At 37.3% G+C, this 55,841-nt stretch overlaps 5 protein-coding genes and 1 pseudogene across 8 annotated transcripts; all 6 read left to right on the plus strand.

The window, feature by feature from the left end:
* The first annotated feature begins 11,579 nt into the window (after positions 1 to 11,579).
* On the plus strand, positions 11,580 to 13,505 carry LOC128017528 (uncharacterized). The gene is made up of 6 exons (XM_052602936.1): positions 11,580 to 11,610; positions 11,766 to 12,116; positions 12,254 to 12,613; positions 12,911 to 13,000; positions 13,099 to 13,139; positions 13,365 to 13,505. The coding sequence occupies exons 1-6, from the start codon at positions 11,580 to 11,582 to the stop codon at positions 13,503 to 13,505; spliced, it is 1,014 nt and encodes a 337-aa protein (XP_052458896.1).
* Positions 13,506 to 21,005: 7,500 nt separating this feature from the next.
* Positions 21,006 to 23,452, plus strand: LOC128017303 (uncharacterized). 3 transcript variants are annotated; one of them, XM_052602623.1, is made up of 6 exons: positions 21,006 to 21,074; positions 21,237 to 21,587; positions 21,678 to 21,788; positions 21,945 to 22,094; positions 22,187 to 22,221; positions 22,698 to 23,452. In XM_052602623.1, the coding sequence occupies exons 1-6, from the start codon at positions 21,032 to 21,034 to the stop codon at positions 22,803 to 22,805; spliced, it is 798 nt and encodes a 265-aa protein (XP_052458583.1). In that variant the 5' UTR covers positions 21,006 to 21,031; the 3' UTR covers positions 22,806 to 23,452. The 3 variants fall into 3 exon arrangements, with proteins under 3 accessions (XP_052458583.1, XP_052458584.1, XP_052458582.1); XM_052602624.1 differs by having other exon boundaries at positions 21,759 to 21,788; XM_052602622.1 differs by having other exon boundaries at positions 21,237 to 21,788.
* A 71-nt stretch (positions 23,453 to 23,523) lies between these two features.
* LOC128017304 (uncharacterized) lies at positions 23,524 to 45,343 on the plus strand. Of its 2 annotated transcripts, none has more exons than XM_052602625.1 (7): positions 23,524 to 23,763; positions 23,967 to 24,323; positions 24,464 to 24,511; positions 26,345 to 26,392; positions 26,485 to 26,637; positions 26,748 to 26,779; positions 45,002 to 45,343. In XM_052602625.1, the coding sequence occupies exons 1-7, from the start codon at positions 23,721 to 23,723 to the stop codon at positions 45,146 to 45,148; spliced, it is 828 nt and encodes a 275-aa protein (XP_052458585.1). In that variant the 5' UTR covers positions 23,524 to 23,720; the 3' UTR covers positions 45,149 to 45,343. The 2 variants fall into 2 exon arrangements, with proteins under 2 accessions (XP_052458585.1, XP_052458586.1); XM_052602626.1 differs by lacking the exon at positions 45,002 to 45,343 and adding an exon at positions 34,189 to 35,383.
* On the plus strand, positions 40,596 to 42,382 carry LOC128017306 (uncharacterized). The gene is made up of 6 exons (XM_052602627.1): positions 40,596 to 40,778; positions 40,939 to 41,289; positions 41,373 to 41,483; positions 41,636 to 41,785; positions 41,937 to 41,971; positions 42,105 to 42,382. The coding sequence occupies exons 1-6, from the start codon at positions 40,736 to 40,738 to the stop codon at positions 42,210 to 42,212; spliced, it is 798 nt and encodes a 265-aa protein (XP_052458587.1). The 5' UTR covers positions 40,596 to 40,735; the 3' UTR covers positions 42,213 to 42,382.
* Positions 45,344 to 48,583: 3,240 nt separating the features above from the next.
* On the plus strand, positions 48,584 to 50,067 carry LOC128017529 (uncharacterized; annotated as a pseudogene).
* Positions 50,068 to 53,428: 3,361 nt separating this feature from the next.
* On the plus strand, positions 53,429 to 55,546 carry LOC128017307 (uncharacterized). Its single transcript, XM_052602628.1, has 5 exons — positions 53,429 to 53,482; positions 53,669 to 54,025; positions 54,166 to 54,213; positions 54,325 to 54,549; positions 55,461 to 55,546. The coding sequence occupies exons 1-5, from the start codon at positions 53,440 to 53,442 to the stop codon at positions 55,544 to 55,546; spliced, it is 759 nt and encodes a 252-aa protein (XP_052458588.1). The 5' UTR covers positions 53,429 to 53,439.
* The last annotated feature ends 295 nt before the right edge of the window (positions 55,547 to 55,841 follow it).

Genomic DNA, 55,841 nt, shown 5'->3' on the forward strand with positions numbered 1-55,841 from the left:
TCTGTCCGCTCGATAGCACGTCAGCTGGTCGAGCTGAATAGCGCCGTCTGGAACGCTGTTGCTGAGCCATGTTTCCGTGAACACAAAAACACAACAGTCTCTTACAGTCCTCTGAGTTGAGCGTAGTAATCGAATGTAGTTGAGTTTATTGTCCAACGAGCGTAAGTTAGCCAGTACGATGGTGGGGATAGATGGCTTGTGTGGGTTAGCCGTTAGCCTAGCCCGGATAGCTCTGCGCTTACCCCTCTTTTGCTTCCTATCACGCCGCTTGTGCAGTAGTGGGGGTCGGTGATGGTGAAGGCCTCCGTAGCAGATCGAGATCCCGCAGCTGTTCCGCATGCGCAGAGTTTGTGGACGCGCGCCATCTCATTTGTATCAGGGGTAACAAAGGAAACGCTGTATCACTGCTGTCACTTGCTGTCAGAGAGTGAATCTGCATCTCATTCAATCCATTTGCTGTTTTTGTCTGGTTCCAAAAAAAATTTACTTAGCATAATTTAAGTTAAAGTCAGACCATTCTGTTTTGAACTGAATTCCGAAATTACACAATCTAGTTTAGATTAAAAACTACTCATGCAGCATGTACTGTACGCAGCATCTTTGTTTGGATCATGATTGAAATCCAGTGGTTGCCTCTAACTGAATGGAAAAAGCACATGCAAAGCCATAGTTTGTTTATATGAAGAGATTTCTTTTATTTATGTTATTTAATTATTTGTTAATTTGTTTTTGTTTTTTTTATATAATTTGTTTTAAATCTCATTTTGTTAAAAGAATTTTGAGAAAATTGCATCGTGACATCAGTATTGTGAATCGTATCGCAGCGTGAGTTGAGTGAATCGTTACATCCCTAAGGAACAATATTTGAATCTCCATTGTCTCAACTGTCAGTTTTTGCTTCCTTTGTGTTCACTCAGCATTAATGTCATGTTCATAGGGTGAGGCCTTTAGTATTTGAGTAACAAATGTTTACAGAACATTCACACTTGCTCATCCAGGCAAATTCGAGGATCCATTCAAACAAATATACTGATAAACCAATAAACTCCAGAATTCCTACTCTTATAAATAAAGGTTCAAAAAGTGGGTTTTTGCAGTGATGAAAAAGAAAAACTATTTTTGGTCCCCAAAATAACCTTTCAGTGAACAATTCTTAAAAGAACCATTATATTCTTAGTGTGAAGAACATTTTATTAATTTAAAGAAACTTTTTTTTTTTTTCACAATAAAGAACCTTTTGCATAGTGGAAAGGTTCTATAGATGTTAAAAGTTATTCACTGAAATATTAGTGCCAATAAAGAGCCTTTATTTTCAAGAGTGTTCATTGACTGTAGACAGGTCATTGTGGTGCCTTCTGCCATATATCTGTGCATCTTTCCAAGTCTTTTATTTTTTATAGGTCCAAATAAAATATTTTCTATATAGACTTGTGGAAAAAAAAATTCCCTACATACCTGACTTAAGTTAAATTGTGTCTCCCAACAACAACATTATGCTCGGGTGAATTTTCTGAACGCAAACAGCAATAGCTCTGACCACACTGGAGAACCAGAAATAAGGGAATTCAGTTACGAATTACAGCTATCCAACGCCTAAGAGAGTTTTACTCTGAGTTGGACAATGTCTCGCCCCCTATAAACACTATCACTCAGGTTTAAGATCTCTAGTGTTTCACTACACCTGCTGTAGGTAAGTAGGTAGGTAAGAAAGGTTCATAATGGCATTGGTATAAGCAGGACACCCCGCCACTTAGTGAATGGATAGAAATTGTTAGGGTTATGTGTGGTTCTCAAACAGATCTCAGTGTGTAGGGTGAAGGTTTTATCTCTTGTTCACTCAATGTGTGCCACTGGGGTCAGGACTAAAAACAAATAATATTGATCATAATTCAAATTTTCACTATTGCGCTCATGATAGAGTTATACAGTATATAGTTCAGCTACACTCAATCTGACTCTCTCGGTTACAGCCCACTTTTACAGTGCAAAGCATAAATTAGCACACCCCCTCTAAAACTTAAGCAATTACTCTTTACTTAGAAGACATGGTAGGGTTCTTTGGAGATGTAATGTTCCAATAAGCCTGCTTGATCAATTACCAAAGAAGAATGGCAAAGTTATTCAGCAAAATAATTTTATAAAAGTGCAATTTTGTTGCAAAAATGAGTACACCCTCCTGAAAGTTACTAAATAAAATTAAAAACCGGTAAGCATATTGGACCAAAACTTTTAAAGACTAGTAATTTCCTGACAATTAAAAGTGTTATATAGCCCACTGAATCATAAAGACATAATTCTGGCAGCATTGGATCCACTTGGGAGAGAACTGTCAGGTGACTTATTTCTTAGCATAAAAGAGGACTGTGGTAGAGAGGACAAAGAAGAATACCAAATTATGTTTTAAGTGTGAAAATATAGCTGTAGTAACACTGACATTCAAAAACAATGGACTTGTTATAAGTCACCTGAATAATCAGGTCTTCACTTTAAGTTTTAATTTAGTGATGAGTGAATTTTTGCTAGAAAAAGAGCAGGAAATAACATGCAGGTGTCTCAGAGCCAACAAAAGCTATAAAAAGATGGAAGGATATAAAACTGGAGCGAAGACAGTGAAGGACGAGAGAGGACCAGGCCTACGGTCGAGACCGGCGGTGGGGCGCAGGTGTCGCTGATTTCCCAATCATTCCACCAGCCTCACTCCTTGTTCCCACGTCCCTCGGCCCCGCCCCACTCGCCACACCCATATTAAAAAAAAAAAAAATAGAGACTTCTGGGAGTCCATACTCTGGTCTCAGGAGACCAAGTCAACCATTTCAAGATCCAAAAGCATCCAAAATGTTCTGGTGTTGCTAGAGGACGAGTACAGTGAGAGGTGCTTGGTACCTAAAGTGGCGTTCAGTGGTAGTAAAGGTTTTAAATATAATGATTGAGTGCTGAAGGTATAAGTTGTGCTTTATCAATGCTGCCATGACTTCATACACTACTGTGTGATGTAATTCAAAAACTTGGAAGAGAAGATGCTACCCTCCCCTCATTCCCTGCATTACTGGGCATTTTTTCAGTATGACTCTGATCTTGAGCAGCTGTGTGGGATTCTGTAGAGAAGAGTTTAGCAAAACTCCCCATTAAAGACCAGAGCATTTAAAGGGTTAGTTCACCCAAATATTAAAATTCTGTCACAAGTGACTCACAGTTCCAAACCCATAAGACCTCTGTTCATCTTCGGAACAGAGTTTAAGGTATTTTAGATTTAGTCTGAGAGCTTTCTGTCCCTCCATTGAAAGTGAATGTACGGTATACTGTCCATGTCCAGAGAGGTAATAAAAACATTTTGGTCCAAAAATAACAAAAACTACGACTTTATTCAGCATTGTCTTCTCTTCCGTGTACTGCACTGTAGTGATGTCCAGTTCGCGAACAAATCGACCAAATCGAACTGAATCATTTGAAACTGTTCGCGTCTCCAATAAGCAGTAATCCACAAACTACTTAAGCTGTTAACTTTTTTTAATATGGCTGACACTCCCTCTGAGTTAAAACAAACCAATATCTCAAGAGTAATTCATTTACCCAAACAGTACACTGACTGAACTACTGTGAAGAGAAAACTGAAGATGAACATCGAGCCGAGCCAGATAACGAATGAAAGATTGACTCGTTCTCGAGTCAAGAACCGGTTGCATCGGTTGCAACTGCTAAATATCTTGTTTATTATATACTATATAGTTAGGACCAATTATTAGACCACATTTATGCCACTGCATTTCATTCTTACTAAAATAATTATTAAACTAACCATCAATGTTCAACAATGCCAATTAATCACATGCCTAGAAAATATGAATTATTATTGATTATATTTCTATTTATACACTATATACACATATTATATACACTATTTGGTTGTTGGACACAACAGAGAAACATTTCCATAAGCTGTTCCCAATTATGCTCAGCCAGACTATCAGGGTGTCAGTCATGTATTTGATTAAGAAATGTTTACAGAAATTCAACACAGAATATACACACCCAAAACAAAAATACATTGGTAAAAAGAAAACAAGTGATACATAAGATAAAAGTACAAACTCAAAATTTCAATAGCCAATCATTCATGAGCTTACATTTTTTTAAATTATCGTATACAAAATTACAAGTCAGTCATTATGTTGCTACAGAAAATTCCCAAAACATTTACAAAAGTAAATGATAAAATATCTTAAAATGATCATACTGTTTCAACAAAAGCATCTGCTAAATGCATACATTTCATTTAATTCAGACAGACATAGTGTTCTAGGATAAGGAATTGTATTAGCAAGATTAAGTGATGGTGATGCATTTTTTCCCCAGTGAATCTGATATGAACTAATAAAAAGAGAACAAATGTGGTGGGTAGAAAGCCTACAACAAAATATATGCTGCTGGCAATGAGAAAACAGTACTGATATTAAAAAAGCAATCATCATGACAGACATAGTACAAGCAAATATGGCAAAAGTGTACACTACAGTATGGTAAAAGCTGATCAAAACCATCATTTTAAGTGGAAAAACATTTGTGGTTTGAAGAAGATTTATGGCTTCCTAATGCAGACAAAATTGAGTTCATCCTCACAATCTTTGGGTTGCCAAATATGCCTCCTCCTATCCAGAGCTCCACAGCGCATGTTTCTAACAGGGCACTGGGGTTCCCCCTCCACAGACCAGGCTTTATATTGAAGATAATTACCACTGGCCCAGAACCAATGACCAGCCATAAAACACAGACCAGTCCACACATAAGCTGTCTGGGATGTTATAGTGTTATTTATCACCTCTTCCATTTTCTTCTGAGATCTTAGACTCACCAGGTCAATGTAGTTGTGTCTGCAGTAGTTCAGGGCTTCATCCCACGTCTTATTCTGAAGCACCAGAATGGGCTCAAAGACGTCCATACAGTAGAATGGCAGAGGCCAAGAGCAAAGAGCGTTGTGCAGTTTAGCATTAGATATTTTTACCATGCCACACTCTTCAGTGACAATGTTTGGTTCCCAAGTGTCCCAATAGTCTATTTTTTGATCGTCACCTCCAGACCAACTCCATTTTTCTAAGCTGTTAGAAATCATGTGCAGGCCAATCCAAAAAAATGCATCATTGACTTCCGGATTAATTGAGAGCAGTTGTGCCTCTTCTTTATTGACGGTGGACAGGTCATCATAATACTCTCTGCAGTATTTCTGTGCATTGTTCCAGGTCATTTTTTCTTTCACAAATATGTGTTTTCTATAGAGACCGAAGCTCTGTCCAAAGAGACTCAAAAAAAGAAACACACTGAATGTAGCTTTCATTTCTATACAGATGATCTACACCATGCAGTCTTTGTGTGTCCTCAGAGATTAAAGATTACTTTTTATAAACATGAGGCAATAAAACCAATATCAAAGCACTAACCAACCAGATGCTCAGACCCTTCAAGTATTTGTGTAGCAAATGTCTAAAACAAATGTGATGCAAAGAAAACCAGCTACTGCAAGGAGCAATGACGGCCAAAGCCATCAGCACAATCACCCTTGTAGCATCAGGAAAACAGTGCACAGTGGTCACATGCATTTACAGTAACCATCTGGCAGTCTGGTTTTAAAGGAAACAGTAATGAATGGGTTACACCTTAACATCAAGAGTGTGAAACACACACAGTCAGAGATCAATATTTAAAACTTTGGTAACACTTTACAATGCACTTTCATTTGTTAACATTAACTATTTTAATTAACATTAGCAACTAATTATATAGCATTAATTAATGTAAGTTAATATTAAGTTCAAAATAATGAATAGATTATTTGTAAACTTTTCATGACCTTTTGTAAAATCATTTTAATTATCTATAAGCATTTCTGAAATAATTATAATAAACTATATTATTAGTATATATTATCTTATTCTATAATAATATCTGTATTTGCTTGTATTTCTAACCTAAGAAAACTGAGCAGAAAGAGGTTTATTGCATATGTATTTAACTTAAGGTCTTTTTATATTGCAATTGACATAATTATTAATCTAATTATATGAAATGATGTTTTCAGTGCCCTTTAAATTAACTGGTTCTATGACGTATTGTCCTTAAAACGGACAGCAGCAGTGTTGAAACTGAAAGATAGCCTAAACTGAGATCTCTTAAACTGTAATGCAGGTAAAATCACACAGATATAAATACATAGACCTTTAAATCATCAAGAGTTTAAAACAGGCTCGCTCGCTCTCTCTCTCTCTCTCTCTCTCTCTCTCACACACACACACACACACACTCTCACTCTCTCACTCACTCACACACACACACACACACACAGAGGTAGAGTGAGATCAGCTGCTCAGCTGGATACTTTTTACCAGGTAGTTTAGCCAAAATATTTGAAAAACATTGAGAAAAAAATTATAAATCTAAACTGTGACCAATGCAATACTTACAGTTTTTTTCAACTGCTTACACACAAAATTATTACTTGTCACACAATTTCTAAAACCTGACACTCAAACACCAGACCCACAAACTAAATCTGCAAAACCATACACAAATTTTTGGCCTTTACTCAGTTTTCAATTTCATTAAACACTTTTTGCAAAACACAACACACAATTCTCTATTTAACACACACTTACTTTTATAAACGCAACCAATCAAAATGGCACACTAATTCATCAGTGCCTCACACTAACTCCTCACATGTGCAAACACTTGTTGCTTTACTTAACAACAACCAATCATAACTGTAGTAGTGGCCTATAAATAGGCCAAAGGTCAAGTAATAGGTTTTGGACAATGGATGCAACAATGCAGACAGAGTAAGAGGAGTTGGAGGGAGAGCCCGAGGACGAGTTCGACTAAGAGGAGTTGGAAGGGGAGCAGGGGAGGAAGAGGACAAGGAACAAGAAGAGTGGTCTCAAATGAGATTAGGGCTACAGTAGTCGATCATGTGATAAACCATGGTTTAACAATGAGAGAGGCTGCACTGAGAGTCCGGCCTAATTTGAGTAGATTTACTGTGGTGGGTATAATTCAAACCTTTAGAAATGAGAACAGGTATGTTACAATCTAATGTAAAGTACACATGTTCTAATGTACACATCATAGCTTTTTTACCATAACAAACAGAAGGCCTATACTATAATAAATATATTTTACTGTAGCCTTGCATTCATTTACTACAGTGCATGACATTGGTCAAAGTTTGGTAAGGTATATCAAACTGTACAATAAAACGGCCAACTTTAAGACAATCTGACCATATTGTTGAATATTATATATATTGTTACAGTTTATGGCACACACTTACTGTTCCTGAATCTTAGTGGAAAGGCAAAGGATTCATGGGGGGCGAGGTCACATGTTCACTGAAGTGCAGGAGACGGCTATTGTGAATTTGGTTTTGGCCAATAATGCTGTTACAATCCGTGAAATACGCAACCATACCCTTAAAGATGACAATTTTGTGAGTGCCTCAACAATACACCGCGTTCTCCAGAAAAATCAAATGAGAATCAAACCGCTGTACAGTACAAGAATCTTCGACATCACTTTGTGAATGTATGCATTTCTCCAATATATCAGACTTGCACCTACAAAAACAGGCTCCTCGGTTGTGCATATACTGGTCTACATATTCATTTGTCTTTTACATAGAGTTTTGGAGATGGATGCCCATGCCATTGTCCATGAATACATTTATGTGGATGAGGTGGGCTTTAATATCAGTAAAACAAGAAAAAGGGAAGGAATGTCATTGGACAAAGGGCCATTGTCAATGTCCCTGGACAACGTGGCGGAAACATTACAATGTGTGCTGCAATTTCACAAAATGGTGTCCTGCACCATTACGCCACACTTGGCCCCTATAACACTGATCACATCATACAATTTCTGGAAACTATTCATGACATGCTTGTTCAGGATCTGCAGAATGAAGACCAGGCAAGATTTGCCATCATTCAGGATAATGTCAGGTTTCATCATGCCAATCAGGTCCGAAATTGGTTTGCTATGCATCCCCAATTTTCTTGTTGTCTACCTGCCTCCATATTCACCATTTCTAAATCCTATTGAGGAATTTTCCTCCACATGGCGCTGGAAAGTGTACGATCGTCATCCCTATGTTAACATGACACTTCTCCAGGCAATGGAGGAGGCATGTGGAGACACTGATGCTGCCTCCATCCAAGGTTGGATTCGCCATACAAGAAGGTTCTTTCCACGGTGTCTGGCAAGAGAGAATATAGCATGTGAGGTGGATGAAGTATTGTGGCCGGACCCAGCCAGGAGGAGAGATGGAGCCTAGATACACTCAACCATCTCCACATGCAAGCACACACATTATGTTTGGTTTTACACTACATGCTACAACACTACATATTTTTTGATGTATTTTTTTTAAACTGTGTACACTAATACTACATTTACAGCCACAAAGAGCAAAAAAATAAAAACATAAAAAGTTTGGTTTCAATTTTGCATTTGTTTTTACTTTATATATTCAACCGCTCTCTCCCAATTACATTCGATCATGTACATGTGAGCTTTTAAAAGAAGAGCTTTAGGTTTTGAATAACAGTGTGTATATGACATAATCAAAAATATAACATTATGGTAAAGGTGTTTACAACGTAAGACAAATGTTTGCTTTTGAAATATGTTTGTGATATTTTGACTGTGGTGTTTAATTTTGAAAGAGATGTGAGGCATTTTGAATTTTGAAAAAAAGAGGAAAACTTTGGAAAATGTAAGCAGTTGAAGAAAACTGTAATAAAAACTAGTCAACATATTTTGAAAAAAATAAATAATAGTTTTCTACAAGCAATTAGTGGTTTTACTATTTATTCCATTTTGTAATTATTTCTTTCAACCAATATTAAGCTGTATATTTGTATCTTACACATAATACATTATTTGAAAAATAAAATACAGTGTGGTTTTTCTATAATATATTTATTATTTTAATAGAAATAAATGCTATTTAATTTATTTTTAGCAGTCTGGTTGTTATATTCAGCACACAGCAAGGGTTTACTCTAAAAAGGGTTAAGAGTGAAACACACACACACACACACACACACAGAGGAATAATAGAAACTAGTGTTTTTTAAATAAAAAAGAAGATAAATAGATAAAGTAGAATTAAAATAGAATAAGAAGTGCTAGAGTTGGAGGCTCAATTAAAGATGGAACAGATGTGTTTTTAGTCGTATATATTTGTCCCAAGTTTGGTGACTGTAGCTAAAACTACCCCCCCCCCCAGGTTTTGTCAAAAGGTGGCGCTATAGAGCGCTTCTTCCATGTCCTTTTATTAGCTTGTCTATTTATCATTAATACAGGTGTGTGTCAAGTTTAATGAAATTTTAAGTGTGTTTTCTGCCCCAAAATCACAAGAAAAAATATTCAAATTCGACATGTTACCATGACAAAAGTATTTCAGATATCAATAATCCCTAAATAGTTTTACATCAGCCATGTTTTGACATTATTCTGGTGAAGCAAACTAAGTAAATATAAGATGCTGAATTTAAAGCATTCTGAAAATGACACATCTTTGCAATCGGCATCATACAACAAACAAACCACTGAAGTTTAATCAAAATCAGATAATGTATGTGGATGTTATTAGACACTTCCTGTTTCTGAATATAGGAAGTAGATGTTCAGAGGTGACTGAGCTTTGCTGAGGTGAACATCAGCAGATCAGCTTATGCACTGAAGTTTTCAAGTAGTTTACATTAGTAGTACTAATAATTTGTAAAACAAACAAGACAAAAATACAGTTTTCAGTTAACTGAATGCTTTTGAATGTTTGTGTATCACTGTTTAGATGTTTTCCGTTCACAAGATTGACCCTCTTTCACAACAACAAAACCACATCATATACCAAGCAGTATTCTCATGAGACTCTTCTCTTTCTTTTAACAAACCCTCCTCCTTCTTCACAATAGACTGCCATGGTTATGGAAATAACAAAACTAAACTTCAAAATTGTCTTAAATAATAATGTGAGATCTAATTGATGTTGCTGCACACATCTATAGTTGAGATTTGTGTATATTAACAACATTAATTGTATACATTGAAGCAACTGAAAATGAGCATTTTCTTTTTCTTTTCTTTTTTGGCCAATGCAAAGCAATTTTAATGAATAATTATAAATATAAGTTCAATTAAATTTCAATGCAAAAACTGAACTAAATCAGTTGAGAGACCAAAGCTGTTTAAGCAGAGTAGAATTTGATCTTTGGATTTTATCCATGCTAATAAACGTACCTTACATTTAGAGGAACAAAAATACCTTCTGAACTAAAGAAATGTGAGCAACTGTTCTGCACAGGCTGTAGCTTGATGCAACATTGTGGTTTTTGACTTGGTGCCCTACCTATTGCTCAATAAGCAGCCAACCTGTAAGACTGAAAATAGAAAAAAAGCATTTAGAAAGCCCCCAGCAGAGCTCACATTTCTGTGGTCAGAAGTTTCCATATCAACAAGTGTCAACGTAAAAACTTTTTTACTTTCACAAGTATGACAATTGTCCTCTTTCTCTCAAGGTAGTCTTAACCATACACTGAATATCAATTATTTGTTTTAATGTTTTAAAAGCATCAAAACAACCCACCAAAACAATGTTTTCCTAGCAATACAATTATGTTGTACATGCAGTAAGTTATATTTGCTGTTAAGAGTGACTCATATGATCGAAGACAGCTTAATTGTGGATTTTCTAAAATGTGAGAGCACATCATGTTAAACCATAAGACCAAAATAAAGTTAAATTAAAAACCCTCAGATTACATAAGTTAACTTTTGGTATTCAGTTAATAAAAAATAGCAATGATAACAGCAACAACTGACACATTTCATTTGGCTATTCTTTATAGTTTAATATGTTAATTAAAAATATGATATGGAAAGAAAAATATTTTCTTTTAAGCAGGATTTTAAGCATTATAAACTTCTCTAACATGATTCAGCACCATGGACAAAGACGTGGAACAATACAGTACTTCAGCTCTACTTCTTTTGAAAATATAAATAGAAAATATACTAATTAATGTAAAAACAAGCCTGATTAAGCTCTACACAGCCTAGTAACCTCATCTACATAGGCCAAGCAACAACCCCTCACATAGAATTCCTGCGGTTTTAACCACAAGTTAAGACACACGTTTAATTAATTAGTTTTTCCCCAAAGTTACTTAAATTTAGCTACAATTTAAAAATAAATAGCATCAAGTAATTCATAGCCAGTATGAAATAATCTAAACTTTATTCATTATTTAAAGTGGTATTTTTCTTTATTCTTATTTCACTGTTAGTAACTTTTTATATAATATAGATTTTATTTAAAATTTTTATGTTTTCATTATTGGAGTTCATAAGAAGACACATTTCGTTTGCTTCTGAGAGTGTCACCTTACACCCAAAACCTACAGCCAATGAAATTTGTCATACGAGAATATTTGAGAATAACCAATCACATCCTGGATCAGGTCCCATTTGATTTTGTTATTTAGATTGTGCACCTTGCCACCCTTTATTCTTTTCTAGCAAATCTAATCAACATGAGCGCAGTTTTATTCCTCTCCTTTGTGTGTAAGTATTCATAGATTAAATTGACTGCATGTAGTAAAAATATCCATCTAATAGTGAATTTATTTATTTGAAATTATATATATATATTTAATTGATTATAAAATGAATTTTACATAAAAGGTTTGTGTAACACATTTACTGCTCTTTTGATTCAGGTTGCGTTGCGGCACAAGGCATTGAGCAGCCAAGACATTTGCAAGCCTCTAAACTGGGTGATAATGTCACTATTGAGTGCTACTTACCCAATAGAGATTTTAACAATATGATGTGGTACAAGCAGGAGATAGGAATGAAGCTTCAAATCATTTCAAAAAGTTACATTTACATGATAAAGGTTAAATTTACTGATGGATATGATGATGGTCGTTTTAATGTAACTATAGGCAGAGGCATTTATCATTTACATATTTCCTTTACAAAAAAGGAAGATATAGCAACATACTTTTGTGGATTGATAACTTTAGGAGAACTGTCTTTCGGACCTGGAACATTTTTGATGCTTCACGGTATGTTTGAACCTTCATTACATGTTATATTTATGCTAAAAATAATAAATATTGACTCTAATGAAGAGACTATAAAAGTTACTTCTTATAAAATCTTATAAAAGACATTTTAAATGCCTTTTTGTTTTGCTTTAAAGAAGAGCACAACTCAACAATGGTTCTTCAGAAGCCTATTTCAGATAAAGTTGACATTGGAGACAACATTACGCTCACATGTATAGTCCAAATGGTAGATGAGAAATGTGAAGGAGGACACCATGCTTACTGGTTCAGAGAGGCTGCAGAAGAATCCAGTCCTGGCATCATTTACACTGATGGAGATGTGAGGAAACATGGAGAGATCTGTAAAGATGATTCTGCTAAACAATCCTGTGTTCACACCCTTACAAAGAGGAACCTCAGCCTTTCTGATGCTGGTACTTATTACTGTGCTGTTCTCATGTGCGGAAAGATCATGTTTGGAAATGGAACTAATCTGGAATTCAACTCAACGCCCGGTAAATCCCTTAAACCCGTTTAAGAGAATTACAATTTGTTTATTGATACTTGTAATATTTTCAATTCGTTGCTTGGTAATGTTATCATATTAAGTTGATATGGTAAAAATATCAATTTCATTATTTCAGAATAATTTTTAATAAATAATAATTTCTTAAAAAAAAAAAAAAACGCAATACCAATATATTTCTAATACATTGTCTCAACATTATTTAGCAATTTTTTTTTAGCAATACTGACATCCAATAAGATTTAAAAGTGTCAAACTTTTTATTTTTTCTCTCTCTCTCTCACAGATAGCAGGTTGACAAATCCTTTGTTTCTCCTATTGGTGTCATCAAACATCATTTCTATGATAATAATGATCTTACATGTGACTGTGCAATGTGAAGACCAAGGCAGCTCATCAGGTATCATGTTTTACTTTAAATCCTATTCCTAGTTTTATTTGAAAAATTCTTTTGAATCATTTACTTTGTGTTAGTCAACAGATCACATTATCAAGAGACAGCTGAAGGTATTCAGGTAATGCTTTTTTATTTTATAACAAAGTTGATGTAATTTTGATGCTACTATATTTCAGAAGTTTCTTGAAAAACTGTATATTATATTTGTTTCTTGTCCATTTTTTGAACTTTTTTTTTTTTTTTACAGTGCACTTGAGTTCACTTTGGTTAAAATATGTATCAGTTTATGAACATGCTTTACCAACAGAAATGTTTGAAATGATCAAGAATCTTTCTTTATCAGGATGGAGGTACAGATGTATTGACTTACACATCTGTGAGTTTCATCAGTAAATCACGGCCTTCTAGAGATGCTAAACAACACAACATTTTCCACCATACCGATGTCTTTTCACAGATCATGTCTGAACAGAAGAAACACTGAAAAACCTGAACATGTTTTCTGAACTTTCTGTCAGTGATCCAAATGTGCAAATGCATGATTAACTAATAAAACAAGATATAATCTAATTCAGCACTGCAGTTACGATGGCTGTTGTCTGAAGATGTCATTCATTGAGTCTGCATTTATGTTGGAACAAATAAAAAATTCCAACATAACAGGAGTCTTCTCTTGCTTGACTCCTGTTTTGAAGAACAAAAAAATAAATAAAATCTTCTTATATAGCCTGATATTTTCTGTTTCCATAGATCTTTGAATATTAAATTCACTTTTTTATTTTTAGATATGTGTTTGCTATTGCATTTTATTATTTATGTCATATTATTTTCTTTGATATGAGCTGTCACTGAAATACTACTTAGCCTGGACAGTTAAAGCTCACACAACTTATACTAAACCTGAAGAAAATAATCTAGCCAAATGAAAATATACCACTACTAATAACAATAACAATATGAATAATAACACCACACACATAATGTACCATTGTCTTTGTTTCTTGCGCACCACAAAAATAGACAGCTAAATAAATAAATAAATAAATAATGTTGATGTACAATCTTTGATGACCCCTAAAAGTGAGGCCTATTGTTCCTGTTGGCCTTTTTTTTTTTTTTTTTTTACTATTTCCCTACAGTTTACGTGAAAAGACAATTAAAATAACTGTGAATTTTTTGAGAATGTTTTCTGAACATTGCTGAGTTTTGTCTGAGAGGCCAGGGCCCAACCAATATATGCACATGCTCAGAATAATACAATATGCCAGAAAAACACAACAAAACAAAAACAAACTTGTCTAGAGCTGCGAAAGAAAGCACATAGGGAAAATGTAAGTCCATTTCATGTTAAAATGAACCCTACTAAATGGAATTGACCACTTGTAAATAATTTACCATACAGGTTCAAAATAACATTGATATATATATATTACATATATTACATTGTGTGTGTGTGTGTGTGTGTGTGTGTGTGTGTGTGTGTGTGTGTGTGTACAGTGAAATTGACTGAACTCTTACCTGCAAAGACCTTTCACCAGCCGAGGATTTACATTTAATTTTTTATTCAAATTCATAGACTGACTTCAAAAGAACAAACTTAAAAACAAAGTTTAAAAACAGTTTTACTACACAATAAGTATCAATGGCCATCAATGGAGAAAGATGCAAGTACTGGTGCAAGACTTTAACACATTAACAAAAAGCAAAATGAACATTGTAATTGACTTCAGTAATTCAGTTGATTAGGCTCTGAGTTATCTAACAAGCCACAGTAGGGTTCTTTAATTTGTGTATTTCTTTTAAATACATATTACTGAATTATAAATTATGGCATTTTTGAAGGTATTTTACTCACTAATATGAGAGGACTGCACCAGGAACCATAGCCTCACCACCAATGTTAAAACCTAACAGACTTTCACACACTAATGACAGCTCCTCTTTAGGTGAAAGGTGAATTTATCTATATGTATATGTGGTCTATATAAGGCACAGTTCAAAGCCTGTCCCCCTTAGATTTCTGAGATCGCTGATCATGTGAGAAGTGGTCTTGTTGAAACTCTTATACTCAACAGAAGCTAATTTCCTCTTTAATCATATTACACTGTCTGTACTTAAGTTCTGCAGATATGTTTATTACAACAGGCCTATTTTGTGGTTTCCTCTGTAGGTGAAAAAATAGATCTGAATGTTTGTAAAACATGTAATATATATGAAACATAATGACTTAAATTTTAATATTTAAAGTTCAATGGGACTACTACATTATCAATGCATGCAGAGTAACCTAACCATTTGTAGATGCTTGTGTCTTCTTTTTATAGGTAAGAACTACTTCACTGATTACTACCAAACAGAAAAGTTTTGTTAAAGTTTCTGTATTAGAAGAATTTAGCAAAAGAAAAGCACCTAATGTACACCTATCATACAAAGTAGGATGCTAATGCTTCTAAATTAAAAGGTATTTTATATTAGTTCTTATCTATAATATATTATACAGTGTATAATATATCATATACGGTCACATGGGGACCAATTATCACTATTAACTATTATCTATGACTTTTGCATCAATAACCTCCTAATTTGCTCCTTATTAATAGTTAGTTGGGCTGTTATGGGGTAGGATTAGGGGATCTAAAATATACATAAATTAACATAAACAGTACATAAACAGTCAATATGCTAGTAATATGCATGCTAATAAGCAACTTGTTAATAGTGAATTGGTCCCTAAACTATTCGTTGATTTGTGAATTATCATTTTGAGATTCAACATAAACATTTTTTTTTTTTTAATTGCAGTTATTTTTTTCTTGTACATTACTGATGTGCTAGCTTATTCTTTAAATATTTCCATAACCATAATGTTTCAGATATGTTTTAGAAAATCAGGTTCAAATTCTCAACTGGCCTTACCATGTGGTGTTTTTCTTCAATACTCTCATATTGCTCTTGAGTGGAATAATCAACAAACTGCTATGTAAAAGACTGAGAAGACAGGTACATTTCAATCAATAAATGACGTTTAAATGTTGTCATTTTGGAAGGGCTCAGTTTTGGGTAATATTTCTTGTTTTCATTCCTATAATTTATTTTCTACATCATTGTTTTACTTTCTCTTCTTTTAATATGTTTCAGGAGTTTCTGACCCGTCTCCACCAGAAACAACAGCATCCGATGTCAATTTTTCTCTTGTAAGTCAGAATCTCTTAACATTTCATGACAATGTATATAAGGTTTTTTGTTTTTCAGTTCATGCATTCAGAATTTAACCCATGACCTTAGTGCTACTACTGCTATGATCAACTGATTAAGCTACAGGAACACAGCAGATAAAGTTGCTGTGCTGAAAGTTGCTGTGCATTCACTGAGCAAATGCCTTCCATTTATCTCCCCTCACAAAGTCAAGATAGCCTGAACACAAACCTACATTACAAATGCAGTCAAAAAAAAAAAAAAAAAAAAGGGAAATGCATTCATAAGGTTTTAACATTTTTATTGTTATAAATTTGTGATAGGAAACTTTACACCAGTGGGTTTAAAGTATGATGTCAAAATCTGTCCTAAAAAAGGGTTGGTTAACCAATCAAAGGCAACTCTGCCATCTGACAACATCTACCAATCAGTTCAAACAACATTTTCCTTTTCGATGGCCTGTGTCTCTCATTCTTCACAATGAGCTAATGCTTAGAAAAGATGCATGCTGTCAGTGCAATTATCCTTGCTTTTTTGTAGGCAAACATTGTTCATCTTTTCAAAAATATTTTTAAAGCATAGATTTTTAATTCATGACTTTTTTAATGTATTTTTTTAATTCAGTTTGCTTTACAGTCCAAGCTATTTGTCAGGGTGCGGGATAGACAGAGACATATAAGGGAGTGGGGGAACGAGCGTCAGGTGGGGAAGAATCAGCTCGTGATCTGCGCACCCCTGCCACGATCAGCGCCGATTGGCCAGACCACGAGCAACTGAACATGACAGGACAACACAGACCGCAGGGGAAGCAGAGAAGGCACCATTCACCATGACTCTAACCAATCAAAACCAGTGCAAGAAGCCAAAATTGTAAACAGTGTGACAACAGGGTCTGTGTACTTTTGAGTCCATTAATTTTTTGTTTTCTAACCATGATGAAAAAAAAAGAACTGTTTGGTAACACTTTCTGTGAAGCCCGTATTTATAATACATTATAAGGGTATTCTTAAGGCATTATAATGAATGCATAATGCATTATCAAAAAAACCTTATAATATATTATAAGTATCTTGCCATTTTTATGATGCCACTTTACTTAAAGGGGTCAAAGACCACTTACAAGTAGTAGTACTAGTAGTAATAATAATAATAATAATGTTTTTTTTCTCTCTCTCTGAAACAGCAATAAGATCAGATATCAGATCAGTTGAATGTGTAATATGACACATTTGCTTTTAACTATTTGTATTGTAATATCAGTGTGATTATTTTGATGGTACCCGTCAGCTATATCAACTAGTGGTCATTAGAGTATTAGTATGTCTGCTACTGTAAATATATGCTAACACTTTATTTTTGTATTTTTTTGCAAGTACATCAGCTTATTCTACCATAGTAGATTCTACCATTCTTGAGCACACTGATACTCTAATGAGAGTTAGTTGGCATGTAGTTGGAAAATTGCTTATAGTCGATTGATTAAGGGGTCCATCAAAATAAAATGTAAACATATATGAAACATTGGAAAATCGGGAAGAGAGCATAGGCTGTATATGTTTATTGCCTGTGCTAGTTATTACACGTAGGGCATGTTACTTTTGTGTTACTTTTTAAATATGAGCAGGGCTTGATTGTTTTTAATATAAGAAGTTCTATTTATAGCAAATATAAAAGCCCTTTCAGACCAAAAAGTTTAATGAATAAACCTTAGGCTGAAGGAAAAGTAAATACACGTCTGTACAGTAGAACACAGGAGAAGAAGGTCCAACACTCTTCAGCAATAAAAACAAACAAGCAATGAAGCACAATTGTTAGTTTATCTAAAGTCATTTTTGCTTATTACTATAGTTGAACTGTATCATTAAAGGTCAGCAGCAAAGACATTATTTAATAGAATGGGATTAGACACATTTGTGTTATTTACCTATTGCATTTAGCTATTGTATCATATTCTGAGTTTGCATTTCACTGTTTTAATAAATTTTGATGAATACAAAATCTTTTTTTTTTTTTTTTTTTTTGAGTGGGATGAATTAATACACATTTAGTCTAGAACTACATGTTCACACAGCACACACAACACCTCTGTACTTTTTGTACTCTCTGTACTTTTTCATACAGCACACACAACACCTCTGTACTCTGTACCAATTTCTCCCAATATGAGGACAGGAGATTTTTTTGAAAAAGTAACTCAGATATTTTGTTGTAAATTAAAAATTAATTGACTAGTTACTTGAAATAAGTTATCTGATTACTTAAAGGGTTAGTTCACCCAAAAATCTAAATGATGTCATTAATAACTCGCCCTCATGTTGTTCCAAACCCGTGAGACCTCTGTTTATCTTTGGAACACAGTTTAAGATATTTTAGATTTAGTCCGAGAGCTCTCAGTCCATCCATTGAAGCTGTGTGTACGGTATACTGTCCATGTCCAGAAAGGTAATAAAAACATCATCAAAGTAGTCCATGTGACATCAGAGGGTCAGTTAGAATTTTTTGAAGCATCGAAAATACATTTTAGTCCAAAAATTGCAAAAACTATGATTTAGTCAGCATTGTCTTCTCTTCAGTGTCTGTTGTGAGAGAGAGTTCAAAACAAAGCAGTTTGTGATATCCGGTTCGCGGACAAATTATTCGATGTAACCGGATCTTTTTGAACCAGTACATCAAATCAAACTGAATCGTTTAAAACGGTTTGCATCTCAAATGCACATTAATCCACAAATGACTTAAGCTGTTAACTTTTTTAATGTGGCTGACACTTCCTCTGAGTTCAAACAAACCAATATCCCGGAGTAATTCATTTACTCAAACAGTACACTGACTGAACTTTAGTTGAATGATGAAAGGCAAATTACTTTTCCATGAACACATCATCTGTGTGAAGTCCCACAAAGCTCCTTAAGAAAAGTACAAATAAAATTAAGAAACCTGTTGGTGAAATATCCCAGTTCCTTTTTACTTCTTGCAAAAGGACAGCAAAATAGGGCTGGGACAACGCGTTGAGGACGCAAAATATGCGCATCGATTCGTCGACCTGTTTTTATTTCTCTAAAAAACGTTTGCAAAACGTTTACCTTATGTGCGCTGAATATACGCAATGGCCGGATCAACATTCTGTCCAACGTTATATAACCAATCCAGGGGTTTTTCTGCATTGATCCTTTTTTTTTTTTTTGGCGGCTGTCAAAGCCTTATTTGATCGGTGAGTGATGTAGAATAGGGCGCGTACGAGAGAGAGCCCCGGCTGTGGGCGCAATCTCAGTCTTCAAAAAGTCTCTCTCTCTCTCTCTCTCTCTCTCTCTCTCTCTCTCTCTCTCTCTCTCTCTCTCTCTCTCTCTCCCTCTCCCTCTCCCTCGTGCATATTAACCAAAATCATTAGCACACGATAGAAAAAGGGAGGAACGCCAAAGTTTCACATGGAGCATTCAGAGATTTTTTTTTCCTCCATGACATTTTTATTGAATGCTGGACATCAAGTTGTTATTTTCATCTGAAAGAAGAACTTTTTTTCAGTAAGCTAGGCCCTATGTGTTCAGTAAGATTGTTTCAGTAAGCTATGTGTTTTTTTAAGGTTTTATTGAATGCTATCTCTATACAAGTGCAAAGTAATGCATTCTTAGTCAGTCTTTTATTTTGTAATTTTAAGAGCAATACACATATATTGCAATGTTAAGGAATTCATGTTTTTTTCATTCAGATATGTAAATCAACATGTAGAAATTGTTAGTAGTCAATTAATGGGGAGATAATCGAAATCGAATCGGTCTGGGAAAATGAATCGGTAGATTAATCGATGCATCGAAAAAATTATCGCTAGATTAATCGTTTAAAAAACAATCGTTTATCCCAGCCCTACAGCAAAACTGAAATTGTAAATGTTGGTCCTTTAATGGGGCAAAGCATTCTGCACATGTTTTAGAAGCATTATAGCATTTGTGTTTTAAAAACTTCATGTCATCACTCCCTAATCCAGGTCCACCCACCATCCAGCCAAGTATTTCTGTAGACAAAAGAAGAGTGCTAGCTATGATTTTCAAAACCACTAGAGGGCTGTAGTGAGGGACGGAAATTACTGGTACTCATAGGTTCTGCATACCTTATTTGATTTTCAAAGTGCTTTAGCAAGTCTACTGTACAGATTTTCGATAGGTCCAATGCCCATCATTAAGTGTCACATCATATATAGTCCAGCAGATGTGCAACCTTTTTTAGAAGATACACAGTAGGTTTCTCAAAGCAAATGTGAAACCATCTCATTTAAATGCAATATAAAAATGATAGATTACAGATAATCAGTTGATAATACAACAGATGGCCAAGAACATACAGGTGCTTGTCATATAATTAGAATATTATATAATATAGAATATAATTATAAGTTATATTCATTCTTTACATGCAGACTGATATATTTTAAATGTTTATTTCTTTTAATTTTGATAATTTTAACTGACAATTAAGGAAAATCACAAATTCAGGATCTCAGAAAATTAGAATATTGTGAAAAGGTTAAATATTGAAGTTACCTGGTGCCACACTTTGAAAAATAAATTAGTCGATGCTTCCATTTGCTAAACTAATTCATATTGAAAGTAGCAAACATTTTCAGAGCACTGAAGAAAAAATAAAAGACACTAACTTAACCGTATAGGCCTTCATCAGAGCATACAGTTTTTTGTTTGCAGTTATATCACATACGGGTACCATAGTTTGACTGTGCCAAAAGCCACTCCTCCTTATATAAAAAACATCTATATCGCCCACTTAATTTCCTCTTCAGCTCTGTTTTGACTCAGAAGTGCAAAAATGTTACATATTTCAGCTGTGGCCTTATTTCTCTTTGAGATGGGTAAGAGTTATTTTCCATTGTGGACTACGACACTATAATATAAAGAAATAAATATTTCAGAATATTTTCAGGTGTCATTGAAATGTGGAGACACTTATTTTAATTAATGATATTGTTTTTTGGTGTCCTATTGTTTTATTTTTCTTGTTTAATGATTTTCAGGTCTTCTCAGAGTTATGTTTTCAACAGCAAGTACACAGACTCATCCAGGACAGAGAGTCACTATGTGGTGTTCACACAATATCCATGTTTCTGGATATCTGTACTGGTTTAAACAATCAGACGATGCTGTACCCATTACTATTGTGTACATGTTATACACCGAAAGTCTTCGGAAGGTTGAGCCAACATATTTCAACAATTTCACAAAAGATCACTTGGTCATGGATCTGTTCAACAAAGTCACCACCCTAACAATCACGCAAGTGAAAATGTCTGATTCTGGATTCTACTTTTGTGGAACTACAGATTATGATGTGAAATTCGGCAATGGAACCAGACTTGAAGTAAAAGGTAATGTTTTTGAACCTCTCTCCCTATACTCTACTCTAGTTTTTATTTACTGTTTATATCACATTTTTATTCTCACTTTGTCATTAATAGCAAATATTGAAAAACACCATCATTTAAATGCAATTGAAAATGCCACAATGATAAATGACTGGCCAGCTGTTTTCATAACAGAGAAAAATTACACAGGAACCTCAAAAAAGGGTATGTTATTTTACCTTCAATAATAAAGTTAAAACTGCAGGTGTTTAATATATGAATGTTCTTGTTTAATCTCTAATCAGATTATGGAGGAAAATAAATACATATTTGTAGCATCACTTGAAAGGTTTAATTATAATGATATCCACTCCTTTACAGATCATGAGCAATCAGCCGTGTCTGAGGAGTGTTCTAGAGACATCTATTTCAAACTGACCCTTCTATTTGGTGGAATCATTTCTTTTACATGCATCGTTTCCCTTATTTTGGGGATTATCAGGGAACACAGAAGACAGAAGCACAAAAAAGGTAAACTCTATAAAACATGGCTTTGGACCTACTTTTTAAATCTTGCATTATCTTCGGAGCAACTGATTGTCTTTTTCTCTGCATTGTGTCAGTTGCTGAATGTCAATCACAACAGCAGGATGACAAGGTAAATTACCAAGATTATTTTACACTCAGGACTGAGAAAAACTATTTTAAAACAATCCCAGTTTCACTATAGACATGAAAACAAGCAAAGTTTTGTTTTATACCAGATCACACTTTCTTTTTTTTATCATAAAGAATAAAATATTTAATTACTTTAATTAAATTAAATTAATTACTATTAATTACTGCTATATAAGGCTTTTTGTGTAGTTTGTGTGCATGTGTGTGTGTGTGTGTGTGTGTGTGTGGTATCAACTTTTATCTTTTGATTCTGATTGAACAATATTATTTCTAATTCCGTTGGGTACTAAGGACATGAATAGTTGCATTTTACTACTTTTAAAGTAGAATTTATTTTGGAGTCTAATGAAACGGAAAACAGCATCAAAGGCTCCAGAATACAAAAATAAAGTTGTTATATGACCACCTGGATTCGAATCTTGACATACCGGTATACATGTTTGTACTTCTTTGCAGGAAAATGATTCAGTAGAATATGCTGCTGTTTATTTCTCAAACCAAAGACCCAAAAGAGCAGGACGACATACTGAGGACCCAATTTCTGTGTACACTGATACCACTTGAAAAATAAAACAAACTCAAACATATTATTAATTTATTACCTATGGTTTATTTTTGACAGCAAAATAGTAAACCTGTTTAAAGAAATGTAATTGAGGCGATCAGAGATCTGTCTTTCCTTTGCATTGTTGTACATAATGGTGAAGTTCATTAAAATTGCATTGCAGTTTACTTCGACTCCTGATATTAATTTAATCTGACTCTAGATCACAAAGTCCTTGAATTTATATTGCAAATAAACATCAGTGATTTTTTAATATTGAATCTCAATTCGAATGCAGCTCGGATGCAGTTGGCCTTTATAAAATAATTTCATGGTCCCAAACATACCAGTTTTGATAATAATATTTAATGTTTTTTTCTTGCTCATAATCAATAGTAGATCTGCTTAGTCACTTTCATACACTTCAGTCAAATGGTTACGTAGAAAGCTACAGTCCCGACTGATTGTCACATGCTTCATTAAACCCTGGATCTTCAGAGAACTAAAATGAGGGTAAAATCAAGTTTAATAATTTTTGGTCCAGGTTAAATGTCTGTCAATAATAGAATTCAGATGTTATCAATAAAAGACATGTTCAAAGACACAATAAAGTCAAACATGCATTTTAGGTCTTTGTAAAGCTGCTTTGGAACAGTTTTTTTTTTTTTTTTTTTATAAAAGTACTATGGAGAAACAATGGGGTGATAAAGCAGTAAAAAATAAAAAATAAAAAAAACAATTTGCATCATTATCAATATCAGATCCATTATTATACTTCCTATTTTGAACTGAAAATACTATCCCTGGACTCGCCTGCTGATTGACAGGTTTGTCATACTCTGATGTAAGTATAAGCCACACCCCCTCACATAAAAAAGCACATTGATTTCCTCATATTAATTTCCTCTCTGTTTCTAGTCTGATTCAGTGCAGCAATGGTTGGTTTAATAATTTCAGTGCTGATGATCTGTGGCATGGGTAAGCATTACTTCACTATAATTACTCAAATTATACAAGATTAATGAATAATTAATTAAAAAATCTAGTAAATATTAGTTGTGATATAGTTCTATATGCTTTAAAAGTGTTTTGGTACTATTTGGGGGGATCATTTTATCGTATGTTATCAGAGTTTAAAATATAAATAAATATTAAAACATATACTCTTCTGTTGGTTTTAGGCTCGTTTACAGCTGTTAAATCATCTCAGATAGTCAATTTGTCAGCTCAACCAGGAGAGAACGTCACTATTTGGTGTCAGCACACCACAGGAACGGGAAAGAACATGCACTGGTTCAAGCAAACAAACAGTTCTGTACCTATTGCCATTGTATACATGATGATAACCTACGAGTTTAAGGAAATACACAAAGGTTATTTTAATGATTTTCAACAAGATCATATTCTGATGACTCTGGATATCAAAAACACCTCCCTGATCATTTTGAATGTGGATGTTTCTGATTCTGGTCTGTACTTCTGTGGTTGGGACAACTGGGTGATGACATTTGGTAATGGAACAAATCTAGACATCAAAGGTAATCTGCTCTTATCAGTAACACTCTTGTAGAGGAAATTTTTGCTTCATGTCTAGCAGCAAAATGTAAAAAAAATACATAATACAAATACATGTGGATAAGTTTTATATGCTTAATGACTCTTTACTTATATTGTGCAGAGAGGAGTGTTACACCACTGCAAAATGAAACAGAAATAACAAATAAAGGTGTTTATTATCTGATTTTCTTTAACATTCATTTGCATTAACGCATTTTTCTAATATGGTGAAATTTGGTGATGGAACAAATCTAGACATTAAAGGGTTAGTTCACCCAATAATCAAAATGATGTCATTAATAACTCACCCTCATGTCGTTCCAAACCCATGAAACCTCAGTTTATCTTTGGAACACAGTTTAAGATATTTTAGATTTAGTCCGAGAGCTCTCAGTCCCTCCATTGAAACTGTGTGTACGGTATACTGTCCATGTCCAGAAAGGTAAGAAAAACGGGGGTCAGTTAAAATTTTTTGAAGCATCGAAAATACATTTTGGTCCAAAAATAGCAAAAACTACAACTTTATTCAGCATTGTCTTCTCTTCCATGTCTGTTGTGAGAGAGAGTTCAAAACAAAGCAGTTTGTGATATCCGGTTCACGAACGAATCATTCGATGTAACCAGATCTTTTTGAACCAGTTCACCAAATCGAACTGAATAGTTTTAAATGGTTCGCGTCTCCAATACACATTAATCCACAAATGACTTAAGCTGTTTTACTTTTTTACTTGTTTAAACTTTTTTAATGTGGCTGACACTCCCTCTGAGTTCAAACAAATCAATATCCCGGAGTTATTCATTTACTCAAACAGTACACTGACTGAACTGCTGTGAAGAGAGAACTGAAGATGAACACCGAGCCGAGCCAGATAATGACTCGTTCACGAGTCAAGAACCGTTTCTGTCAGACGCGTCCAATTTGACAACCGAGGAGCTGATGATGCTGCGCATGTGTGATTCAGCGTGAAGCAGACCGACACACAGAGCGTCTGAACTGAACTGATTCTTTTGGTGATTGATTCTGAACTGATTCTGTGCTAATGTTATGGGTGCGGGTAAACCGAAGGCTTGCAGTCAACGCCAATGACGTCATTACGTCGAACGCAAAAGAACCAGTGAACCGTTTTCTTCAACTGGTTTATTGAATCGAACTGTCCGAAAGAAGTACTGGTGATCCGAAAACGATGCAACTGGTTCTTGACTCGTGAACGAGTCAATCTTTTGTTCATTATCTGGCTCGGCTTGGTGTTCATCTTCAGTTCTCTCTTCACAGCAGTTCAGTCAGTGTACTGTTTGAGTACATGAATTACTCCAGGATATTGGTTTATTTTATTTTAAGAGGGAGTGTCAGCCACAATAAAAAAGTTAACAGCTTAAGTCATTTGTGGATAAATGCGTATTGTAAATGCGAACCGTTTAAAACAGTTTAGTTCGATTTGGTGAACTGGTTCAAAAAGATCCGGTTACATCGAATGATTCGTTCGCAAACTGGATATCACAAACTGCTTTGTCTTGAACTCTCTCTCACAACAGAAATGGAAGAGAAGACAATGCTGAATAAAGTCGTAGTTTTTGCTATTTTTGGACCAAAATGTATTTCCGACGCTTCAAAAAATTCTAACTGACCCTCTGATGTCACATGGACTACTTTGATGACGTTTTTCTTACCTTTCTGGACATGGACAGTATACCGTACACACAGTTTCAATGGAGGGACTGAGAGCTCTCGGACTAAATCTAAAATATCTTAAACTGTGTTCCAAAGATAAATGGAGGTCTCACGGGTTTGGAACAACATGAGGGTGAGTTATTAATGACATAATTTTGATTACTGGGTGAACTAACCCTTTAAAGGTAATCTACCCTTATCAGTACTACTATTGTAGAGGTATTTTTTGCTGCATGTCTAGCAGCAAAATGTAAAAAATACATAATACACATACACGTGGATAAGTTTTAATATGCTTAATGACTCTTGACTTTGACTCTTGACTCTTGACAGAGAGGAGAGTTACACCACTGCAAAATGAAACAGAAATAACAAATAAAGGTCTTTATTTGTCTTTCTTTAACATTAATTTGCATTAATGCATTTTTGTAATCTGTGGTTGGTTAAAGTTAAATGTGATTTAATTTGAACAGATCTCAAGAGGAGCCCGATTACTACAAGAGACTGTTCTGAAAACATCTTTTATAACCTGACCTTTATTTTTGGGGGTATTATTTTAATACTCATCATCATTCCAATCACCACGCTCATTATTAAGATACAAAACAGAAACACGCAGGAAAAAGGTAACAATCTATTAAATTCAAAAGATTTACTTCGGCAAATGACTGTGAAATAATTGTAATAAATAAATAAAAATGAAAAACTTTTTTTGTCTCTGTTTCTGGTGCCGCAGATGCTGAGCGTCATGTAACACAACATCATGAGGTAAACTTATTTTTCATTAAAATAAAAATCTACATTCTTTAAATATGAAAAATTTTCATTCAAATATATTACCCAAAAAAAAAAAAACTTTTTTAGATGTCATCTAAGGTCTGCAACATGTAAAGGAAGAGTATGTAAAATGGCAAAAAATACTTGAACAGCTGAAATTAAAGACTAGGCTGACTGGTGTGCAAATAGATTTGAATACCCAAATCTCTGCTATTTAAAGTTATAATGAGAACAGATTTTATAAACTATAAAAAATATTTTTTCTATTAACAGTGTTTTTCAATATTACTGTAATATACATAACATTCTTAAGTGAAATATAATGTGTTTTGAGATTGTTTTGCATATGGTCTATGGGCTTGCTTCTCTTTTCTGTTTAGCTCACCATGTCTTTAAAAAGGGCTGTTTGCTTGAAATTGTTTTGTGAAAATACAACCGTTGAGCAAAATATAGCTCTGTCTTAGGAAAATTAAATATGGTTAATTCGTATAAGTAAAAATAAAGCAAAAAAGTAATAAAGTAAAGCTTGGGTATAAAGTATGTTCCCTATCTGTCGGTCACTACGAGTTATGTCGACCGACAAATGGGGTCTCACTTGGGAGGCCAATCATCTCTGATTTTAAGAGAAAACGCCAATGAAATTGGCAAGTGGATTAACACACCTGAGCCACTCCCCGTGCCAGCGGGTATAAATAGGGCGACAGGTGCATCCACTCATTAGATTTTTGCTTCGGAGCCGAGTAGTCGATGAAGAAGATCACTACAAAGCCATTCATCTTTGTTTTCGGTAGAGCTGTTCCTGGTCGGTGTGACGGCGCGTTACAGTGGTGTCCCTGCGAGCGGCGATTCCCCTGGGCGCTTCGGCTAAAAGAGACAGTTCTCTAAAAGAGCAAATCACGGACGATTCGCGTCTTTTTCAAGATGCCGTTTCGTCCGTGTCCTTCTGGATGCGGTCGTTTCCTGTCTTCGGTTGACGGTCACGAGCGTTGTCTGCAGTGTCTGGGCGTCCAACACGCTGAGGCTGCGCTCGTGGATGATTCATGCGTCTATTGTGGGCGTATGAACATGGCAGCGCTGCGATCGCGTCTCTCACTCCTCAAGGGGAGTGCAGCAGACCCCTCTGTCGCCACCCGTCCCGGTCTCTCTGGCTCGAGCAGAGGGCCGCCGGCTGGCGCTCTGGGAGATCTGAGGATTACAGTGAGAGCTTCTCCGCCGGGCCACGCCCCACGGACCTCTCACTCCTCCCGCAGCGCCTGTCCCGTGCAGCTGCCGATTGATTCTGCTGGGCCGTCTCACGGCGGTCCCAGCGTGTCTTTCGGTGCGCCGCCCGAAGATCAGATGTCGATCGCGGCATCGGGGGATGGGTTATCGACCTCTGAGGATGAGGGTTCGGCGGGGCTGCCCCCCTCGGGTGTTGTCGCCACTGCCGAATCTGACTTGGAGCTGTCGGCCATGCTTGCCCGGGCAGCCGTGAGTATCGGGCTGGAGGTGACCACACCGCCCAGTCCCGAGCCCTCGCGGCTGGATGATTGGTTTCTCGGCGCGGGACGCGGCTCACAACCTCGTTCTGCTCCGGTGCCTTTCTTCCCGGAGGTGCATGAAGAGGTGACGAAGTCGTGGACGGCCCCTTTCACGGCCAGAAGCCGCTCGTCTCCCTCTTCCATCCTCACCACCCTCGACGGTGGGGCAGCCAGGGGGTACGTGGAGGTTCCCCAGGTGGAGAGGGCGGTTGCGGTGCACTTGTGCCCGCAAAACGCCGCCACTTGGAGGAATCGTCCGCGTCTCCCGTCCAAGGCCTGTAAGCTGTCGGCCGCGCTCGCTGCCAAGGCTTACAGTGCTGCGGGCCAAGCTGCCTCTGCCCTGCATGCCATGGCTATCCTGCAGGTACACCAAGCCAAGGCACTCAAAGCTATGCACGAGGGTGGTACCGACCCGGGGTTGATGCAGGAGCTGCGCACGGCGACTGACTTCGCCTTACGGGCGACGAAGGTCACGGCGCGGTCCCTCGGGAAGGCGATGTCCACGCTGGTGGTCCAGGAGCGGCATCTCTGGCTGAACCTGGCTGAGATGAGAGACATGGACAAGGCTCGCTTTCTCGATGCTCCCATCTCCCAGGCAGGCCTGTTCGGCGACACTGTCGAGGACTTTGCCCAGCAGTTCTCGGCGGTACAGAAGCAGACTGAGGCCATCCAGCACATCTTGCCCCGACGTGTCTCTCCGGTTGCCACCGTTCCGTCGCGGGTAGCGCCTCAGCCTGCTCGTCGCCGTGGGCGCCCCCCTGCGTCCTCCACACCAGCTCCGCCCCGTGCCGAGAGTTCTTCGAGGCCGGCGCGTCGAGCCCCGCGCAGGAGAGCGGCGCCCCCCGTGTCACTCCCGGCCGCGAAGTCCTCGAGGAAGTCGACCAAGCGGCCCTGACACGGGCAACTCGGAGATGCGGAGAACTGCTCTTCAGGAGATGGCGAAGACAGCGCCACTCCTTCCCCCGGAGGAGGGCCGGGCGGAGAATCTTCAGTTTCTGTTTTGTTCTGTTCCGCCACTGGCCGGACGGCCAGTGGTACCCACATTTTCAATAAAAGAGCAAATTCTCCTTCCTCCGAGTTGCAAGGCTCGTGGCTTGACAATGAGCGACGCACAGCTTCCTCACTCTCACCCACGACGCCCCCTTTCGCCAGCGGCCAAGAGGTCGCGGTTCGGAGACGCAACGCCTCTCCACGCGTCTCTGGCCAGTTCCTCCGGGAACACGAGGAGTGTGGTTGCGATGACCCAGGACGCAGTGCCTTCTGGGCCTTCCGGCACGACTCCCCATCGCTGCACCACTGCGGGTATGTCGACTGTCCCTTTGGTGCCACTTGTACGGTATCTGGGAGCGTGGCTTGCGCTGCCCAACCCGTCACGCTGGCTCATCCGGACGGTTCGACTCGGCTATGCGATTCAATTCGCCCGGCGACCCCCCAAGTTCAATGGCGTGCTCGAGACTTCGGTGGCAGTCCAGGACGCCCCTGTCTTGCGCGAGGAGATTGCTGTCCTCCTGGCGAAGGATGCAATCGAGCCGGTCCCTCCAGCCGAGATGAGGACGGGGTTTTACAGCCCTTACTTCATCGTGCCCAAGAAGAGCGGTGGCCTTCGGCCTATCCTGGATCTGCGAGTCTTGAATCGGGCCCTACACAAGCTCCCGTTCAGGATGTTGACGCAGAAACGCATTATCAAATGCGTCCAGCCCCAGGACTGGTTTGCAGCGATCGACCTGAAAGACGCGTACTTTCATGTCTCTATCCTCCCTCGTCACAGACCGTTCCTGCGCTTTGCTTTCGAGGGTCAGGCATGGCAGTACAAGGTCCTCCCCTTCGGGCTCTCCCTGTCCCCCCGTGTCTTCACGAAGGTCGCGGAGGGCGCCCTTGCCCCACTTTGGGAAGTGGGCATCAGGATCCTCAACTATCTCGACGACTGGCTCATTATGGCCCGGTCCCGAGAAGAGTTGTGCGATCACAGGGACTTCGTGCTTCGGCACCTCAGTCAGTTGGGGCTTCAGGTCAACCGAGAGAAGAGCAAGCTCTCCCCTGTGCAGAGAATCTCTTATCTCGGTATGGAGTTAGACTCGGTGAGTATGACGGCACGTCTCACCAGCGAGCGTGCCCACTCAGTGCTGAACTGCCTGAGTTCCTTCAGAGGCAGGACAGTGGTACCGCTGAAACACTTTCAGAGGCTCCTGGGGCATATGGCATCCGCAGCCGCAGTCACGCCGCTCGGATTGCTTCATATGAGACCACTTCAGCACTGGTTACACTCCCGAGTCCCGAGATGGGCATGGCGCCGCGGTACACATCGTGTCACCATCACACTGATGTGTCGCCGCCTATTCAGCCCTTGGTCGGACCTTGCCTTTCTACGGGCCGGCGTGCCCTTAGAACAAGTGTCCCGGCACGTTGTTGTCACAACAGATGCCTCCAACTCGGGCTGGGGCGCGACATGCAACGGGCAGGCAGCCTCAGGGTCCTGGACAGGACCTCGACTGCTTTGGCACATCAACTGCCTGGAGTTGCTGGCAGTGCATCTAGCTTTGCGACGGTTTCGTCCGCTAGTGCTGGACAAGCACGTGTTGGTCCGCACGGACAACACTGCGGCTGTTTCGTACATCAACCGACAAGGCGGGTTATGATCACGTCGCATGTCTCAACTCGCCCGTCATCTCCTCCTCTGGAGTCAGACGTGGCTCAAGTCGCTGCGCGCTGTCCACATCCCGGGGGAGCTCAATCGTGCAGCCGACGCGCTCTCACGACAGCTCACTTTCCCCGGGGAATGGCGACTCCATCCCCAGACGGTCCAGCTGATCTGGAGTCGATTCGGGGAAGCCCAGGTAGACCTGTTTGCTTCCCACGAGTCCTCCCACTGCCAGCTGTACTATTCCCTGTCCCAGGCCCCCCTGGGCACAGATGCACTGGCACACAGCTGGCCTCGGGCTTTACGCAAGTATGCGTTTCCCCCAGTGAGCCTGCTCGCACAGACACTGTGCAAGGTCAGGGAGGACGAGGAACAGGTCCTGTTGGTTGCGCCTTACTGGCCCACCCGGACCTGGTTTTCGGAACTCATGCTCCTCGTGACAGCCCCTCCCTGGCGCATCCCCCTGAGGAGAGACCTTCTCTCTCAGGGGCTTGGCACCATTTGGCACCCGCGTCCAGATCTCTGGAACCTCCACGTGTGGCTTCTAGACGGGACGCGGCAGACCTAAGTGATCTGCCCCCAGCGGTGGTAGACACTATCACTCAGGCTAGAGCCCCTTCTACGAGGCAGGCCTATGCTCTGAAGTGGAGTCTGTTCACGAATTGGTGTTCTTCTCACCGAGAAGACCCCCGGAGATGCCCGGTCAGAGTCGTGCTTTCTTTCCTGCAAGGTAGGCTGGAGCGTGGGCTGTCACCCTCCACCCTGAAGGTGTATGTGGCTGCCATTGCAGCACATCACGATGCAGTGGACGGCCGGTCCCTGGGGAGGCATGACCTGATCGTTAGGTTCCTGAGGGGTGCCAGAAGGTTACATCCTCCTAGGACACCCCTGATTCCCTCCTGGGACCTCTCTATTGTCCTGGCGGGACTTCAGAGGGGTCCCTTTGAGCCGCTGGATTCGGTTGAGCTGAAGTTCCTGTCTCTCAAGACAGCGCTCCTGATCGCGCTCACTTCCATCAAGAGGGTCGGGGACCTCCAAGCATTTTTCGGTAAGTGAAGAGTGCCTTGTGTTCGGGCCGGCCTACTCTCACGTTGTCCTGAGACCCCGGCCTGGATACGTGCCCAAGGTTCCCACCACTCCCTTCCGAGACCAGGTGGTGAACCTGCAAGCGCTGCCCCTGGAGGAGGCAGATCCAGCCTTGTCGTTGCTGTGTCCCGTAAGAGCGCTTCGCATATACGTGGACCGCACCCAGAGCTTCAGAAGCTCTGAGCAGCTCCTGGTCTGCTTTGGAGGTCAGCAGAAAGGGAAGGCTGTCTCTAAGCAGAGGTTGGCCCACTGGATAGTGGACGCCATCGCCTTGGCTTACCATTCCCAAGGCGAGCCGTGCCCCCTGGGGGTGAGGGCCCACTCCACACGGAGTGTGGCCTCCTCCTATGCATTGGCGCACGGCGCCTCTCTGGCAGACATCTGTCGAGCTGCGGGCTGGGCGACACCTAACACTTTTGCGAGGTTTTACAACCTCCGTGTAGAGCCAGTTTCTTCCCGTGTGTTGGGTAACAGGTAATTGGCGGGAAGGGCTGGCTGGGTGTCTCGCTTGCTGCGCCATTCCCCCTAACACGGGGATGTGAGCGCCTTCTTCTCCCAGTAGAGTTCCCCGGTTGGCGTACCCTGGTCGAGCATCCTCCAGCACCCTCGGCGTCAGACTTGGCGGAGCAGTCTGTCGCCAGGCCCAGTACTGGCGTTAGCATGCCCGGAGTTCGGTCAGCCCCTGTACTGGGCTAGGTGTCCATATGGCTGGGTTCCCTACGGGTAATCCCATATGTGTATTCTTCCACGGTAAGGTTTCCCTCTTGGCAAACCCGTGTCTTCCCTTGACAGACCGTTCTGTCAGTCTCTTCTGGCAGCCGTTCCATCCCTACTCCAAGGTAGGACCTGCCTCAGAGACCCCTTCCATATGTAGTACTGCCCCCTGGGTCAGTCCATATCGGTATATCCACATGTCACCTCCCTACAGGTAGGATGTGGTCTCCGTAGCGGCCTTACCTAAAGGCTCGCTTCCCCATTGTCTTGCCAGCTGAAAGAACAAATAGGGAAGATTTGAAGCTGTCTTTCACCGAAGGTTGAAATCCCTTCCATTTACTTTATGTGGGCGGAACAGCAGCATGGCCTTCTCCAGCAGCGATGTACTCACCCTTTGGCCCCTTCGGTACCAAGGTCAGTGAATTTGCGCTGGGGCTTTGGGAAGGTTACGACCTTAAGCGTAGCTTTTGTGGCACGCCAAGGCTTGTCAACAATTGCAGCGCCTCAGGGTTGTGACGGGGTTCAGGTTATGGCGTTTTCCATAGGACCCCATTTGTCGGTCGACATAACTCGTAGTGACCGACAGATAGGGAACGTCTCGGTTACGTACGTAACCCTCGTTCCCTGATGGAGGGAACGGAGACGTTATGTCCCCATGCCACAACCTTGAACCATTCGCTGTTGCCGGGACACGTTCTCGGCTCCTCAGCGTAAAACCTAATGAGTGGATGCACCTGTCGCCCTATTTATACCCGCTGGCACGGGGAGTGGCTCAGGTGTGTTAATCCACTTGCCAATTTCATTGGCGTTTTCTCTTAAAATCAGAGATGATTGGCCTCCCAAGTGAGACCCCATTTGTCGGTCGACATAACGTCTCCGTTCCCTCCATCAGGGAACGAGGGTTACGTACGTAACCGAGACGTTGCATTCTGTATGTGTTGAGTACAAACCAGCAACAACGTCAGCTAGAAAAAAAAAAAAAAAATCCACATGACCAGACTATTTCTCAGCTGTCCCCAACATCAGAATTACCAATGATTTGTAAATTCTTACACCAGAAAAAGTATTTGGATGCTAATAAGTCCATATTCATGAGTATAAGTTTATAGTTTCTTTTTATGAATTACTTCTGTACATATTTGAATTAAATTTAGGGTGCTTTCACACTAGCATATTATTTTGTGTGCACCGGGTTCAGCTGACATGAGAGTTGAGTTCGGTATGTTTGAATAATGTGAACGCTGTATACCGAACTCTGGTGCACAAAGGGGTGGTTCAAGTGAATTCCAGTATGGTTTGCTGCTGATTTGAATGCAATCATACCAAATCGCAGAAGATAACCATTAATAATGACGTATTATTTGACAAATCTAACTCGGGTTCGGACCAGCCTATTGAAAGCAGCCTAAATGTAATTACACTAATTTTTCAATCTGTTGCAGGAGCCTCATTCACCAGTCTATGCTGCTCTACAGTTCTCAAAACACCAGAAAAAAACCAGAAGAGCAGCCAGAAATACAGAGGATACAGATGTTGTGTATTCTGCTACTAGATAGTCCAACAATGGCACAAGGTCAAATATTGTAGCCTACTGTAATGTTTAAAAGCCATATGTTCATAAAGACTCTAATATTGAAACACTATTACTAATGCCATACATTTAAAGTGTATGTAAGCGCTGCAATGTTTAGTATTTTCGATGCAAAAGATTTTGTGAAGATCAAATGTATTTGAAAGTTCTAAGAAGTTTCATTTAGATCTGTGTATATTTCCTGTCATTAAAATAAAAGCAGGCCCTTTCTCAAGAGAAGGGGGTTGTGAATGATATCATTTCCCTGACACGAAGAAGCTGTTCAGTGTAGAATGAGACGTGCTGAAGGGAACTTCAGCAGTCCAGATTACAAAGCTGAAAATATACACACTGAAATAACATGCAAATTATTAAAATGATTAGTCAACAATTTAGTACTGAGAAGTAGCCTGATCATTATGAATATTGATATTGCTCATGACAATTTAAAGAAAATGTTAATAAAACAATGTTTAAAATTGATTAAATGTGTGTGAACTATGTTTAAAAAAATCACATAAGGGCTTTCTTAAATGTCTGTGTGCCAGTGTGTGACCTGTTAGCACCAGAGCATCACACTTTGACAGTTTTCCACCAACCAGTCTGCCCCCAGCTCATCACTCACAGTCCTCACTGCAGCTCAACCACACAAACACCACACTACATGCATTTCACACTACTTTCCATAACCACAGACAATATACCCCTTGTTTTTAAGTGAGGTGACAAGTCACAGATGACAATAACTTGAATAAAATATTAATAATAATAATAAAACAAAGTACATGTTAAATATTTATCCTTAAACAATCAACAATTATGCCTAAACTTGCACACCTGAAGGTAACGGATAGGTGCACAGGGAGAAAAATAAATGAATTCAAATTTACAACTAAAAGAAGAAAAATAAATCCTGCACACTATCCTCACTTGCAAATATATAATAAAAATTAAATTGAATCATATACAACGAAACGAAACGAAACAGAAATATCAGAAATTACAATTCAGAGATTCCCATATTTGTCATGCTTAATGTGTGTGTGTGTGTGTGTGTGTGTGTGTGTGTGTGTGTGTGTGTGTGTGTGTGCGTGTGTGCGTGTAGAAAAAATAATAAATGCAACTTTCAAGAGTAGCATTTTCTAGGCCTGACTCATTAATAAAACCACCACTGTGCTCCACAGAAACTAGACATTTTTGATTCTAATTGTTTTCCTAATTAATGTTGTTCAGTTGCTTTGACACAATCTGTTTTGTTTAAAGTGCTATATAAATAAAGGTGACTTTACCTCCACGACTTAATAGTCATATGGTGATCTAATATAGTAATATGTCTTTTCTCTAGTATGGTGTTTCGAAGTGTATCTGTCAATGCAATTTTATCACAATGCACTGTTAAAGTGTGCAACTGCATGAATACCACATTAGTTCCTTTCACACATTGACTAATGTTTTCAGAAACAGACTTAATGTCACTAAATACATATAAGACGATGAATTGATGATGAAGAGATGATGCACAGCGCTTAGATTGCGGTTAACCTTTTGTTTCCGAAAGTAACAGAATAAACAAGCAGCCTTAAGCTTGCTTGGGTCTCTGTGGGTAAAAGTTTCCATACGCTGTCCTATTGCAGTGAAACACAAGCGTCAAATTGAAGTGCAAACTATATATCTGGCTATATTTAGAGGTTCTCCTCCAGCATTACCAAGCAACCGTCTAGAAATAGTGGATATTCAAGAACCTTTTTTAATATAATGAATCACCATGCATGACGTGGTTTTCTTTTCTTTCTTTTTTTTTCTTTTTTTGCATGTGGCAGAATGTGCCTCATGCAAATAGGAAATGTATTTTCACACATTAACAGCAGGCGTGAGTTAAAAGTCACTCCTTATTTCATATTTCTCAAAGCAAAATTATTGCTAAAGCCCATTTGTAATATCAAATGTTAATATTTATTCAATCCCATAATGCACCGCATTAACAAATGTACAGCTGATGTAAACTTAGTTGCTCGAGAATATCCTTGATACACTGTGATTGAATTCCTTTCTCACAGATGGGTCAACCATTCATCCATTATTCAAATGGCTTGTCCAATGTGGGCAGAGCATAATATCATACAGATCAAAGCACTGGATGACAGTTGCTCTGTAGTGGCTTGACAGAAGGGAGGTGTTTTAAGCTTATGTTTCTCCAATGACTGCACATAGGGGGCACCAGTTCATAAGTTGACATGTTTTAGTAGAGTGAAAGTGAAGTGACATTCAGCCAAGTATGGTGACCCATACTCAGAATTTGTGCTCTGCATTTAACCCATCAAGAGTGCACACACACAGAGCAGTGAACACACACACACAGCAGTGGGCTCCCGGGGAGCAGTTGGGGGTTCGGTGCCTTGCTCAAGGGCACCTAAGTCGTGGTATTGAAGGTGGAGAGAGAACTGTACATGCAATTAAAAGTTTAAAAGTTTAAATACAACTGAAAATGAGAGTTCACAAGAATTAGAAATTGCCAGTTGATATTAGGAGACACCAGAACCAGATTCACATGAGCACAAGAACAAAAGATAAGCCTCATCACATGCTATACGTCTTGGGTCAGAAGGCCTGAAAATTGACAACAGCCAATCACATGTCATCTAAATTAGAAAGACAAGTCTTGACTCCCCTAAACCCAAACGTTTCACACACACACACACACGCGCGCACACACACACGCACACACACACACAAACCTTACAAACACTCCATAAGATGTTGCCAAATGCACAAAGGACCTCAAGAAGACCTGATGATACTGTTTGTACTCTTTCCCTCTCAGGTTTCATCATATCTGCTGCTGTATTTAAAAAAAAAAAAGAAGTCCTGGAGACCTTCACTGCAGGCAAAACTATAACTTTAGAGTGCTTGATATTGTCAGGGACCAGGCAGATCCTGTCCCAGCCAATCCACAACGCTCACACTCCTCAGAGTACTAATCACCCACACCTGATCACCATCGTGGCACTATAAAACACTCACCCATGCACCAGTTCACCGTCCAGCCTCCAACAGGAATCAACCTCACGATCTTTTCTCCAGCTCACCTCGACTTCGGAAGATCGCCAGAATAACGTATACTTACCTTTTGAGAAGCTAACCAGTGTGTCTTTGTTCTCCTGTCTCCAGAACTCCTGTGACAATATCTGTGATCTGAAATTCCCTACGAGCCCCGATATCCCCTTAGTTCTCGTGCGACTCTCTGAGCATTGACCTTCCTCTCCAAGGCAAAAGAGACAAGTGTTTTGACAAGTATTATGACAGTTTCTCACTGACAAATGTGTAGGAAGTCAGTGTCTACTGGCTCAGACATATATCAGGAGATACACATCCAGGAATCGTTTATAAGCTTGGAAACATAAATGATCAATATGAGAATAGCTGTGAGAAAGATTCACATTTACAGTCCCATATCTAAAATCTCCCCAAGAAGAACCTCGGTTTAACCAATGCTGGTACTTACTACTGTGCTGTGGCCACGTGTGGGGAGATACTGTTTGGGAATGAAAGTAGGCTTGAAATCGGGGGTGAGAATAATACATACAGCATGATAGATCAAATCATTTTTCAAAAGAAATGTTAATTGCAGTATTAAATATTTATTTATTTATTTTTTTTTAAATACCAGTTTCTGAGACCACCTGGACTGACTTAAAGGTCCCAGTGGTAGCAACAAATATCTTGTGGTTGATGATCATCACTATCTTTCTGTGTAAGAAAGTATAAAAAGAGGCAAAAAACATTTTCTTGCCTAATGGTTAGAGAGTTTGACTCCTAATCCTAAAGTTGTTGGTTTGAGTCTCGGGCTGGCAATACCATGACTGAGATGCCCTTGAGCAAGACACCGAACCCCAACTGCTCCCAGGGAGCTGCAGCATAAATGGCTCCCCACTGCTGTGTGTGTGTTCACTACTGTGTGTGTGCACTTTGGATGGGTTAAATGCAGAGCATGAATTCTGAGTATGGTTCACCATACTTGGCTATATGTCATGTCACTTTCTGAGAAAGGTTTTAGATTTTGTAGTATGGCCAGGTAGACTGTAGCTAAACTGATCAATTCCACAGTAACCTGAATTAATGCATGCAATAAATATGTACTTTACTTTTTATATTTTTTAACCTCTTTTTCTTGTTGATCCTTTTTTGTGCCTTGTTTTGGAGATTTTGTGTTACAAATAACTAACAAAACATAGGCTAAGTAAGAAAGGCCTGTTGCAGTCTTCTCAGTTTAGATGACTAAATCATCATACTGTGCATTCCATGCATTATACTTAACATGTGAGTATGAATGTAAGATTTTTTTTTAATTCTTTGGTAAATGAAGTAATTTCTGACACAATTCATAAAAACAATCGGCAGCGTACCTCGGTTGTTATCATTTAATTTTCCATTTTTAATGTTTAGGTATGCTGTTGGGCATTATTTGCATGTCAGCAGTAAGAGTTTGACCTGGACACTCCACAGCTCTTCAGTGCTTCACACCAGATGATGGGCACTTTAAAGAGCTCTGGCTAAAATTTCAAAACAGTTCTGCTAAAGTCTTTGTGGCTTTGAATGAATCAGACAAAACTGGCATTATGATTGGAGAACAATTTCAGGATCTTTCAAAGTTTAGATTAACTTTGAACCAGCTCGACTTTAGTCTCTCAGTACTGAACATTGAGCAAACAGACATCGCTGAGCACTACAGTTGGACGATTATAGTTTTTTGTTTGTTTCTTGCAAATTAAACCAGACTGATGTTTGAAGTGTTTTTCAGATTGACCATTCACTGGTCCGATGACAGAATCCAATGGCATGAGAGAAGGTATTCTGCACTGTAGGTCTTTTTCTCTGCACTTTTTAAAAAGTGGCTCCAATTCAACAATGGGCAAACGACATATGTAGGTACAGATCAGTGATATTTATTATATGTCTTGCAATATGTAAATTCAAATTATTATAAAATAAAAACATATTTTGGCCCAAAACCTTGTTAATCTTGCGCTTACCAACTAAAAAAGAGAACTTCTGCTTCATGGCCAGGATATTTTATAGTTGGGACCACTCCATCTTTCAAAATCGAACTGGGCATAGTTTATAAAACATTCATCACCAAAATGATGAGAACAAACAAACACCCATGCGAAACTCAGTTGCTGTCTGGGGAAACAAACTGCATCCACTGTTCACGTAAAGCTGGGTTATTTCGGAAGCTGAACAAGATTGTCTATCTCTCACAACCAAAAACACACATCTTTAGAGACATTCTTCTCGAGCACGCTCTGTGCAGCGCTGCTTAATGAAGCACGTTGATGAGCTTGCTCTTGCTCTTGCTTGCGCTCTGTTTGCTGTGTGCTCTTCCAGAAGTAATTCAGTTTAAAAAACCTTTCCAAAACTTATTCAAACCTGGAAGTTTTTTGGAACTCTGGCCATGTTTAGCATGAAAATCCAACTCTTTAACAGTGTAAATAACTCCTAATGCATTAAATAGCTTTAGACCGCCCATTTTTAACAATCAGCCGCACATCTGTTAGCTATCAACAGTGTGTCTGTTATGGTAAATGTTGGTCTTTTAGTGGTGCAAATATTCTGCACATATTTTAGAAGCATTATAGCATTTGTTATTTAAAGACTTCGTGTCATCACTCCCTAATCTAGGTCCACCCACCATCCAGCCAAATGTTTTTCTAGACGAAAGAAGGGTGCTGGCTATGATTTTGCAAACCATTAGAGGGCTGTAGTGAAGGAACGGTAATTACTAAAATGTGCTAATTATATATTTTAACTTGAAACTGCATATGGGAAGTATTTAATACAGAATAAAAAAATAAATAAACATGTACTTCATACTTAATTTGACTTGCAAAGTGCATTAACAAGCCTATGTAGAGACTTTCGATAGTTCCAGTGCAAATCACTATGTGTAACATCAAATATATAGTCCAGCAGATGTGAAACCTATTTTAGAAAATACACCGTAGGTTTATCTAAACAAATATGTAAAAATCTAATTTAGATTAAAAATAAATAAATAAATACAGTAATGAACTGAAAATACAACAGATGGCCACGCACATATTGTAGATGTCTACATAAACCTACCCCCCAAAAATAAAAACTCCTAGTGCCCTTCCAAATATACAACAACAGCCTACTACACATCACATTTAATAAGTATCTCAATTTCACTTGTCCATTTATAAACACTGTACATGAGTACAAACACACAAATAGTGCAGGTACTGTATATCACTTATGGGTCTTACGATGACTGGTCTTTTCATTGATAGATCTACCATAGTTTGACTGTGCCAAAAGCCCCTCCTCCTTATATAAAAAACATCTGTATCACCCACTTAATTTCCTCTTCAGCTCTGTTTCGACTCAGAAGTGCAGTAATGTTACATATTTTAGCTGCAGCTTTATTGCTGTTTGAGACAGGTAAGAATTATTTTACACTGTGAACTACAATATTATTATAAAAAAATACTTTATAAATTAAAAATAAAGTGTTACTGAAATGGGGAGACCCTTATTTAAATGTAATTATATTTTGTATTGGTGTCCTATTGTTTTGATTTTCTTGTTTAATGATTTTCAGGTCTTCTCAGAGTTATGTTTTCAACAGCAAGTATACAGACTCATCCAGGACAGAGAGTCACTATGTGGTGTTCACACAATATCCATGTTTCTGGATATCTGTCCTGGTTCAAACAATCAGACGATGCTGTACCCATTACTATTGTGCGCATGTTATACACCGAAAGTCTTCGGAAGGTTGAGCCAACATATTTCAACAATTTCACAAAAGATCACTTGGTCATGGATCTGTTCAACAAAGTCACCACCCTAACAATCACGCAAGTGAAAATGTCTGATTCTGGATTCTACTTTTGTGGAGCTACAGGTTATGATATGAAATTCGGCAATGGAACCAGACTTGAAGTAAAAGGTAAAGTTTTTTAACCTCTCTCACTATACACTAGTTTTTATTTACTGTTTATATCTCTTTTTTTCTCACTTTGTCATTAATAGCACATGTTGAAGAACACCACAATTTAAATACAATTGTAAATCCCACAATGATAAATGACTTGCCAGCTGTTTTCATAACAGAGAAAAATTACACAGGAACCTCAAAAAAGGGTATGTTATTTTACTTTCAGTAATAAAGTTAAAACTGCAGGTTTTTAATATATGAATGTTCTTGTTTAATCTCTAATCAGATTATGGATAAAATGTGATCTTTGTAGCATCACTTAAAATGCATCATTACATTTATATCCACTCCTTTACAGATCATGAGCAATCACCCGTGTCTGAGGAGTGTTCTAGAGACATCTATTTCAAACTGACCCTTCTATTTGGTGGAATCATTTCTTTTACATGCATCGTTTCCCTTATTTTGGGGATTATCAGGGAACACAGAAGACAGAAGCATAAAAAAGGTGAACACTTTTCACATGGTTAAAAAGAAAGTTAAGAAAAGTTAAATCACAAATGTGGAATGAACATTACAAAAAATGGCTTTGGACATAATTTTTAAATCTCACATTATCTTCAGAGCAACTGATTTTCTTTTTCTCTGCTTTGTGTCAGTCGCTGAATGTCAAGCACAACAGCAGGATGACAAGGTAAATTACACAGACTTATCTTTTCTTAAAAATGGAAACAGCTTCAAAGCCTCCAGAATAAAAATAAAGTTGTTATATGACCACCTGGATTCAAATCTTGACATACCGTATAAACGTTTGTACTTCTTTGCAGGAAAATGATTCAGTAGAATATGCTGCTGTTTATTTCTCAAAGCAAAGACCCAAAAGAGCAGGACGACATACAGAGGACCCAATTGCTGTGTACAATGATACTACTTGAAAAATAAAACAAACTCAGACATATTATTAATTTATTACCTATGGTTTATTTTTAACAGCAAAATAGTAAACCTGTTTAAAGAAATGTTATTATTGAGACGATCAGAGATCTGTCTTTTCTTTGCATTGTTGTACATAATGGTGAAGTTCATTAAAATTGCATTGCAGTTTTCTTCGACTCCTGATATTAATTTAATTTGACTCTAGATTACAAAAACCTTGAATTTATATTGCAAAAAATCAAAAAACTTTTTCTTTTCTTTTTTTTTAATATTGAATCTTGTAAAAATAAAATCTTCATAATCATGGGGAAGGAGGCGGGAACCGGCGGACAATCAAAATGAAAGCTTTAATAATCAAAATAAACATAAAACAGTGCGACAGCCCCTCACGGTCGACTGCCACGCACAAATAAAATCTCCACCAAACAAGCAAACAAACAGTTCTGTACCTATTGCCATTGTATACATGATGATAACCTACAAGCTTAAGGAACTACATGCTAATTATTGAAATGATTTTCAACAAGATCATATTCTGATGACTCTGGATATCAAAAACACCTCCCTGATCATTTTGAATGTGGATGTTTCTGATTCTGGTCTGTACTTCTGTGGTTGGGACAACTGGATGATGACATTTGGTGATGGAACAAATCTAGACATCAACGGTAATCTGTCCTTATCAGTAACACTCTTGTAGAGGAATTTTTGCTTCATGTCTAGCAGCAAAATGTATATAAAAAAAAAACATGATACAAATACATGTGGATAGGTTTTAATATGCTAAATGACTCTTGACTTGTATTTTGCAGAGAGGAGAGTTACGCCACTGCAAAATGAAACAGAAATAACAAATAAAGGTGTTTATTATCTGACTTTCTTTAACATTCATTTGCATTAATGCATTTTTCTAATCTGAGGTTGGTTAAATGTTAAATGTGATTTAATTTGAACAGATCTCAAGAAGAGCATGATTTCTGCAAGAGACTTTTCTGAAAACATCTTTTATAAATTGACCTTTATCATTCCACTCACAACGCTCATTATTAAGATACAGGAGAGAAACGCGCAGGAAAAAGGTAACATTCTATTTAATTCAAAAGATTTGCATTGGCAAATGACTGTGAAATAATTGTAATAAATATTTTTTTTTTCTTGTTTCTGGTGCCGCAGATGCTGATTGTCATGCAACACAACATCATGAGGTAAACTTTTCATTAAAATAAAAATGTACAGTCCCTAAATATGGAAAACTTTCATTTAAAATCAATTACCAAAAAAAAAAAAACTTTTTAAGCTAAGGTCTGCAACATGTAAAGGAAGAGTATGTAAAATGGCAAAAAATACTGAAATTAAAGACTAGGCTGACTGGTGTGCAAAATGATTTTGAATACACTAATCTCTGCTGTTTAAAGTTATAATGAGAACAGATTTTTATAAACTATGAAAAATAACTTTTCTATTAACAGTATTTTCAATATTACTGTAATATACATAACATTCTTAAGTGAAATATAATATGTGTTTTGAGATTGTTTTGCGTAAGGTCTATGGGCCTGCTTCTCTTTTCTGTTTAGCTCACCATGTCTTTAACCTGTTAACTGTCACCCGTCCGCTCTGTGGGACGCCTACATTTACTTCACTATATTACAATTAAATCTAATCTAATCTTGACGAACTATATATCATTGGAAAGGTCTAAGACTCCCAAATATATATTTTATCAATTTTATTTTGTTAAAAAATATGTAGGAAAAGTAATAGATTCATTTATGACAAAAGTTTTTTTTGAGTGCACCCTCAAAAATCTACATTATAACAGGAATTTTGACCTTTGTTAAAAAAACAAGACAACTTTGTTGCCTTTTTCTCTATCACATTTTAGAAATCATGAGAAATTATATATATAGTTATATATATAACTGAAAACTTAAAATCTCAAAATTCATCCTTTAAAACTCATTTTAAAATCAGACATTGCATGACCATGTAAATGGTACATCAATATCATGTGACAAAATGTTTTCATTCATGAATAATACAAATTTAAGTTTGGATCGTGCACTACAAAGTCATTGTTCAAAAATATGAGTGACAATTAAGGGGTTAAAAAGGGCTGCAAAATTGTGAAAATACAACCGTTGAGCAAAATATAGCTCTGTCTTTGGAAAATAAAATATGGTTATTTATTAAAAGTAAAAATAAAGCAAAAAAAAATATAATAAAGTAATAAAATAAAGCTTGGGTATAAAGTATGTTGCATTCTGTATGTGTGGGGTACAAACCAGCAACAACATCAGCTAGAAAAAATATATATATATTCCACATGCCCAGACTATTTCTCAGCTGTCCCCAACATCAGAATTAGCAATGAATTGTAAATTCTAACATCAGAGAATGTATTTGGATGCTAATAAGGATGCATTTGTATACAGCCCTTGTTTTTTTTTATGGTTTTCTTCTGTACATACTTAAATTAAATTTAGGGTGCTTCCACACTAGCACTTGTGGTGTGCACCCAGGTTGACTGACATCAGAGTTCAGTACGTTTGAATGATGTCAATGCTGTCTTCCGAACTCGGGTGCACCAAGGGGTGGTCTGGGGTATGGCTCAAATTAATTACAGTACAGTTTGCTGCTCATATTAACACAACATACCAAATCACAGAAGTTAACTGCTAATAATGACATATTATTTGACAAATCGAACTCGGGTACGGACCAGGCTATCAAAACAAGTTTGAAAGCAGCCTCAATGTAATTACAGTAATTTTTCAATCTGTTGCAGGAGCCTCATTCACCAGTCTATGCTGCTCTACAGTTCTCAAAACACCAGAAAAAAAAACCAGAAGAGCAGCCAGAAATACAGAGGATACAGATGTTGTGTATTCTGCTACTAGATAGTCCAACAATGGCACAATGTCAAATATTGTAGCCTACTGTAATGTTTAAAAGCCATATGTTCATAAAGACTATAATATTGAAACACTATTACTAATGCCATACATTTAAAGTGTATGTAAGCGCTGCAATGTTTAGTATTTTCGATGCAAAAGATTTTGTGAAGATCAAATTCATTTGAAAGTTCTAAGAAGTTTAATTTAGATCTGTTTTTATTTCCTGTCATTAAGATAAAAGCAGGCCCTTTCTCAAGAGGAGGGGGTTGTGAATGATATCATTTCCCTGAAAGGAAGAAGCTGTTCAGTGTAGAATGAGACGTGCTGAAGGGAACTTCTGCAGACAGGATTACTAAGCTGCAAATATACATACTGAAACACAGATGTGCAAATTATTAAAATGATTTGTCAACAATTTAGTACTGAGCAGTAGCCTGCTCATTATGAATATTGATATTACTCATGACAATTTAAAGAAAATGTTAATAAAACAATGTTTAAAATTGATTAAATGTGTGTGAACTATGTTTAAAAAATTTCTTAAATGTCTGTGTGCCAGTGTGTGACCTGTTAGCACCAGAGCATCACACTTTAACTGTTTTCCACCAACCAGTCTGCCCCCAGCTCATCACTCACAGTCCTCACTGCAGCTCAACCACACAAACATCACACTACATGCATTTCACACTACTTTCCATAACCACAGACAATATACCACTTGTTTTTAAGTGAGGTGACAAGTCACAGATGACAATAACTTGAATAAAATAATAATAATAATAATAATAAAACAAAATACATGTTAAATATTTATCCTTAAACAATCAACAATTATGCCTACACTTGCACACCTGCAGGTAACCAATAGGAAATAGAAATAGAATAGAAAAATAAATTAATTATAAACTCCTGCACACTATCCTCACTTGCAAATATATATAAAATAAATGTAATCACATACAATGAAACGAAACAAAAAGGAAATGTCAGAAATTACAATACCCAAATTCCCATATTTTTAATGCTTAATGTGTGTGTGTGTGTGTGTGTGTGTGTGTGTGTGTGTGTGTGTGTGTGTGTGTGTGTGTGCTCTTGTTTTTGTGACATATCAGGACATGACTCTGTATAATGACATGGGTATGACACAGGTACTACAGGGAGAGGGTGACTTATGAGGACATAACCCTTGTCCCCATTTTTCAAAACGCTTATAAATCATACAAAATGAGTTTTTTTGAGAAAGTAAAAATGCACAAAGTTTCCTGCGAGGGTTAGGTTTAGGGGTGGGGTTGGTGAATGGCGATAGAATATACAGTTTGTACAGTATAATAACCATTACGCCTATGGGATGTCCCCACTTTTCACATAAACAAATATGTATGAGTGTGTGAATAATAAATTCACAACTGTGCTGGACTGAAATTTGACATCTTTGCCTTTGACTGTCATTTTTCATTATTGACACACTGTTTTCCTAATTAAAGTTATTCAGTTGCTTTGACACAATCTGTTTTGTTTAAAGTGCTATATAAATAAAGGTGACTTTACTTGACGACTTAATAGTCGCATGGTGATCTAATATAGTAATATGTCTTTTCTCTAGTACGGTGTTTCGAAGTCTCTCTGTCAATGCAATTTTATCACAATGCACTGTTAAAGTGTGCAACTGCATGAATACCACATTAGTTCCTTTCACACATTGACTAATGTTTTCAGAAACAGACTTAATGTCACTAAATACATATAAGACGATGAATTGATGATGAAGAGATGATGCACAGTGCTTAGATTGCGGTTAACCTTTTGTTTCCGAAAGTAACAGAATAAACTAGCAGCCTTAAGCTTGCTTGGGGTCTCTGTGGGTAAAAGTTTCCATACGCTGTCCTATTGCAGTGAAACACAAGCGTCAAATTGAAGTGCAAACTATATATCTGGCTATATTTAGAGGTTCTCCTCCAGCATTACCAAGCAACCGTCTAGAAATAGTGGATATTCAAGAACCTTTTTAATATAATGAATCACCATGCATGATGTGGTTTTCTTTTTTTTTTTTTTTTTTTGCATGTGACAGACTGTGCCTCATGCAAATATGATATGTATTTTCACACACTAACAGCAGGCGTGAGTTTAAAAGTCACTCCTTATTTCATATTTCTCAAAGCAAAATTGTTGCTAAAGCTCATTTGTAAAATCAAATGTTAATATTTATTCAATCCCATAATGCACCACATTAACAAATGTACAGCTGATGTACACTTAGTTGCTCGAGAATATCCATGATACACTGTGATTGAATTCCTTTCTCACAGATGGGTCAACCATTCATCCATTATTCAAATGGCTTGTCCAATGTGGGCACAGCGTAATATCATACAGGTATAAATGTATTTATTTATTGATTTTTAAATAGCTTAATTAAGGTTTATGCTAGTTTCCATGATATAATTCAATATAAATCTTTTCATTACTATAGGAGCTGTTAGTTTGCTAAGTTTCAAATGATTATTAAACAGCAAGCACAAACTATGCAAAGCAGCAGCCCCTTCTGACAAACTCAGTGTCTGAATATGCTTACAAGTTTTCATTCCCTCCTTAAACCAGACTATTAGTGCACTAATGTAGGAAACAGTGAATGAGGCTAAAGGTGGGTGATTTCAAACACAACATTATTGTTGTTCAGGTGTGTTTAATTAGGGTTGGAGCTAAACTCTGCAGGACAGTGGCCCTCCAGGAACAGGTCTGGACCCCCTGACCTAAAGTGATATATGTTATTAGACTGAGTGAACAACTACAGGATATTTTTACAAAAATGTTTACAAAATATGCTTTTATTTGCATTAAAATAGTATTATTGATAGTATTATTTTATTGCATTCAAATAAATTTGAGGGATTCTTATATTTTGGGGGAAACTGACAGATCAAAGCACTGGATGACAGTTGCTCTGTAGTGGCTTGACAGAAAGGAGGTGTTTTAAGCTTGTGTTTTTCCAATGACTGCACATAGGGGGCACCAGTTCATAAGTTGACATGTTTTACAGGATATTATTGTTAGACCTCATGTGAGTGAACGTTCTGAGGATAAATAATAGTTTAGGCATCAAAAAGCATGCAAAGTGTGTGCAACAGCCACTGGAGACTTAATTATCTGGAACAGCTCATTACTGGTTGAGCTTCTGTACAATATTTAAACGTTCTCTGTATTTCTAGACTACATGCTACAGTATATATAAACTTAATTTTGTGAGTATAATATTATTGAAAAAATGACTGGTTATAAATAAGGTTGATCAAATAACACAGGACCTGTATAATTGTTTTTATTTGTATTTTTTTTTTTTATTTCATTCTGAACTTACAGTACTGTGTAGCAAGAAAATACAGAAAATAAAAGTTTAAATACGACTGAAAATGAGAGTTCACGAGAATTAGAATTTGCCAGTTGATATTAGGAGACACCAGAACCAGATTCACATGAGCACAAGAACAAAAGATAAGCCTCATCACATGCTATACGTCTTGGGTAAGAAGGCCTGAAAATTGACAACAGCCAATCACACATCATCTAAATTAGAAAGACAAGTCTTGACTCCCCTAAACCCAAACGTTTCACACACACACCCACACACACACACACACCTTACAAACACTCCATAAGATGTTGCCAAATGGACAGAAGACCTCAACTATGTTTAAAGTACGTCTGATATTTTTTTCTACCCTTAAGGACAGGTGCGTTGCTATAGAAGAGAGATTTGTTCTGCAAAGTTAATTCTCACCTTAGTGTATAATATTTTGGAAACAGTTATTCTGTTCTGATGATACTGTTTGTACTCTTTCCCTCTCAGGTTTCATCATATCTGCTGCTGTAGTTCAAAACAAAGTCCTGAAGTCCTTCACTGCAGGCGAAACTATAACTTTAGAGTGCTTGATATCTCAGCAACATGAAAACCACTACTACTGGTTCAAGTAATCTCTGGGAGAAGCTCCAACATACATCCTAAGTCTCTATGCTGAAACCTCAACACCAACATTTTATGGATACGTCAAGAACAACAAAAGATTGTCAGTTCTAAAGAGAGGAAATAGTTTTGCTCTAACCATAAAAGTTCCAAAGCCATCTGGAGTCTATTACTGCGGTGCCCATGACTATAATCTCATTACTTTAGTGGCTTGTTTTTAAACTACAGAGGTAAGACAACCTAGCATAAAGCAGTCATATCGCATCTCCTGGAAAAAAAAATAATAATTCACTGAATATCAAATAATGTAATAGTTCTCTTATTTCAGGATCACATATTAAGCAGTTTTTGTCTGCAATGGACTCAGGTACTTGAGTAAATGAGAATGAGTTTAACCCAGCAGACTCTGAATCTTCATTGTTCAGTTTCTCACTGACAAATGTGTTGGAAATCACAGTGTGATTTCCTGTCTACTGATTTACTGTCTACTGGTTCAGACATAAATCAGGAGATACACTTCCAGGAATCATTTATAAGCATGGAAACATAAACAATCAATATGAGAATAGCTGTGAGAAAGATTCACATTTACAGTCCCATATCTAAAATCTCCCCAAGAAGAACCTCGGTTTAACCAATGCTGGGACTTACTACTGTGCTGTGGCCACGTGTGGGGAGATACTGTTTGGGAATGAAAGTAGGCTTGAAATTCTGGGTGAGAAAAATACATACAGTATGATAGATCAAATCATATTGCAAAGCAAATTTAATTGCAGTTTAAATATTTAGAATGTTTTTTAAATCTTAGAACCTGAGACCACCTGGACTGACCTAAAGGTCCCAGTGGTAGCAACAAATATCCTGTGGCTGGGGATCATCGCTATCCTTCTATGTAAGAGAATATAAAAACAACAAGAAACATTTTCTGGTATTTACATATCAAGAATATTCAACGATGACCATATTGTATAATGTTGATTTTTAGAGCATTACTGACACTGATTATGATGAAGATTAAATTAAATCTAAACTTTAAAAATAAATTATTGTAAAATGATGAATTCTGATTTTAGAATTCATTGAAATATGTTTGAGAGAATTTGATTTAGTTGGAGCACTCGCAGTAAAACATACATGTAAAAATGCATACATTTTATTAATTTATTAATCTGTTAATGAGTTAAACTTTAAATAAACTATTTTGCTGAATTTCTTTGTTTAATATATGCAGTTATGTATAGAGTACTTCGGTGTTGGTTTTAGGGTGCAGCAGAGGAATTAAGCTTCGAAGCAGAACATTGGACGTTGTACAGTAAATTCCACTGCCAGAGGTTTAGTATCAAATAACAATTTTGTGATATTGTCTGCAATTAAATAATATTGTCTTATATGTGTTTATTAGTTATTTTTGCTGTTATGAGAGTTAATAAAAAGAATGCCATTGTCTTATCAAAACATTTGTCTTTTTATGTATAGTGATTTTATTAATATCCACAGCATGCAGTTACAAACACTGGATGATTCCTGGATGTTTCAAATATATTGGTGGGGGAAAAAAAAAACATTGTATATAAAAGGCCTTTTAATTTGCTGACAGCCCTTTTCTTATATTATTCAACTATTGATTTGTGAAAGCAACATACACAAAAATATAATATTTTCACGATTTTTTTGCGATCGATTGGGCATGAGACAGACATTCTTTGGTGAACTTGCATATCTGGTGTTACTTCCAACTGGCGGGTAGTTACAGAGTTTTTTTTTTTTTTGATCAAAACAATAAATGATGGCAGAAGTTTTGAATGAAACTCACACACAATATACCTTATTGATAGGCCTATGTCTTGATGACACTATCAACTCTATCTGGTCAACAGCTCAACAATATAATTAGCATTGTTTACCTGTTGTTGGGGAAGTCGTGGCTTAATGGTTAGAGAGTTTGAATCCTAACCCTAAGGTTGTTGGTTTGAGTCTTGGGCCGGCAATACCACGAATTTGCACTGAACCCCCAACTGCTCCCCGGGCGCCATAGCATAAATAGCTGCCCACTGCTCCGGGTGTGTGTTCACGGTTTGTGTGTGTTCACTGCTGTGTGTGTGTGTGCACTTTAAATGCAGAGCAAAAATTCTGAGTATGGGTCACCATACTTGGCTATATGTCATGTCACTTTCACTTGTTAAGACACTTTCTGAGAAAACTTAATCTGACTCTGAGGTTTTAGATTTTGTAGTATGGCCAGGTAAACTGCAGCTAAACTGATCAGTTCCAAAGTAACCTGAATTAATGCATGCAATAAAGATGTACTTTACTTTTTATATTTTTTAACTACTTGTTCTTGTTGATCCCTTTTTTACCGCCCATTTTTAACAATTAGCCACACATCTGTTTGCTATCAATAGTGTGTCTGAAATGGTAAATGTTGGTCCTAGTGGTGCAAAGCATTCGGCAAGTTTTAGAAGCATTATACAATAGCATTTCTGATTTAAAGACTTCATGTCGTCACTCCCTAATCCAGGCCCACTAACCAATCCAACTCTTTAACAGTGTAAATAACTCATAATACATCAAATAGCTTTAGACCGCCCATTTTTAACCATTAGCCACACATCTGTTAGCTATCAACAGTGTGTCTGTTATGGTAAATGTTGGTCCTTTAGTGGTGCAAACATTCTGCACATATTTTAAAAGCATTATAGCATTTGTTATTTAAAGACTTCATGTCATCACTCCCTAATCTAGGCCCACCCACCATCCAGCCATGTGTTTTTGAAGAAGAAAGAAGGGTGCTGGCTATGATTTTGTAAACCACTAGAGGGCTGTAGTGAGGGACGGTAATTACTCAAATTTGCTGATTATGTATTTTAACTCTAAACTGCATATGAGAAGGATTTTATACAGTGTAAAAAATAAACATGTACTTCATACTTATTTGACTTATTTGAAGTGCATTAAAAAGCCTATGTAGAGACTTTCGATAGTTCCAGTGCAAATCACTATGTATAACATCAAATATATAGTCCAGCAGATGTGAAACCTATTTTAGAAAATACACCGTAGGTTTATCTAAAACAAATATGTAAAAATGTAATTTAGATTTAAAAAAAAAAGATTACAATAATGAGCTGAAAATACAACAGATGGCCAAGCACATATTGTAGATGTCCACTCGTATGTCTACATAAATATTATAAGCTCCTTATAAGCTCCTTGTGCCCTTCAAAATGTAAAACAGCAGTCTACTACACAACACATTTAATAAGTACCATCATTATCATAATTAGTACCTATTATAAGAAATATTTTTAAAATTTAAAATGAGGTGTTACTGAAATGTGGAGACACTGGAGAAATTTAATGATATTGTTTTTGGTGTCCTATTGTTTTAGTTTTTGTTTAATGGGTTTCAGGTTTTCTCAGAGTTATGTTTTTATCAGCAAGTACACAGACTCATCCAGGACAGACAGGCATTATGTGGTGTCCACACAATATCCATGTTTCTGGATATCTGGGTGGTGTTGGCGCAGTGGATAAGACACATGCCTTTGGTGTGAGAAACCTGGGTTCAAATCCACTGTGAGACACCAATGTGTCCCTGAGCAAGACACTTAACCCCTAGTTGCTCCAGAGGTGTGCAACCTCTGACATATTTAGCAATTGTAAGTCACTTTGGATAGAAGCGTCAGCTAAATTAATAAATGTAAATCTGTACTGGTTCAAACAATCAGACCGTGCTGTACCCATTACTATTGTGCACATGTTATACACCGAAAGTCTTCAGAAGATTGAGCCAAATTATTTCAACAATTTCACAAAAGATCACCTGGTCATGGAGCAGTTCAGCAAAAAAAAAAAAAAAAAAAAAGATAACAGTTTTCATCAGTCACAGACTGAAGTGTTATATAATAACATTTAAAGTTTTTTTCTTGATCATAACCAATAGTAGATCTGCTTAGTGCTTGAGCCTTCATAAAATTAAAATCAGGGTAAAATCAAGTTTAATATTTTGTGGGCCAGGTAAAATGTCTGTAAATAATAGAATTCAGAAGTCAAAAATAAAAGTCATGTTCAAAGATACAATAAAGTCAAACATGCGTTTAAGTTCTTTGTACACCTGCTTTGGATCAATTTATTTTATAAAGAACTATGGAGAAACGATGGGGTGCTAAAGCAGTAAAAAATCATCACATCCTTATTAATATCTGATCAACAATTATACTTCTTATTTTAAACTGGAAATAGTAGCCATGGACTCGTCTGCTGATTGACAGGTTTGTCATAGTTTGATGTAAGCATAAGCCACACCCCCTCACATAAAAAAAGCACATTGATTCCTCATCTTAATTTCCTCTCTGTTTCAGTGCAGCAATGGTTGGTTTAATAATTTCAGTGCTGATGATCTGTGGCATGGGTAAGCATTATTAGACTATAATTACTCCAATTATACAAGATTAATGAATAATTAGTTCAAAAATCTAGTAAATATTAGGTATGAGATAGTTCTATATGGTTTACTATTTGGGGGAGCATTTTATTGTATGTTATCAGAGTTTAAAATATAAATATTAAAACATTTTTATTCCTCTTTTTGTTTTAGGCTCGTTTACAGCTGTTAAATCATCTCAGATAGTCAATTTGTCAGCTCAACCAGGAGAGAATGTCACTATTTGGTGTCAGCACACCTCAGGGACGGGAAAGAACACGCACTGGTTCAAGCAAACAAACAATTCTGTACCTATTGCCATTGTATACATGATGATAACCTACGAGTTTAAGGAACTACATGCTAATTATTTAAATGATTTTCAACAAGATCATATTCTGATGACTCTGGATATCAAAAACACCTCCCTGATCATTTTGAATGTGGATGTTTCTGATTCTGGTCTGTACTTCTGTGGTTGGGAGAACTGGGTGATGACATTTGGTGATGGAACAAATCTATACATCAAAGGTAATCTGTCCTTATCAGTAACACTCTTGTAGAGGAATTTTTTGAATTTTCAGCAACAAAATATATATAAAAAAACATGATACAAAATACATGTGGATAGGTTTTAATATGCTAAATGACTCTTGACTTTTATTGTGCAGAGAGGAGTGTTACACCACTGCAAAATGAAACAGAAATAACAAATAAAGGTGTTTATTATCTGACTCTCTTTAACACTCATAACATTCAAATAAAATAATGCTTCTGAGGAACTACACAAAAGTTATTTAAATTATTTTCTGAATGTTGGTTTGTTAAAGTGAAATGTGATCTAAATTTAACAGATCTCAAGAGGAGCCCGATTTCTACAAGAGACTGTTCTGAAAACATCTTTTATAACCTGACCTTTATTTTTGGTGGTATTATTGTTATACTCATCATCATTCCGCTCACAACGCTCATTATTAAGATACAGGAGAGAAACACACGGGAAAAAGGTAACAGGGCATCTATTCATTCAGAAGATTTACTTACATCGCTGTATGGATATCATTTGTTTAAATAACTTTGCAGTGATATAATTGGAAATAAAAAAGCTAAACCTATTTTTTGTGTGTGTGTCTGTTTCTGTTGCCGCAGATGCTGATCACCATGAAATACAACTTCATGAGGTAACGTCATTAAAATAAAAATATCCATTCTCTTAATGTGCAAAAAGTAAATTCGAATCCATAAACAAAAAGTATTATTTTATTTTTTTACTTTTACTTTTAGTCCTCTAAAATCTGCAATATGTATAGTATGTATTGGGAAAAATAAAAAAATATTGTAAAATTGAAATTAAAGACAAGGCTGACCAGTGTACAAAAATATTTTAATATGCAAATCTCTGCTATTCAAACGAGTTTAGATGAGAATAGTTATAAACCATACATATTTTTTTTCTAATATCAGTTTTTAAATATTACTTTTACATCTAAAACCTTCTTCAAGTATAGTATGTTAAATATAGTAAGATTGTTTTGCATACAGCCTGAGGGGGCTTTATCTGTTTAGCTCTAACCATGTCTTTAAAAAAGACAACAGGGTTGAAATAATTTTGTGAGAATACAACTCTTGAGCAGAACAATGCTCTGTTGTAGGGAAATTTAATATGGTTAATTAATAGAAGTAAAAACAAGGCACACCAATAATAATAATAATAATAATAATATATTATATATAATGAAGTTTGCTTGGGTATACAGTATCTTGCACGTAGGGTACAGCAAGAAAAATTTAATTAAATTGAATAAAATTAAAATAAATAAATCCAAATGTCCTGACTATTTCCCAGCTGTCCCAACACATTAGCAATGAATTTAATATTTTAACACCAGAGAATGTATCTGAATGCTAAGACCAATATATACACAAAATTATTGTTTCTTCATTGTTTTGCTAATCTGGTTTTCTTCTGCTCTACAGTTCTCAAAACACGAATCCAAGAGAACAGCCAGAAATACAGAGGATACAGATGTTGTGTATTCTGCTACTAGATAGTCCAACAATGGCACAAGGTCAAATATTGTAGCCTACTGTAATGTTTAAAAGCCATATGTTCATAAAGACTCTAATATTGAAACACTATTACTAATGCCATACATTTAAAGTGTATGTGAGCTCTGCAATGTTTAGTATTTTCGATGCAATAGAATTTGAGAAGATCAAATGTATTTGAAAGTTCTAAGAAGTTTAATTTAGATCTGTGTATATTTCCTGTCATTAAAATAAAAGCAGGCCCTTTCTCAAGAGGAGGGGGTTGTGAATGATATCATTTCCCTGAAAGGAAGAAGCT

The sequence above is a fragment of the Carassius gibelio genome, chromosome A7 (assembly GCF_023724105.1).
Source record: "Carassius gibelio isolate Cgi1373 ecotype wild population from Czech Republic chromosome A7, carGib1.2-hapl.c, whole genome shotgun sequence".
In the NCBI taxonomy this organism is placed as follows: domain Eukaryota; kingdom Metazoa; phylum Chordata; class Actinopteri; order Cypriniformes; family Cyprinidae; genus Carassius; species Carassius gibelio.

Coding starts and splice junctions, on each gene's coding strand:
- LOC128017528 (XM_052602936.1), top strand. CDS start 11,580: ATGAGCGCAGTTTTATTCCTCTCCTTTGTGT. Junction 11,611..11,765: donor TTTATTCCTCTCCTTTGTGT/GTAAGTATTCAT, acceptor CTTTTGATTCAG/GTTGCGTTGCGGCACAAGGC. Junction 13,001..13,098: donor CTTACATGTGACTGTGCAAT/GTGAAGACCAAG, acceptor ACTTTGTGTTAG/TCAACAGATCACATTATCAA.
- LOC128017303 (XM_052602622.1), top strand. CDS start 21,032: ATGTTACATATTTCAGCTGTGGCCTTATTTCTCTTTGAGATGG. Junction 22,095..22,186: donor AAGACAGAAGCACAAAAAAG/GTAAACTCTATA, acceptor GCATTGTGTCAG/TTGCTGAATGTCAATCACAA. Junction 22,222..22,697: donor CACAACAGCAGGATGACAAG/GTAAATTACCAA, acceptor ACTTCTTTGCAG/GAAAATGATTCAGTAGAATA.
- LOC128017304 (XM_052602625.1), top strand. CDS start 23,721: ATGGTTGGTTTAATAATTTCAGTGCTGATGATCTGTGGCATGG. Junction 24,512..26,344: donor AACAGAAATAACAAATAAAG/GTGTTTATTATC, acceptor GACTCTTGACAG/AGAGGAGAGTTACACCACTG. Junction 26,393..26,484: donor AACAGAAATAACAAATAAAG/GTCTTTATTTGT, acceptor TAATTTGAACAG/ATCTCAAGAGGAGCCCGATT.
- LOC128017306 (XM_052602627.1), top strand. CDS start 40,736: ATGTTACATATTTTAGCTGCAGCTTTATTGCTGTTTGAGACAG. Junction 40,779..40,938: donor TTTATTGCTGTTTGAGACAG/GTAAGAATTATT, acceptor AATGATTTTCAG/GTCTTCTCAGAGTTATGTTT. Junction 41,786..41,936: donor AAGACAGAAGCATAAAAAAG/GTGAACACTTTT, acceptor GCTTTGTGTCAG/TCGCTGAATGTCAAGCACAA.
- LOC128017307 (XM_052602628.1), top strand. CDS start 53,440: ATGGTTGGTTTAATAATTTCAGTGCTGATGATCTGTGGCATGG. Junction 54,214..54,324: donor AACAGAAATAACAAATAAAG/GTGTTTATTATC, acceptor GGTTTGTTAAAG/TGAAATGTGATCTAAATTTA. Junction 54,550..55,460: donor TTTACTTACATCGCTGTATG/GATATCATTTGT, acceptor TCTGGTTTTCTT/CTGCTCTACAGTTCTCAAAA.